The following is a 72,089-nucleotide window of genomic DNA, read 5'->3' as shown; positions in this document are numbered from 1 at the left end:
TACCTTCAAACACAGTTAATTCCCCTGTATTACCAGTAGCAAAGAAAGTCCAACAGGGTGAAAATCCCAGTTATAGACTGGTAGTTGATCTACGAGAACTCAATAAGTGTGTGGTGTCCCAACATCCTGTTGTACCAGATATCTCCACACTTTTAACTACTATTGATTGCGAGGCATCTTATTTCACCGTCATCGACCTCAAGAATGCGTTCTTCAGCGTACCCATACATGAAGATAGCCAGTATTTGTTCGGGTTCTCACTGTCCGGAAGGAGCTTCCGGTTTACGCGAGCTCCTCAAGGCTTCACTGACAGCCCGAGCATCTACAGTCAGGCATTAAAAAGACAATTAGATACTATACAAATGCCTCAAAATACTGCACTTCTGCAATACGTTGATGATCTACTCATCACGGCTCGCTCTGAACAGTCATGTGTACAAGCCTCGTTAATTGTATTAACGTTTCTTGCTGAAAATGGTCATAAGGTGTCACCAAACAAGTTACAGTTTTGTCAACAGCAAGTGGCCTACTTAGGGCACTTGCTGTCGAAGGAGGGTAGACAACTAACACAAGAAAGAATACAGTTGGTACTAAATATACCCCAACCAAAAACACAGAAACAAGTACGTGAATTCATAGGATTAACATCCTACTGCAGACAATGGATCCCTCAGTTTGCTTTAATATCCAAACCACTTGTACACCTCACAACATTGGAAGCAAGTGCAACACCCCAACTTCCCTGGACAGAGGAACATACACACGCATTCCAAACGTTGAAACAAGCAATGTGTCAGGCTCCTGTATTAGCTACCCCCGATTACCACAAAGATTTTACATTATTTGTTACTGAGAAAAATGGGACTGCTTTGTCAGTTCTTACACAGGAACAATCAGGCAAACAAAGGCCGTGCGGATATTTTTCATCCACTCTGGATCCAGTAGCGCAAGCCCTTCCTGCATGCCTGAAAGCTGTAGCAGCGACAGCCCAAGCTATCAGACAAAGTGACACCATAGTATTAGGACACCCACTAGTAGTAAGGGTTCCTCATGCAGTGGAACTACTACTCAATAGAACACAGACTCAACATTTGACCATAGCCAGATTGACAGGGTATGAACTGACACTGTTCCAACCCCACATTCAAATACTTAGATGTAACACCCTGAATCCAGCGACACTCTTACCTCTCCCTGAAGAGATAGACGGAGTACATGATTGTATAGAAGTGATTGAACAAGTGACAAAACCAAGATCGGACCTAAGAGATATTCCTTTAAAAGAGGCGGAACAAAATATATATGTGGATGGCTCATGTAAAAGAAATGAAAAAGGGGAACTGAAAGCAGCCTATGCAGTCACCACAAAAACACAGGTACTAGAATGTCGACAAATACCAATTCTCTCGGCGCAGGCTGCAGAATTAATAGCCTTGAGTAGAGCTTGTCACATAGGGAAGAGAAAAAAGATAAACATTTACACCGACTCACAGTATGCCTTTGGGGTAGTACACAATTTCGGAACGCTATGGAGAGAAAGAGGCTTCATGACATCCCATGGATCAAAAATACAACATGCAGACCTCATAACACAGTTATTGGACGACATACACTTGCCCGAACAAATAGCTGTAATTAAATGCAAAGCACATTCAAAGGGAACAGACGATGTCGCTATAGGAAATGCCTTAGCAGACCAAACAGCTCAGGAAATGACACAGAAAGACGTAGAAAAAGGGTCATCCCATGACCTTGCATTTATAGGACATACACAAACTACCAGAGATACCGCTATTGATATACTAGACATACAGAGTCATGCTACAAAAGAAGAAAAAGAAAAATGGAAAAAGGAGGGAGGGATCTTGACAGACCAGGGATGGATGGTGCCACACAAAGCAGTCTGGTATCTACCGGACGCCATGGTACAGATCATTATAGAAACAATACATGGGCCAGCCCATTAAGGTGAGAAAAGGCTATGCTAGATGCAACAAGATCTATATGGGACAAAAAGCACCTTAGAGCCGCAGCCAAAAACAAGGTCCAAACATGCATGATGTGTTGCCAGTACAACATCGGGAAGGGTGTGACAGTAGGCTCAGGAGGATTTCATCCTCCAGAACATCCTTTTGAGGTCATACAAATGGACTATATACAAATGGAAAGATGCAGAGGATACAAGTATGTCCTTGTAGTAGTATGTACACTAACAAGGTGGACAGAAGCCTACCCCATACCTGATTATACTGCCAACACCACTGCCAAACAATTGATTAAGGAATACTTTCCTAGGTTTGGTCTACCTCGAGTCATATACTCTGACAATGGCCAACCATTCTCATCTGAATTAATGAAGAAAATTTCGCTCTTGCTGGGATACCAGTGGAAATTCCACTGCGTACGCCACCCACAAGCAGCTGGTTTAGTCGAGCGACACAACCAAACGCTAAAAAACAAATTGGCAAAAATTTGTGCCGATAAGAAAGTTGATTGGATAACAGCTTTACCTGTAGCATTGTTCTACATGAGAATGGTTCCCCATTCTCCCTATGAGATAGTTTTTGGTAGACCACCTAACATATGGGGGACACCGCGAGCTAAGGCTATAACAGACATTGAACTACCTGTGTTGACAGATTATCTGGCTTCTTTGATGTCTGCACTTCAATCTTGTCGTTCACAGGTTGCAGCTGCATTTCCTGATAATACCGAACCCAAAGAACACCAGATCAGACCGGGAGACTGGGTCCTCATCCGGAATTTTGATCGCGCGACGCCTCTTGAGCCCAGGTGGAAGGAACCCAATCCTAGGCAGTAACAACACAGCCTCAAGGCGGGACAAACATAAAGCATTTACCAACGACATCAAGGGATTTTTGAAAGGTAGGCCCAGGAAAGAATGAAGGTGATGAGCGTGAGATGGGCATGGTGAAAGCCCACAGACTAGATTACATGTCAGTGGCGGCTGTCACTCAACGGGGGTGGCGGGACGGGATAGAGGGGGGTGAAAAAAAAAAGAAAAACAAAAAAAACACTTACTTTTGGGGGTGACATGTTTGTCTTCCCTCCATCGCCGTCCTCTTCCTGTTCCTGGGTGCACATAGGCCCCCAGCCAATCACAACGCCACTGTCACCAGCATGACAGCAGCGTTGTGATTGGTCCGAGGGGCCTGCTTTGCCTTTCAGACTGGGAGTGGGAGCCTGGGCATGTTCTCCACTCGGTTGTGCAATACAGCCGGGTAGAGAACAAGCTAAGTATGCATGTCTTTTTGGCCGGCCCAACATGGGTGCACATAGCCTTCCTCAGGCCCTCTCCCTCCAGCCCAGTCACACCACACACTGCCCCTGTTCCCAGGATGAATAAGATGATAATAACATAGCGTTATTATTTTATTTTTCCTTTCCCTACAATCCAGTGAGGGGACGCTTCTCCGCCTTAGCGGAGGAGCCGCCGCTGCAACATGTCGAGAAGAGCAGCACTTGTGCGCTGCTATGTTCAACCTAAAAATAAATAGATGCGCACCGCCACTCATTTTTGGTGCCTGACAGTTATTTTCCATCAAGCTTTGAGCAAATGCAAGAGAGAGAAATGCTAGAAGGGAGAAGGATGAAAAAGTTAGAAACACATTGTCAACTAGATTAAGCAGGGCTGTAAAAGAAACTTCAAGAGTACGATTAAGAGGGGGTTGGAAAAGAGGCTTGAGGTGGAATGAAGACTAGACATCTTCGGTATTCGGCAACCTTGAAATTCAGCATCGCCGCCACAGGGCTCCAAAGGAACACTTTGGTTCCCAGGAGCTAATGTATTGTTCTTTTAAAGCACATGTAGCACCGTTGCGCCATGAGAGTTGCGCACTCGGTAGAGCCCTGCGCTCAGAATCCTCAGACTATCCAAAGCTTCCAGCAGATTAGTAGGGTGAGGGGAGGGATTGTGAGAATGCGGGCGAAGCGGAGGGGGGAGGGGTTAGTGTGTGAGGGTGGGGAAGAGAGAGAGAGAGGTGTCAAATTACAAGATACAAAGCCACAAGGAAAAGAAGACTGTGTATGAGAGATAAAGAGATGTATGTAAAGGTAAAGAGAGAGAGAGAGATAACGTGACATGTTTCAAAGGAATTAACAATCAACTCAAATCATAGTGGTTCGAGGAGGCCCCTTTTTTCTCTCCCAGCAACTTCTCCAAAGCCTACTCACCTTTTTAGGTCTGGTGCTAGACAAGACCTTTTGGTGCTACTAAACTTGTACACATAATAGACTTACTATGGAACTTCCAGCCGGCCCTCTTCATCCAGTGGTTTATTTCTGTCATTCGCATTTTCTGCCCTGCCACTACAGCTTGGGGCAATAGCGCCAGCCTTATTCAGCCACTGGCTAGCTTCAGGGCATTCTTTCCTTCCACAAGCAGCACATCCGCATGCAAAGTAGTTCCCTTAAGTGCTAGGAACTACTATCACAATGTGGCTTTTTAAGACCCCAAAATATTTTTGGTTATAGACAATGTTTGTTTTTGTTTCATATATTGATGAAGACCTAGCACCTTCTCCAACAATAAAACATTTTTTCAGCAACTATGACAAAGCAAAACAAGTATTGACACAGGCAAACGTTTGGCAGCCAACACCAGACCTACTGGCTTTGCTAATACTTGCTGGTTTTGTATCTGTTACTCTCTCTTGCAAACTAGTTTTCCTTAGCCCATCCCGCCTCCTCTCCCCATAACACCATCTCTGCATATTGCTAATGCTTCTCTGGCCAAAACCATCTTCACTTCGTGGACTTCTGCAGCTTTGTGGCTTTCATTATCTCTATCGTGCTTTCTCAGTGGTTTCCTGCTATGTTCAATGCTTATGTCTACACAGCTTTATTTTGAAGTCATGAAATATTTACTTCATCTTTTGAAATCATAGTAAAAAATCAAATAATCGATTTCACCCTTAAAAAATGTCAGCACACAGTAACACCATTCCCTTCCAAACCATGCTCTTCTTTGCATTTTTGACTCTGGATCTTAAGCGGCTTCAGTGTCAAAACCCCTTGATGGCATGTATAGTTTGTCAACGCTGATCTGTCATACTTAGGGCCTGATTTAGAGTTCTATAGAGGGTTTTTCGTCTGCCTGCAATCCAAACATTTAGACTTCTCTGCGAAGACTGTGGTGCTTTTAGGGTGACCACCCATCCGTAAATTTCATGGACCATCCGTTACTTGGATCTCATGTCCGTTTTCCATGATGATCCTTGTTGCCGAGGCCATTGGTCCATAATGTTTTTGGGTGATTGCAGTAAGCTGCACTGTTCCCCTGCGAGAAGCCTCAGAGTTCTGCAGAATTCCCTGTTGGGGCTGGCTCGCACTCCTTACCTGTGACCAAAAGCAGGCCCTTCCGGCCTAGCACAGACTGCGATGCATCTGTCTGCATACAGAATGACAATGGACCAGTTCTGGTCAGTTACAGCATGTAGAGGGCCTCCTCCTGCTCTGGCCTAGGACAAGGCATTCTGCTTTTGTACAGGAGCTTGTTTCACCGCACCAGGGGGCAACCTTTGGGGGTAGGTGGGTGGATGGGATTGCATTTGAAATAGCTTACATAGACTTCAGAGTTCCTTGTGTGTCAGCAATTTTTGGCAATAATGTCAGTTTAACTGTGGTGGTTAATGCATCTGTTAGATCTGAGTTTTGCCTAGTCCCAGTTTTGACTCTCATAACGTACCGCAGAATGATAACGTGCCTTCTGTAAAGTACAGGGTGTAACATTCGGATCAAACAATTGTTTTTTTATGTAGATAACTAAGTAGGTTACTGCTGTTGTCACAGAGCTGATTTTGTTATTTGCTGTTTTTCCCCAATCTCTCATTATTTTAAGGGTGATAGGGTTATTTTGGATAATAATAAAACACATAACTAAAAACAACCCCAACCACCATGTTATGTTCTAAATCCAGAGTTTCTATATTTCTCGGCCAGGCACCCTTAACATATAAAAACTACTAGCATGGATGACATCCGACTCCTACACCTTGTAGCCCTCATTGTCATTAGTGACATTCTCCATAAATTGACTCACTGACTTATATTAGTCATTGTCTCTGTATAATATGTGTGTGATGTAATGGCTCCAACACCCTGCCCTACATACTTGGGATGAGTAGTACTATAAAAGACATCAAATACATAAGAGAAATAGGCAATGTGAAGATGAGAGGACGGTGGACGGTAGCAAGGGAATCTGTGGAGAAATTGGTCTTTTGAAGTGCACCAAAAAGACTGTAATGCAGACTTTCACCTGCACCAAAACTGCCCCTGTCAGGGGCACAGCTAGATGTAGATGCACTAATGAAAGCTTGAGCCAGCCTGAAGTCTGAAACCTGGTTCTGACTCAGCTTGGCATCCTGTTGAAATCTCAAGCCCATGCTGAGCTTTCTTATTGCTTCTGCCCGTCACCCCGTTCTAACTTCATGCACAAAGAGGTAAAAACAAAGCATTACCATCTAAAGTAAAAAGGAGAGACAAATGGATACCAGTTTTTGGAAATGGCCCTTTTTGCAGGGTTATCCACAAACTTTTTGCCTTCTTCCTCCTATTTTTTCACGTTTTTGATGGTTTATTGTCTCTGTGCACTTTACCACTGCTAATCAGTGCTAAAGTGCAACTGCTCCATGTGTAAATTGCATTGGCGATTGGTTTATCCATTATTGGCATATCTGATTTACTAATACGTCCCTAGTACAGTACATTAGAGGTACCCAGGGCCTATAAATCAACTGCTACTAGTGGGCCTGCAGCACTTATTGTGCCACCCACATGATTAGCCCAGTAAACATGTCTCAGACCTGCCACTGCAGTGTCTGTGTGGGTTTATTTAAACTGCCAATTCGACCTGGCAAGTGCACCCACTTTCCAGGCCCAAACCTTCCCTTTTACTACTTGTGAGCCACCCCTAAGGTGGGCTCTAGGTAGTCCCATGGGCAGGGTACAGTGTATTTAAGAGGTAGGACTTGTATGTACTGGTGTATTTCACATGTCCTGATAGTGAAATAATGCCAAATTTGTTTTTCACTATTGCAAGGCCTATCTCTTTCATAGGTTAACATAGGGACTGCCTTTAAATATATTTTAAGTGCAGTTTCCCATTGGGAACAGATAGTGATATGGTGTTTGGGGTTTCTGAACTCACAATTTAATACATCTTTTGGTAGAGTTGTTTTTGAGATTGTCTGTTTGAAAATGCACCTTTTAGAAAGTGGGCATTTTTCTTGCTTAACTATTCTGTGCCTCTGCCTGCCCCTGGAATTCACATCTGGGTCAGACTGACAGTTGGCTGTTCGTGAATTCCATCTAAACAGTGACACAAAAGGAGCTGAGGTGTGTCCTGCATATCCTGATGAGTCTTCCTGGGTTAGAGTGGGGAGGGAGGATCTGACACCTGCACCTGAAAGGACTGTGCCTGTCCTCACACAATGCAGCCTCCAACCCCTTGGAGTGTGTCTGGGGCCTGGCCTGGGCACGGCAGGAGCTTGTGAACAACAGAGACTTCCCTTTGACGTTTGCCTATTTCAAAGGCAGAATTGAGTTTAAGTGGTGGACCCAAAACCCCAGACTTTAAAACACTTCTAGATCAAGAGGAACCTCTGCCAGCGAGAAGAGATGAAGAGCTGGAGTAGAAGTACTGCCCCTTTGCTGTGTGTGTTTTGCTGGGTTGGCATGCAGTTGCTGCTTCTGCCTTAAAGAGGACAAAGAATGGACTTTGCTGTGTATCCTGCTTGTGAAGTTTCTCCAAGAGCTTGGAGTAGAGCTTGCCTTCTGTTGGAAGTCTCAGGAATATAAAGACTTCAGTCTCATCTGCCTACAGCACTGGAAACTGTATGTTTTGTGCTGCAACAGAAGACAAAACACAATGCCATCAACGAAGCCGCTGCCTGCACCGTGACCTGATGACTCCGCACAGAGCCATGCCCGGGTTTGCACCGCAACCCTGGTCTCACTGACTCTGCCACTTAACACTGTCACTGAGCTGCTGCTTGTACCGTGACCTCTGGCCCGCACTCTGCATCATCTTGCCCACACCACAGCCTTGATATCCCTGACCCTACCATTGTACGCTGACACCGATGCTGCTGCCTGCACCGTGGCCTGAGGACAGTGCTTGTGAGATACACAAATCAACATCTTGTCCTGCACTGTAGCCCCAGTCCACCAACGCCAGCGCCATCGACTCTAGCACTCCTGTGTGTCCTTGTCTGCTCCGTGACCCATGGGTTCCACACGGAGCCTTGTACCGCCACCTGGGGCATACCAATGACAGCTCTTCAGCAACAGGGACGCCGCTGCCTGCACCACAACCTAGAGATACCGCACGTGCACTGTCTCGCTTTACACTGCAGCTCACCAACGCCGCAGGTCGCTGTCACCGAGCCGCTGCCTACACCGTGACCTGTGGGCACCGCACATCGCATCGTCCCGCTTTGCATTGCAGCCCCAACGCCATCAACGCCAGAACCCCTGACTTTGTCATCAGCTCAGAGTTCGATCTGCAACGCGTGTGACTTTAAAGGCCAAACAACTCCTGCACTGACCTCCGAAACCAATGGTGTTACACTTTGGATCTCATCGCGAGGATCACAACACCCTACATTTCCAAGTTGCTGTTTGCGGGTCCTCCCGACACCGTAACTGGCCTGTGACCTCACAGTGGGCCTGATTTGTCAGATTTGTTGTTCTTAACACTTTGACAGCCCCAGGTGGAGCTATTGACTTGAAGAAACTGTATTTTGACGTAATTCTTGCAAAATTCATAACTTTATTACTGTATGTTGAATTGTTCTCATTTTGGCCTTGTTTTACACAGATAAATATTGGCTATTTGGTCTTTTGTAGTGTTTTCGCTGTATTACTGTTTGTTATGTGCAAATGCTTTATACATTGCTTCTGAGATAAGCCTGACTGCTCGTGCCAGACTATCAAGGGACTGAGCAGGGGTTATCTGAGCTGGGTATCTCCCTTACCCTGACTAGAGTAAGGATCCCTACTTGGACAGGGTGTAAACCGGCTGCCAACTGGAGACCCTATTTCTAACACCAATTAATTGTGTTATTTTTACAAAGTGAAACAGCAATACCTGTACTAAATGTGACTGCCCTGCTAGCCAAATTTTGTGATCTTAGGCAAATATTTTAGTTTACTGATCCTCCTTTACCTTCACTTTCGCATATGAAGGCACCTTCCAATACGTGGGTTCCCAAATTCAGCTGTACAAACATCTATTGTGTTTGGTTTAATAAACTATAATGTTGTTCCTTCTGTAACCATCTGGGCCACAAGCAGGGTGCACATGGCAACTGTTTTGCCTCTCAGTTCACTAATGGCACAGTCATGAGGAGTGGGATAAAGTGAAGGACTACTTATGCCCAATAAAAATCACTCTGGGCTACTAATAGCTTTAGTGTTGTAATAGTGACCACATCGGACAAGGTTACATGCAACATTACCAGCAGTGATCACCTCAGTCTGTAAGGGAGGGTTGCCAGCTGTATGCCAAACACTCTTTATCAATGTGGAATGCCTCTACCTGGATAATACACAACAGCCACAGCTGCAACACACCTGGCAGGCACCAAGGTACTATTATGAGTAATATACCTCACAATGCAACACAATTAATCACTCAAATTATATCAACATATTTCAGAAACTCAACCATATATTAATTTAACCAAGCAGAAACTTTTCATTTAGTAGGCTGGGGTGCACACTGGAGAGCAACATGCAGGTAGCTGGAGACCTTCTGGTTCATGAGTAACTCAGAGAAACCTTCCTTAAGTTCATGTTTAAAAACTGTCATTTTTAATAAGTATGTCTCAATGCAGTGCTATAATGTGATGTATTAATGTCATAGCTTCTGCATGTTAAAGAAAGTAATTTTTTAATTATGAAGATACTTTATCATATTTTACATTATTTTTTCTATAACATTTACATGGCAAATATTGTCAAGGCTTGAATCATGCATGGGCTCTGAGAGCCAAGCCAAGCCCTTGGCTCTGCTCTGGCTCAGCCTGTTAATTTGTTGCTCGCTCACCTCTGAGCATAGATATCATTCCTGCAGCTTGTGCAGTGCTCAGGCCCTGAGGCAAAAGCACTTCAAGAGCTGAATGTGGGGTGGGCTAGTAGGAAGAATATGTGACAGAACAACTAGGTCCTAAACAACTATAGCCTAAACCACTACTGCTAAACAACTAAAATGTCTCTACAACTAAGTACTGAACAACTACTGTCTAAACAACAATTGTGCCTGAATAACAATTGACTGAACAACATATATATATATATTTATATATATATATATATATATATATATATATATATATATATATATATTCTATACAACTAATAGGCCATAGAAAACAAAACGAAAACCTTACCTTAAAATTAGTTGTTCAGGCAATTGTTATTTAGGCACAATTGTTGTTTAGACAGTAGTTGTTCAGTACTTAGTTGTAGAGACTTTTTAGTTGTTTAGCAGTAGTGGTTCAGGCAAGTAGTAGTTTAGACCTAGTTGTTCAGGATGTTTCCCAGTAGGAATGTATGGCCTATGAACAGAGGGGTTTCATTTTAGTGTAACCTCTGTTTCTGTAAAGTTGTTATTTCGCTTTTCCAGTTAAGAGAGATGTAAGAGCAGAATTAGTAGTGCCTAAATAACATGACCGGTGTGCACTAATCTCAAAATCTATTAGTGCCACACTGCAGCCTGTCAGTCAAATGCCCTGTGCTGGAACCGTGGATGGATTTCTCCCTCATTCTTTGAAAAGTAGCCTTTTCTTAACAAACAGTAATTTTCTGTCAGTATGCATGTGTTATTTCAGTAGCACGACCCCAGCCAAATGGCAGCAAAGCCCTCTACAAGGTCCAAAACTAAATGTAGATCTGGACACCTGTGCTAAATCATTGAGGGCCGTATTTACTAACATTTCAAGCAACACAGCAGAGTAAGTGAAGATGCTGTGCTGCATGGCGTGAAAGGGAATGAGCAGAACAGTACAATTTTTCCAAAAATATGGCACATTGGGACTGAAAGCTCTGAAATGCAAGTTACAAAGTGAAACCTCACATAACCTCTCTGTCCACTCCCTACTCAACTTCTTCCTCTCTGAGATCCCTTTTCTCTACCTGTTCTCTCCTATCTACTACCTTTTCATTCATCTCTGCCGCTCTTCTTTCCTCTCTCTCTATTTCACACTCTCTTGTAGTGCTGCTGCTTGTGAACTCCAAGTCTACCTTCAGCAACACAGTGCTGCTTCTCGCACAATCATTCATGGTAGGGGGTAGAATTGTCCTGTATGTCGGCCGTCAGATTCTGCTTGGAATGTATATCCTTGCTGGTATTCATCTTTAAATAAGTCCACCTACGTGTAAATGTGTGCTCAATACTCCAATGCATAACATAAACTAAAGATCATAAACCTATCTTAGCTTGTACTTCAGCCATCTATTTTGTAATCATGTGACATCCTCAGATTAGTCTGTAAAAATTATGTTTTGTCCTGAATTTTTGTCCTGAATTTTGACCCTTTGTCCTGAACTTTTGCTGTCACTGTACAGAATGTGCCTTCTTAAGGTGGTCACCCTAGGTGGTTTCTTCACCAAAGTGAATGGGTGTCAATTCACCAAAATGCCTGCGGTAGCGGAAGTGACATCACATGCCACACCGTTTGACCTTTAGTTTGACTCACACACACACATGCTTACACATATACACATATCCACATGCTCTCTTTCACATAACACACTCTAACCGGCAAGCATGCATACAACATACATTTATAAGGATTTTTATTTACCTTAGGTGCCAGGTAGGGTTGTATTCCAGGTCATTGTACTCCATTTTTTATTGCACAAATAGTGAATATTATTATTCACTATTTGGGTAGTAAACAATTGACAGAAAATCAGGAAAGTGGGTCCTCACCTCAGGAGGATGGGCTGCCTCTGTTTCTCAGGCACTAATTTTGCCACCTCTGAGGCCAGGGGTCGCAAAGGCAGTGCCAGGGGTCGCAAGAGGCAAGCCAGGGGTCACAGCTGTGACCCCTAGCGCCCCCTAAATGACATCCATGACAGAGGCCTGTCTCTGCATCACTTAAAGGCCATGTCGAAAGGGGGGTGCAGAGATCTCCCACAAACTACTTACAGGAAATGTACAAAGTTGTCCCCCAAAGCACTTGCAGGGCAGGCGAGAGACCCCATCCCCACACCACTCTCAGGACTGGTGAGAGACCTCACCCCACACCACTTTCAGGGCTTGGTGAGAGACCTCACCCCCACACCACTTTCAGGGCTTGGTGAGAGACCTCACCCCCACACCACTCTCAGAGCAGGTGAGAGACCTCTGACCACACTACTCTCAGGGCTGATGAAAGACCTCACTCCAAACCAATCTCAGGGCAGGTGAGAACAGTGCTTAGTTAGTAAATAAAAACGTGCTGGTGCCCAAAGCTCTCCTCTTAAACACGCGGCTGCTGCAGTTAAATGTGCGAGCATGGAATACTGAGGCAGCAAAATCCTGAAGCCATCTCCGACCCTTTAATCCATTTCATTTACACCCAATCCCTGCCCCTTCAACTCATTCGTGCAGCTTTCTACTTTCTCCCTCTGTGACGCTTTTTCGTTTTTCCTTCATCCGTCTTTCCCATATGTGTCTTTTGCTCGCAGAAAATGCTTGAGGCAGAAGAATAAGCCCCGGCCCTCAAAAATAAGTGCAGGTGCTCCGCACCGGATACAACAAGCACGAATTAAGCACTGGGTGAGAGACCTTACCCCACACCACTCTCAGGGCAGATAAGAGACCTCACCCCAGACCACTTTCAGAGTAGGTGAGAGGCCTCACTCCACACCACTCTCAGGGCAGGTGCAGATGGCTCCGTTGCCTCACCCCACGACGCACAGTATTGGTGTAGTACTGCGTCACACACTGATGACAAGGCAGGCATGTCTGTGTGACTATTTACATGCCAGCTGCATGTTTCCAATAAGGGTTTATACGGCGCTATTTATAGAGCGCTACCGATGTGTCCTCTAGTAGAATTTATTGTAATGGTGAAGATGTCCCCCTCACACTCATTTTAGAACAGGTGAACACATTTCTCCTGGCACTTTTCATAGTGTAGGTGCAGATAGAACCCCCTCACGTTCGTCATAGTGCAGACACAGGTGCGCTTCTCACACTGCACAGCACGGGCAGATGTGCCCCTTTATTTTAGTAATAGTACAGAAGCAGATGTGCGTCTCACTGTACAGAGCACGGACAGGTGTGCCCCTCACACCAGTCATAGGGGGTCATTCTGACCCCGGCGGTCGCCGCCCGCCTGGAGGGAACCGCCATTCGGCCGCCCTGCGGTCAAAAGACCGCTGGGGCCATTCTAACTTTCCCGCTGGGCCGGCGGGTGCTACCCAAGGTAGCGCCCGCCGGCCCAGCGGGAAAGGGGCCTGCAACACAGAAGCCGGCTCCGAATGGAGCCAGCGGTGTTGCAGGTGTGCGACGGGTACAGTTGCACCCGTCGCGCTTTTCACTGTCTGCTAGGCAGACAGTGAAAAGCAGGCTGGGGCCCTGTTAGGGAGCCCCTGCACTGCCCATGCCAGTGGCATGGGCAGTGCAGGGGCCCCAGGACACCCGTTCCCGCCAGCCTGTTCCTGGCGGTAAAAACCGCCAGAAACAGGCTGGCGGGAAGGGGGTCAGAATCCCCATGGCGGCGCTGCTTGCAGCGCCGCCATGGAGGATTCGCCCATCCGGGGGAAATCCGGCGGGAAACCGGGGGAAATCCGGCAGGAAACCGCCGGACCCGGTTTTCGTCGGAATGGGCAATGAAACACCGCCAGCCTGTTGGCGGTGCTTCAGTCGTCCGTGGCCCTGGCGGTCTTGGACCGCCAGGGTCAGAATGAGGCCCATAGTGCCGATGCAGATGTGTTTCTCGATGTATAGAGCACGGACAGATGTGCCCTTTCACTTCATTAATAGTGAAGAAGTGCTCATCCCACTACAGAACACGAACCAATGTGCCCCCTCGCGCCAGTCACAGTGAGACACAGATTTGCTTCTCAGACTACAGAGCATGGGCAGATGTGCGCCCTCACACCAGTCACAGTGAGACACAGATGTGCTTCTCACACTACAGAGCACGGACAGATGCGCCCCCTCACACCAGTCATAGAACAAACGCAGATGTGCTTCTCACACTACAGAGCACAGACAGACGTGCCCCCTCAGACCATTTTTAGTGCAAACGCAGATGTACTTCTCACAGTACAGAACACGAACCAATGAGCGCCCTCACACCAGTCACAGTGAGACATAGATGTGCTTCTCGCACTACAGAGCACAGACAGATGCGCCCCCTCACACCATTTTTAATGCAAACACAGATGTGCTTCTTACACTACAGAGCACGGACACATGTGCCCCCTCACACCAGTCATAGGACAGATGTGTCCCCTCGCACTAGTCATAGTGCAGACGCGGGTGTGCTTCTCGCTGTCTAGAGCACGGGCAGGTGTGCCCCTTCACTTCAGTAATAGTGCACATGTGCTTCTCACGCTGCAGAGCACGGGCCGATGTGCCCCTCACACCAACCATAGAGCAGAAGCAGATGTGCTTCTCACACTGCAGAGCACGGGCAGATGGGCCCCCTCACAACAGTCAGAGTGCCGATGCAGATGTGCTTCTGGATGTATAGAGCACGGGCAGATGTTCCCTTCACACAGTCACGGTACAGAAACAGACGTGCTTCTCGCTGGATAGAGCACAGCTTCACTTCAGTAACAGTGCAGATGTGCTCCCCACGCTGCAGAGCAGGGGCGGGTGTGGTCTCTCACAATAGTCATACTAGACCAGTGGCAGATATTTGTACACACACTTGTAATGGAACAGATGCAGATGTGCGCCTCACACTGCACAGCAGTGGCAGACGCGCCCTAATAGCGTATTGGTGCTCCTCACATATTTATAGAGCTGGGGCAGACGTGCCCCCTCACGTTGTTCACCGAGAAGGTGCAGATGTGCCCCGCTCGCAATTTACAGAATAGGTGCTACTGGGCCCGCTCGCACAGATGTGCCCCGTAATCGCTTGTGAAGCAGATGTTCGATGCACCCCCCTGCTACGTTAAAGAAAGCATGGGCGATACCGTAGCGTAACCCGGCCCTCACTGCTGTTTACAAAGCAGGTACAGGGGCGCCCTTCTCGCTACTTCCTGAGTGACAGTTGATGTGATTAACCCCGCCCCACCACTGACTTTTCAGAGTTACGGTACAGATGCAGATGTGTTAACCCCTTACTTGTCACTAGTGTCAGGACAGGTTCAGAGCGGCAGTGTGTTCGTTTTCAAAATTCGTACTTCGTACTGCTCTAACAATGAATGAATAAATGAGTGAATGAATGAAAACCATGAGTAAAGGGCACAGTCATGAGATTTTAAAGCTGAAGTGCAGACTGCAGGACACAGAAGATAGCCTCGGATGAAATCATCACAAAAAATCCTTTCTTTAATTGAAAATTCAGTAATAAAAACTCAGTGATAAGGCACTTAATTTAACAAATTCACATTTACACTTGGACGCAGTATTTTACACATTTACATGCGCAGCCTGAAAGAGACCGCCGTTTTCTGTTTTTCTTTCCAAACTACCAAACTAGCCATCTGTACACCTATACACAGGACACACACTGTACAAACACACATTCGTTGTATGCCTACAGTTGTCACCAGTCGTGGTGGGACAGCCACGTCCTCGTGGGTCCCATTGCTGATGTTAAACAAAGATGAAAGTTTCTTCTTTCGATCAGTATTCTTCAGCTCTCTCTCCCCTTTTTGTCGCTGTGCTGTTCCCTTCTCACAACGGACACAACCCCACTTCTGCTTCTGGTCTTGGACACTTGTATTCGCCTCAGCTGCCTGCATTTCATGCCCCTTCCTTCATCGGACTTTCAGCTGAGATCGACAATATTAGTGCTGGCAGAGGCCCGTCCCGGCGAAACTAACCTAACCATACATGAAACACCTGAAATTCCAGGTGATTCAAGGGTTGATGCCCCCTCAAACGTTTGAAAAGTCTGAGGTTTGAATTTCAGTCTTACCCAGGATTGCCAAACCAGGTTGTGTTTTATGCCTTGCGTGAGAGGGAAGGACACTGCTTGGCTTCGATCCTTTTTGTTTGTGATTTTTTTGTTGAATGGCTGCCCTCCACTGGACAGCGTTTATTTATTTTGCCCTGCAGGGGGCGACAAAGCCCTGCAAAACAGTGCTCGGTCTTTCTGAGGAGAAAGACCTATCCCAACCCCACAAGGCAGTGTTCCATCTTTTTCCAGCCCTGCAGAGAAGGGCAGGCCCTCCAAAAAGCAGGGGCTAGTTTTTCATCATTGAACCACTGCTGCGGAGGCATGGCGCCTGCTGGGCAATAAATAATTTAAAAACAAGCATTGCCAAGCGATTATTATTGTGTTTTTTTACTTACTGGCTTTGCAATAAAAAAATGTTGTTCGCCAATGCTGTGCACATTTGGGCCAATATTTATACTTTTGTAGCGCCGCATTTGCGTCATTTTTTGACGCTAAAGCGGCGCAAATTTGCAAAATACAATTGTATTTTGTAAGTTTGCGCTGTTTTTGCGTCAAAAAGGGGCACAAATGCAGCGCTAAAAAAGTATAAATATAGGCCTTGGTAACAATTTAAAACAATGGAAAAAAGAGTGCAACCATGTATTCACACCAATAAGCGTCATAGCGCTATGGCGACTGCGCGTGGCGCTATATGAGTGTGCATGCATCACCCTGAAAGCACACGCATGACGCGGCCAGTATTTTAATTATGGTTTTAGTTATCATCCCAAGATAGTGACACCAATCGTAGAGGTACATTAAAAAAAAATCTTAGGTGTGCAAAGTGCTTTAAAAACCGAACCGGCGTGGCATTAAATTGCAGCTGAGATGTGCTCCGGAAAATGAAAATAAACCTTTATTTTAAAGCCTGCGACAGGAGGGGTGCAGTAACGGGCCGTGGTAGCGGTGGCAGAGAAATGCATATGGAGAAGCAGAGGGGAGTTGGCAGGGCAGCAACTATGGAGGTTGGGGTAGGGGAATAACTAAAAAGAAAAAATATTGGTAGGGGGAAACACTGCACTGTAGAGGGCTGCCCTTAATAAACAAGCATTTGCAATGCAACGGGTCTCGCATTTTCTCGAGTTGGACCTATTAGCGTTGTAAACTCCTAACCATACTGTTCTTGCCACATCAATTGAAAATGAAAAGTAAAACAGTTGACATAAGCGAGCCCATTCAAAGCGCCACGGCATCAGCGTGATGCAGCACTCAAAAAGAAAAAGAAGTTCGCTCACAGACAAGCTTATCGGCAAAAGTGCAATTAGCCATGTAACAGGGGCAATGGCCAAGGCAGTATCTAAACCGCCCCAAGGAGGGGCAGACGTAAAGCATTTACCAACGAAAATAAAGATTTTTTGAAGGGCAAGCCCATGAACGAGTTATAGTGATAGACGTGCAGTGTGCGTGGTTAAAATCCCAGATACATACCAACATGTCGGAAAAGCAGCGCTTGCACGGTGCTATGCTCAACCTAAAAAAAGGGTTGCTGCACTCCTTGCAGGGTTTAAAATAATAAAACTCACTGCCCTCTGGGCCCTTAATTCTCTAGCAGATCTTAGATGTCATAGGGCCTGCCCAGCGTGCACAGCTTACAAAACCAGATTTGGCGGCTGATTTTTTGTGGGGTTCTTATTAGAACTGTTGAGTACCTCAGATTTTAAAGGACCTTTTTAATAGCTTCCACACTTCACAAAACTAAATTTGGCAGGCTTTGTAGTGACAGTAGGCACCAATTCATCAATGTTTGTGCTGGCATCAACTCTTGAACTTCAAGGCTTGCAGATTCTTGTGCAAGCCTTCACTTTTCCATGCTGGGGGTATTCTAATTTTGGAAGAGCAGCACCCATTTCATTTGGAGCCAAGCAGTAAGGATATCATTAAAACTGAAGGCCAAAAGGAGTATCCCCACTATTAATACTGCCAGTACCAAACAGTATACACATTACTACCACTTCCAGTACTGGGAAGAAAACACACTGCTGCCAATGTCTGTCCAAGCTATGCACCCTGCTGACACTGTCAAACCTCAGCAGTTTACACACAGCCAACGCTACTGACCCTGAATAGTGTACACACCGCTAACATTGTCAACCAAGAGGAGTATGACCCTGTGGTTAACTTGTGAATGGGCCATCAACAGTGTGATACTCTAACAATACAATCCTTTACTTCAAAAACTCTTTGTTTCCCCAAAGGCCCATCTCCCCTCCTCATCCGTGCTCCCTCTCAATTTCACTCTGTCCTATTTTTTAGATGCCCAACTGTCTATCCTCTGCACATTGTTTTGTATGCACCATCTCTGTGACCAGCAAAAGCCTCCACTGACTGATAAAGTGCTGTGTTTTCTATACATTTGCGTTACCACTCCCCTGCAAGGGGATCTTGCTAATTCTCATTGCCTTCCACATTGCTTTTCCAATATGGACATTAATTAGAGATCCAACATCCTTATGGGAGCACAAAGATTAGTCACTTTTTCTGTACAAAAAGAATCCTCGCAAAGGATAGTTTGTCAGAGTTTTTGAGCAAGTAATGTGGAAGTACATGTTGTCCCAAATAGTAGCTTTATCACCTTCCCATTGGGAGGATGCTTGGAAATCTTTCAAAATCCTTCATTTAGACGTACAGAACCGGTGGTGCTGGCTATATCAGCCTGGAAGCAACAGCAGGAGTCAGTAAGTCAATGCTCTTGGCACCAAAGCCTTTATGGGTGTTGGGGTCCCATTGCCTGTGGACACCGTGGTGTCCAGTCCTTCCTGTCTGTGGGACGACTTCTCTGACTTGCTGGTGCTGCACTCCAGGATGGGAAAGATGCCGAAGCGGCGGGTCTGGCCCTCCTCTGTGGCCACACACAGGCAACAGACCAGTTTTGCAATGGCCCTCCGCATGTCCTTACTGGTCAGTGTGTAGATGATGGGGTTGAGCAAGGAGTTTATCATAGCCAGCCCCAGGAAGTAGTCTGCCCGGTAAAGGACGGGGCAGGCCAATGCCTCACAGGACACGTCGAAGAGCAACAGGAAGAAGAGGGGCAGCCAGCAGGCCACAAAGGTGCCTACCACGATGGTGAGCGTCTTGAGCAGAGCCATGTACTTCTGGGACTTTTTCAGCATGCCCTTGCGGACGGTACCCAGTCTCTGGCTGTTGAACTTGACGATACGGTAAATGCGAACATAGAGCACCCCGATGGAGACCAGGATGGCGATGAAGACAGTAATGCAGAAAAGGATGTAGTTTTTGGAGTAAAGTGGCAGCACAGTGGAACACTCGGGCAAGTTCTGAATGCAGTTCCAGCCAATGACAGGTAGGATGCCCAGGAAGACCGATACCAGCCAGCTTGCCGCAATCAGAAGGAACATGCGGCCCTTCTTATCGCCGTTGTAGAGTTTCATGCGCACCATGGTGATGTGACGCTCTATGGCAATGGCCAATAGGCTGAGAATGGATGCCGCCAACGTGATGAAAACACCCCCTTCACGGATAAACCAAAGGATGGGGGTCAGTTTTAAGGTGTTGGCCCCTGACAGGATGATGTTGACGGTGTAGGCGATACCAGCCAGAAGATCAGACAGAGTCAAGTTCCCTAACAGGTAGTACATGGGTGAGTGGAACTTCTTGTTCTTCCAGATGGCCAAGAGCACTATGAGGTTTTCAGCCACTATGAGCAAGCAGATGACCAGGAAGACGATAGCTTCGGCCTTCAGACCACCCTTGTACTTGCTGGTGGTGAGTTTCCCAGTATAGTTGTAGTGCAAAGAGATTATGTCGTTGTTGTGGTATTCCCTGAAGATCCGAACAAGTCTGGTGGGGGACTCCCTGGTGATGAACTCCATGTCTGCAACGCAGGGTCGCGCGGAGCCACCCTCCAGCCAACGGACTCTCCAAATATTGAATGCTAGCCGCCGCTACATGATGACATCACCATTTTTGTCCTTTGTGGCGCAAAAATATTTTCACGCCAAGTCGTTCGGGATCTTGTTTTGTGTTGTGTAGTTGGTGTTTTGGAATTAAAGGTGCCACTGTAAATCTCTGTTTTTGTTGTTCTTTTTACCACCAGCCTCGAAAGGATTTGTGGTCGCGAGACTGGAATGTTCTGTGCACGTGGGATTCCTGGGCGCTGTTCTCGTACTGTTCACCTGGTGGCAGTGTTGTCGCACTGGGATTTCTGGGTTTCACGCAGGCTTCGCTTGGATGGACTCCAAATGTTGGAATGTTATCCTGAATAAAGAAGAGAAAAGAAAGTATTAGTGGCACTGTAAACCGCCCCAGGCCCAAGCTGTAAAGTAACCGACCATTTTAGGCTTCTGTCCCTTTGCCTCGCGCCCCCCTATTTTGTTGTTGAATAATAAAATACCGTTTTGGGCATTTTGGTAAGTCCTAAGTCAGCAGTTAATAACGTGGTATGTTTTCAGATGAGTGTGTAGGCGAAAAATATACGTACTTTGAACTTCACTTGCGATTATTTGCACATTTTCCACCCATTCCCGAAACCCACTGGGTTGTATCATTCGTTGTTTCAACGAGCCCAGCCCTGGAATAGACCATGGGAACTGTGCCACGAGTCGGCAGCAGTCGATGAATGAGTGGGGTGACCTCATTCAAGTTATCGGAACCCTATAATTTTCTGGAAACTTGACCTAGAAATACCCCCACCGTCTCCCAATTCCCGCTCTCCAGCATTTCTGTGGAACTTTTTGAAGGGTGTTGTTAGTCTGTGGTTTTTACTATCCGCCTTCTTTACATTTGTGCTCAAGCATGAACGGCAGTGACGCGCCAGCGCGGTGTCGGATTGTACAACCTGTCCACTAGTGTCACACATAACACACCTGGAGCATTCTGAGAACATGCGTTTCTAAATTGTTGCACGCCTTCTTTCAAGTCCTGTGTGACACAGATCTTCGAGAAACACGCAGAATATCGACTACACAAATAAAGTACTAGAAAAACATTGTAGCAAAAGTCTCGGCAACCAAAATATTGTGGAGGTATGTATCGATTTAAAATTCTTAACTCCACATCTAAGTACCATTGATATTCTCTCTCTCTCTCTCTCTCTCTCTCTCTCTCTATATATATATATATATTTTTTTTTTTTTTCCAAAAAACTTTGGCCCTCATTCTGACCTTGGCGGGCGGCGGAGGCCGCCCGCCAAAGTCCCGCCGTCAGGTTACCGTTCCGCGGTGGAAAGACCGCGGCGGTAATTCTGACTTTCCCGCTGGGCTGGCGGGCGGTCTCCTTCAGACCGCCAGCCAGCCCAGCGGGAAAGAGGCTTCCACGATGAAGCCGGCTCGGAATCGAGCCGGCGGAGTGGAAGCTGTGCGACGGGTGCAGTTGCACCCGTCGCGTATTTCACTGTCTGCGCAGCGGACAGTGAAATACATTTAGGGGCCCTCTTACGGGGGCCCCTGCAATGCCCATGCCAGTGGCATGGGCACTGCAGGGGCCCCCAGGGGCCCCGCGACCCCCCCTACCGCCATCCGGATCTCGGCGGTCCGACCGCCGGGATCTGGATGGCGGTAGGGGGGGTCAGAATCCCCGCGGCGGTGCAGCAAGCTGCGCCGCCGCGGAGGATTCAATGGGGCCGCGGTACACTGGCGGGACCCCGCCAGTGGTGCCGGTCCGACCGCGGCTTTACCGCCGCGGTCGGAATCCCCATTGAAGCACCGCCGGCTTGTCGGCGGTGCTCCCGCGGTCCTCCGCCCTGGCGGTCAAAGACCGCCAGGGTCAGAATGAGGGCCTTTGTCTCTAAATCGATGCCCTTACTAACGCTGACTTGCGTGAATCTAAGGTTCTGTTTTATGGATTTTTGAAATAAATGAAGGCCATTGTTTTGCAAGGAGTGCCAGATTTTGATTTGTTTTTGGCGTGGATTTAAAATGGGTCCTGTGCCCATTGACTGAGCACCAACCTCGATAGGCGAGTGCTGGAAGGAACACAGGATTCCATCTTTGAAGATATATATATATATATATATATGTATGCCACCGAACATATATATATATATATATATATACACACCATACTTTGATCATCAATATGTTTGTTATGTTTGCAGCTTGATATGTGAAACTCACCATTCTCATACCATACCCACACACTCAGACGTATGATTACAGTAATAGAAGTTCATTCAAAATCCATAATTTACTGGAATGATAAATGAATGTCAATCTGCGGGGAGATAAAAAAATCTAAATTTCTCGATGTAGTACATAAAGTCTATCTCTTCTAATGTGAGTTATGGTCCAAAAGTGCCAAGTTAGGATTCTGGTGATGTTTCCAGAGATTGTGCTGTGGGCAAAATGTGTCCACAATGTTTCTCGCCAAATATAATGTTTATATCTTGTGATTGCTTTTTAGGTGAAATCTGATTCTAGAAATGGGTTCAAAGGTCTTTAAAATTCTGTTTTCCAAAAAACGTTGTCTCTAAATCGATGCCCTTACTAACGCTGACTTGCGTGAATCTAAGGTTCTGTTTTATGGATTTTTGAAATAAATGAAGGCCATTGTTTTGCAAGGAGTGCCAGATTTTGATTTGTTTTTGGCGTGGATTTAAAATGGGTCCTGTGCCCATTGACTGAGCACCAACCTCGATAGGCGAGTGCTGGAAGGAACACAGGATTCCATCTTTGAAGATATATATATATATATATATATGTATGCCACCGAACATATATATATATATATATATATACACACCATACTTTGATCATCAATATGTTTGTTATGTTTGCAGCTTGATATGTGAAACTCACCATTCTCATACCATACCCACACACTCAGACGTATGATTACAGTAATAGAAGTTCATTCAAAATCCATAATTTACTGGAATGATAAATGAATGTCAATCTGCGGGGAGATAAAAAAATCTAAATTTCTCGATGTAGTACATAAAGTCTATCTCTTCTAATGTGAGTTATGGTCCAAAAGTGCCAAGTTAGGATTCTGGTGATGTTTCCAGAGATTGTGCTGTGGGCAAAATGTGTCCACAATGTTTCTCGCCAAATATAATGTTTATATCTTGTGATTGCTTTTTAGGTGAAATCTGATTCTAGAAATGGGTTCAAAGGTCTTTAAAATTCTGTTTTCCAAAAAACGTTGTCTCTAAATCGATGCCCTTACTAACGCTGACTTGCGTGAATCTAAGGTTCTGTTTTATGGATTTTTGAAATAAATGAAGGCCATTGTTTTGCAAGGAGTGCCAGATTTTGATTTGTTTTTGGCGTGGATTTAAAATGGGTCCTGTGCCCATTGACTGAGCACCAACCTCGATAGGCGAGTGCTGGAAGGAACACAGGATTCCATCTTTGAAGATATATATATATATATATATATGTATGCCACCGAACATATATATATATATATATATATACACACCATACTTTGATCATCAATATGTTTGTTATGTTTGCAGCTTGATATGTGAAACTCACCATTCTCATACCATACCCACACACTCAGACGTATGATTACAGTAATAGAAGTTCATTCAAAATCCATAATTTACTGGAATGATAAATGAATGTCAATCTGCGGGGAGATAAAAAAATCTAAATTTCTCGATGTAGTACATAAAGTCTATCTCTTCTAATGTGAGTTATGGTCCAAAAGTGCCAAGTTAGGATTCTGGTGATGTTTCCAGAGATTGTGCTGTGGGCAAAATGTGTCCACAATGTTTCTCGCCAAATATAATGTTTATATCTTGTGATTGCTTTTTAGGTGAAATCTGATTCTAGAAATGGGTTCAAAGGTCTTTAAAATTCTGTTTTCCAAAAAACGTTGTCTCTAAATCGATGCCCTTACTAACGCTGACTTGCGTGAATCTAAGGTTCTGTTTTATGGATTTTTGAAATAAATGAAGGCCATTGTTTTGCAAGGAGTGCCAGATTTTGATTTGTTTTTGGCGTGGATTTAAAATGGGTCCTGTGCCCATTGACTGAGCACCAACCTCGATAGGCGAGTGCTGGAAGGAACACAGGATTCCATCTTTGAAGATATATATATATATATATATATGTATGCCACCGAACATATATATATATATATATATATACACACCATACTTTGATCATCAATATGTTTGTTATGTTTGCAGCTTGATATGTGAAACTCACCATTCTCATACCATACCCACACACTCAGACGTATGATTACAGTAATAGAAGTTCATTCAAAATCCATAATTTACTGGAATGATAAATGAATGTCAATCTGCGGGGAGATAAAAAAATCTAAATTTCTCGATGTAGTACATAAAGTCTATCTCTTCTAATGTGAGTTATGGTCCAAAAGTGCCAAGTTAGGATTCTGGTGATGTTTCCAGAGATTGTGCTGTGGGCAAAATGTGTCCACAATGTTTCTCGCCAAATATAATGTTTATATCTTGTGATTGCTTTTTAGGTGAAATCTGATTCTAGAAATGGGTTCAAAGGTCTTTAAAATTCTGTTTTCCAAAAAACGTTGTCTCTAAATCGATGCCCTTACTAACGCTGACTTGCGTGAATCTAAGGTAAACGCCTTGACTTCTTTTTGGCACTGGCCCATTTAACTAGAAAGTGAATTCAATTTGTTTTTGATAAGAGCAGCTACTTTCCAGACTTTGCAAAATGGCAAGATGCCCGTGAGCACAGGCGTTCAATGCCTGACAATAAGGGTAAGATCCATGCTAGATCTTTAAGGTAATCCATCTAGGATAAATTTACAAATTTTAGGATATCCACCCGTGCTAAATTAAATTACAGTTCAACTAAAATGAGAATCAGTTACATAATCTATTGTTATCTTCAACATTTGTCATGGATTTTGTCATGCTGGGTCAATGTTGGACACTCTTGTGCTATAGCATGGTCCTCGAAATGAATCCAGACTGGCATTCAGGCTTTTCAGAATGGTTATTCATGAGATAAATCTGAATCCTATGCAGATTGATGAGAAGAATTTGTGAGTAGATTGATCAGTGCTTAAAGTGAGGTTAAGATGATAAGTGGACTCAAAAGAGGTGTGGCGTAACAGGCATATCAACAAAACCTCCAAAAGGCGTAACCTATGTAAGGACAGATTTAGCTTAATATGTGTCAAACCAAATCCTGTGTCTAATAGATTCATAAATTGAGTTTTAGTGGGTGAAGACTAACCGAAATCAACAGGCAACAGGGTATTTACAGAGTATGATTATCCTAGTACAAAAGCTACATGGTAAAGGTAAAATTTGATTATGTGGTTATTCACCTGAAATTAAATATTATTTTAGGCCTGGGACACCAATGGTAAATTACATTATCCCCCATGTTGTTTTGCACCAGGGCATCCAGTGACTTTAATATGACAATCAAAGAGGTACAGTTTGTTCTATTCAGCTGGCTAAGGAAAGAACTATAGTGCTCTGGTTCAATGTCTTTTTTTGGTATTGTTACAGTCATGATCTGACAGGCCTTTCCCACTTAGAACACTAGCTAGGCCGAAAACGTTTACTTCTGCCTATTCTTGATATTTGACACACTGATGTGTTTGTTTCAAGTCAAAAGAGGCACTTTTTCAACCCAGCATCATTGGCTATTTTTGAGACAGCATCATTCTACGAGTTTGCCTCTTACGGTCGCAGCAGAACATGCCGTCTATTTGCATTCCAACTATCAAGGGTACATAAGGAGCAGCTGTGTTAAGAAACATTGTTAATGACTTTTTATAGTCAAATCATTTTTTTGTACAACTATTTTAGTCATAGAGAAAGTATTTGGGGTCGTGGAAGCCACAGGCCATGTGAAACTATGGCGGGCTGACGTTTTGGAAACACAAACATGATGCTGGGCTGGTCTTGGATTGTGGCCCGCAGTCTGCCGCTTCACGTGACAGCGGGATGGGTCAGAAGATGGGCGTGTGTTCTAAACATGCAAATCGCCCAATGGACGTTCACTAATACGAAGACCTTTTTGGGGGCATTGTGACAGACATGCAATATGGCATTTCTGATGGAAGTACACTGGCCAGTAGAGGAAATTGTAAATCCAGTGCCTGTACCTCTGATATTCAAGAAGGAATGGAGCAGGGACAGTCTCTGGCTGGGCATTCCTCCTTGATGGACATGTTCTGTTTGTTCAGACAAATGGAAGCAACTTTCTACATGGCAATCTAGGAAGCTTGTGACGTCAATCTCCCATTGCCTGTGCGGTCTAATTGCCAGGGGTAGACAGGTTGACCAATGATTGACAATCATATATTTAAGAGTGCATTTGATCGGTGGGACAGGTGCCAAACCTGCATCTCATCGGTCAGAGAGATCCCTGGGCTGCATCTCATTGGTAATGCTAGCTTAGAGCCTGCATCTCATTGGTGCTCCACGCGCGGAGCTTGAATCTCATTGGTGGTATATGGACTCATATTTCATAGAATTGATGCTATGATTTGCTCCTGTAAATACCATTCTAGCTCCCAGTTTCTGCTTGAATTTCATGCTGTTAGCCTGGATCTTTTTGGTGGAATGAGCATCTAACCTGCAAAACAGCGCTACGGTTTTCAACTTTCAACCTTTTAAAAATGTCCTAATTAAGGAGCCTTGAAAACCTATTCTGCAGGGTTGTCTGGTGATAACTTATCAGGGAGTGGGTGAAGTGTGCAATTATTTGGGCTAACGATGGTAGGGCGAATATAACCAGTCACCAGGACCATGTCCTCACCGCAGTATGTGTGGTTCAGTAATCTCCGTGGCGCCATGACTGCCAGCCTTGCATCTCACGACAGCCCAAGCTAGGTCCTCTTGGTATTAACAGTTATAAACTTGCATTTCATTGGCGCCACTTATTACAAACTGTGTCTTGTTGGTCTAGCTAGTTTCAATTTAGTATGTTGTTGGTGCTCCTAGATGCAAACCTTCTACGCGTCTGCGCTTTTAGTTCCAAACCTGCTTTTCATTAGTGGGATTAGTTATAAACATGGATTCAGGTATTGTACGCTCTTTACAAACCTGCATCTTGTTGGAAATACTAGGTACGACCCAGTGCCTTGGTGTTGTTACCAGCTGCCAACCTGTTTCTCCCCCATGCTACTAGTTACAAATCAGTGTCTCATCGGTACCACCAGTGAGAAACTTGTGACTCATGTGTGCTACTAAACACAAACCAGTTTCTCATCGGTCATACTAGTTCCAAACTTGTGCCTCATCCGTGCTACTACTTACAAACCTGTTGTCATTGGTGCTAGCATTTACCAACCTGTGTCACCCCGTTCTAGTAGCCACAAACCAGTTGCTACTAGTTACAAACCAGTGTCTCATTCATGCTACTAGTTACAAACCAGTGCCTCACTGGTGCTGCTAGTTACAAACCAGTGTCTCACCAATGCTGCTAGATACAAACCTGTAATTAGCCTAGCTACTTCTTAGAAACTAATCTCACCAGTGCTGCTAGTTGCAAACCTCTGACTCCCCTGTGCTACTAGTTACAAACCTGTTCTCATCGGTGCTTCTAGTTCCCAACCTGTGTCTCCCCTATTCTAGTAGCTACAAACCAGTTTCTCCTCATACCTACTAGTTACAAACCAGTCTCTCATCAATGCTACTAGTTACAAACCAGTGTTTTATCGGTGCTGCAAGTTACAAACCAGTGTCTCACCGATTTCAACCCTGTAATTAGACTTGCTACTTCTTAGAAACCAGCCTCACCAGTGCTGCTATTTGCAAACCTGTCTCCCCTCTTCTAATAGCTACAAACCAGTTTCTCGTCATTCCTACTAGTTACAAACCAGTGTCTCACCCGTACTACTAGTTACAAACCAGTGTCTCGCCCATGCTACTAGTTACAAACCAGTGTCCCACCCATGCTGCTAGCTACAACCCTGTAATTAGCTTTACTACGTCATAGAAACCACTCTCACCACTGCTGCTAGTTGCAAACCTCTGTCTCGACTTTGCTACTAGTTACACAACTACTTATTTTGGTGCTACTAGTTAAAAAACATCGCCTTCTTGGTCCTGCAGGTATTAAATCAGCATCTCATTGGTGCTAATAGTTGCAAACCAGCTTCTGATTGGTGCGACAGTTTGCAAACCTATGTCTTAATAAAGCTCCTTCTCTACCTTTCTGCAGGGGTAGTCACATCCTAAACTTACTCAAATAATTGAGAGAGTTAAAATGTCTCTTTAACTAGTCCACAACGGAAAGCATGAGTAATTTTGAGCTGGCTGATGCGCAGTGCTTGGTAGCTCTGGTTTTAAGGGCGAATTGTAAAACCAATTTATGTTATTATTTTATTACTCACACTTCCAGGCACAACTCTCCGTCGTAGGCTCATTGGCCCTGTAAGAATGCGTACCTTCGCTCCCCTGGTCGAGCATATGCGTGACCTCACCAACTGGCCGCCTGCCAGTGCCAATTATCCCACAAGCGCTTTTGTGTGCCAAGCAGTGGGGAGAAGGCGGGAACTGTGGATTACCAACGCCAGTTGGCCAAAAGTAAAAGGACCCGTTTGCGGTTGTCAGCTTTTTCCCTGGAACTAAAGAAACTGCCCAGGTTTGGAAAAAATTATTTCAGTGGGATGGACATGGCTGCCAAGAGGGCCTATGTCATGTGGGTACCTTTTAGCCAACCCTGGCTTTTTTAATCAACATCATTTCACGGGGAGGGCGATGTAGGACCATATATATATAAACCGTGCAAATAGAAACCACAAGCCTCAGAATCCAAAGTTGTCAATGACTGGTCAAAGGTGTCACATGTAACATGGGGCCAATTGTCAGCTATGCACGCCATGTAACTGCACAGACCTCACCTATGGTGATTTGTTGGGAAAACCCTGCCCCCTCCAGATGTTGACCAATCATGTAGACCCCTGTGGCTGTACTGTGGTCCTGCATCCTAATGATACTCTGCGGTTTCATGCATGTCCCACTGCCCCCACCACCACGCCCCCGCCAAAGCCACCCATTGATGGTTTTACTCCCTAAATGGGGCCGAAATGTGAGAGAGGGTGAGAAGGCTGCACTTTTGAAACAGGATGTAACCTTAAATCCTATCTGAACAGTGAGGAACTGGAGAGACGTGATATCAAAATTGGAGGTATACACTGTTCTAATTCTATTGCCACAATTAGACATTCATGAGAACGTGAACATTAACTTTTTAATTTATAGCTATGCGAAATTCTCACATTTTTGTGGGAAATCTATCCTACAAAAAGTCAATCTGCTGGGCTTTTTTTTGCAAACACCTGAACAAAACTGCCAGAGAGTTTTTATTTATACTCGAAAAAATAAACTGCAAAAAATAAATGCTTGGATATTTTTAACTGCAAGAGCTATTCTGTGGAAATGTTCCCTGAAATGATTATAAACATATAAATTTCATGACATTTGGTTGTTTGCAAATACACTGGATACCAAATCGCGGCCATCATTGGTTGTGTAATACAAAGACTTGACCGATTGGATAAAAAGCTGAGGAAATCCCATGGAAGATGAAGTTTCATAAGTTGCCTTTGCTTGATTTGTTTAATGAAAATGAACGAATGGTATTTGAAAAAAAGTTTGCAAAGTTTTTGGGGTTTCATGATATTTCGAGGCAATGTGTGCAATTTTGCATTCTTCTACTCAAAATATCAATTATACATGTACATTGTGCTGGTGTTTCCAAGCGATCGCCTGGTCAGGGCGGGTTTGAGGCTGTGTGTCAACCACTGCTTGCACCCTGGTTTCCAGAATGATGTGCCTCAATTAAGTTCTGGGTCAGTTCTTCCAGAATTACTCAACCTGTAGGTACCTGCCCAGAATCCAGGTTCCACCTTCTTACGAAAGCAAATGCCATCGGATTCCCAAGGTAACTTGCTGTGCCAATGCCATGTGGCATCACTTGTAATTGATGTAATTATAAAATAAATGTTTCCTTTAAATACACGCGTCATAATATGAATGTTGCAAACAGAAATATTTAGGTGATTTGCAAAGACTTCCTCATCTGACGTTTCAATGCCCTATTTTTAGCTAGGAACTATTGTAAGCTGCCTAGGAACAAAAATAAATGATTTAAAAATAACTCTGCCAGGCTGCGTGGGGCAGGATTAGGACAGAATCTTGCAGAGATACTGGTGGAACCCTGCGACTTCAGATAAGGGTAAATTGGAAACTATCAGGAGATCTAGACAACTTAACATGATTACTTGTAAAACACACATCCACCCAACTCTTGGGTTTCTAGGCACTGAAGTAACAGATGTTTATCGACCTCAGAAGTATGAAAGGCTGAGTAGACCCGCTGGGATTTAAACATGTGATCATGCAGTCAAATAAAGATGCCTAGGGTGGATGCATTAGCCCACTGAGCCACTGTTTCAGCTAAACAGTGTTACAATACCAGTTTCTCAGTGCACCAAGTGAGTCCGACCCTCACTTGTCAACGACAGGGGCCAAACAACTAATTTTGCAGCACAGTTTCCTAAATACATTGATAATTATTTCAAACCAGCATAATTGTGTGTGTCCTTCCAAAAGTATACACTCGCGCTGCATTGCTTCCAATGCTGGGAAGACCGAGGCTCCCTCAATCTGTGCATCCCTGGAATCAGCTCTGTGTCCCCCTGCAGTGGTGTAACAATCACCCCCAAAGCCCCATGCGACAAGGGGTCCCCTCCGGCACTGTGCACGGGCAGCAGGCCCCTGGCCTGAGGGCTCCTGACTGTGTCCGGAGCGTGGGGGGAGCCCTCCATGTGCTTTGCAAGGGTGCCCCCTCAAGTTTCTTTCTGCCCCTGTCCCACTGACTGAAGGGTATTTTCCCAATGTCTCGTGTGGCCAGTCCTGTTCCAGTCCGAGTGACCATGGACCAGGCAGGTGAATGGTGTGCAAGGTCAGTGCAGCGCTTGCTACTGTTTATTTCACAAGCCATCTTTTTCCTCTCCCACACCCTTTGCACTCTCTCCTTCTGCCTGTATTTCTTTGCAACTCCTTCACTTCACCGTTTTCCACTCATGTACAATATACCACTCACCCGCAAGCTCTGCTTTTTCTTTCACTTCCGTTCTGTCAATGGTTCAACAGATTGGTATCCTTCACAGACTTTCACATATAATCACAAATACAACTAGCACACGTCACCGTTGTTCTGTGCAATCAGCATAGGGACCAAGAATGGATGTGAATGTATTCTGAGCTCTTTATAACCCACTGCCAAGCACTGTGAGAACCTAACACTCTCTTCAACCTCAGCTTCTGAGCTCTCGATAGCGTCCCGTTGTGTAAATCCAGCCTCAATCTGAGCTCACATAGACACCAACAGGCAACCAAGTTCGGAGCATGCACAACACAAGATTATTGTGCTGCATGAAAAAACAACGCAAGTACAATATATGCTCAAAAAGGGGGAGTAATTGCAGTGCCACATGTAAAATGCAAACAGGAGCAAACTTCCTGACATGGAGTACATTAATAGTTTTTACAGTCATTGTTGAGATACTGCTACAGAGGTTGAACTGTGTTTTTATTGTGAGGGCTAAAGTCAGTACTGAGGGGGAGGGGGGGGTGGGCATGGGGAAAACTATTCCACCTGGGCAGCAAATGTGGCTGAATCTTTGCTGCCTGCAGTCCTGTCCTCTGTGCTTAATTTGAGCTAGTGTTGCCTGTACTTGGCACCACTCTTCATTCTCAACACTGGCATTTACGAAAGTGTAATACTGCCTGTCTAATTTTGAAGTGAGCAGAGGAAAAAAACATTTAATAATGCAATGCACATTTAAAATTGTAAAAACCCTGCCAACCAGGCCGTTCTTATAACTTTGGATAGCCTGGGATAGTCCAAATTGTCACTTTTGTAAGGGTGTGATGGTTAGTAGTTGTGTTGGGACTGGCGTTGGCGATGCTGGCAGGGGCAATGGGTGGTGCAAGCTGTAATGGCCTACTGAGACGTCCCCTGGCACTTACTTTTTTACAAGTTGCTCACTGTCCTTTCTTTGTGGGTAGAACTTTAGGCTGCAGGGACTCGGAAAAATAAATAAATAGGTTTACCATCATATTTGTGGTAATTTCAACCAGCAATCAAGGCATGTCAAGAGCTGAGAAAACTGGTGCCGGAAGTGTTCTTTGACACATGCGAGGAGTGAATGAATATGTGAACTGACCATGCAAATGCAAGATTGGTTAATGAACAGATAATCTGACCGTTTTACATGAATGAGAGGTGGCTAGTGGATGGATGGATGGATAGATGGCTGGACGGACTGACGGACAGACAGATCGGTGGATAGATAGATAGATGATGGACGAACTAGCCCATTGTAGGGCCAAAGGAATAGATGGGCGTACGGACAGGCAAATTAATTAACAATTTACAAGTTTGAGATTAATGGATTGATCAGTGGATGAACTGACTGGTTGATATCAAACGGAAGTTAACGGTGGATGGTTGTTGGCTGAGTGGCTGGATGAATGGACAATGATAATATTACAGGGTTTTTATTTGATACTGGCCTTTAACCAGTCGCCTGACTCGTCTGAATCTTACCCGTGGGGCTGGTTTCCAAACACGGGATTGTTTTGTCTTTTCAAAGACCCGTGTAAACTGGTCTTTATTAGGCTTTCTGCGAAAAACAGATTCATTCCTACCCCTCCCCTCCCTCGAGGGCTTAGATATACACATGTGAAAGCATGGCACGCATTCCTACAATGCAATCACAACGCTCTTCATCTCTGAACGTTACCATTGGCGATTAGAAAGGAATCTGAAATATTTGTAGCGAGAGTGTAACGTTTCCTTAGGGGGAGGGCGCTCATAGATTGCATTTACTGCGGACCGTCAATAATGTGATTTTGAGGTCTCCCGGTCACCTATCCAGTGGCCAAAAACACTAGTATTGCCCACACCAGGCCCGGATAAAGCCCCTGCTCCCATTTAACGAAAATTGTTTGGCACTTAAAGTCCCAAACTGCCCCCGAACAGAGTAAAATAAGCCTTATCATTTAAGTTCAGCGCTGTAGTTCAATTTCGGATATGCCCCAGTTAAATAGTCAATATTGTCACTAATATGTCAACCACAGATGTACAGAGATAGATGCTGCTAGGCCAGAGGGGACAGAGTGATTTGGCAAGGGTCACACAATTTGTTTTAAAGTGAGTCGGGATCATAAAGCATGTTTTCTGGCTCTACCCTGTACAAAATAAGAACATGCCTCGGGCAAAGGCCAGGGGTGGCAATGCGGAGTTCTGGCCCATGAAGCACCTCTGTGTCTTTTACAATAGGCTACCCAGGTGGACCAACATTTCCAGAGACAGATGGATCAGGAAAAAAGTCATCACTGCTCCGTTTGCAGGCATGGGGTCTTAATCCGGAACCACCCCCTCCAATAACCGTGGAGCCTGAGTGGACACAACCGAATAAGAGCTCCAGACTCTCGTCTGAAAGGGTAAGTTAAAAAAATATACATCACATATATTTTTTGTTGTCCTCCGACTTCCCCCGCCACGCGCCGCCCCGCCCCGCCCCTTTTCCCTCCCACGAGCCGCCATGGCTATAACTAGCTGGCAACCGTTGAACAAAAATTACAGTAAATCTCAGACCGCCAACGACACCGAGGGTCCAGTCCCAACCGCAAAAGGTGCCCACTGCCACCACTGAAGCTGGGTGGGATCAGTACTAAACCTTTAAAATCAAGAGCATCTTGCTGTGGGGTAAGTTCATTGTGAATGCTGATGGACCCAAGACAGCAGCTTGAGGTCAAAGGCCAAGGATGCAAAGGCCTTCGTGGTGAACAATGTGCCCCAGATACCTGGGGAATAAAAGGCTCCTGTGTCCAGCTACTTCCTGTGCTGAATGTGACCCTAGTGCGTCTTTATTTAGGATTAAAGTTCACTCTCCTCACTGCAGGTATGCCATAACAAGCCTCAGTTTATATACTCTAACCCACGAAGGAAGTTTAACGTTGCATGGGCTCCGGCGGCTCGACTTCCCTCATTTGCACAGGACCACGCCCCTTGCTAATGGGAGAATGACCCGCGGACTAAGAATCTGGTCTGCGGCCCCTTGTGTACAACAAAAGGGCCCCGGGCTGCAAAGAAAGGGCACAAATAACCGCCCAAATCCGAGGCCCCTTGTCAGCTTCACCCTCAAGCATCGGTGCAGCACGAGCTCGCACATACTAAGGTTGGGTCATAGAGTCTCAGACCAATCCCCACTTCATCTCTGAATTTGTGCAGCCAATCAGAGGATTCCAATCAGTGAGAGCTGTGTGGGTGTTCCTGTGTAGAGAGCGTGGATTCGATAACCACCTCTGGTACTTCCTGTTCCCGCGTGTGCCTTGTGCTAGACTGCAGGAGGTCAAGTGTGGCGCAGTACAGATTATTTCACACCTATGTTATTGCCTTTATTTTCACTTGTAGCTGCTCTCGGGGTTTGACAGGCCTTGTTTAACATGCACTGATATTATCTATAAAAAATATAAAGTGCATTTTTTTCCATAGTACACATGAGAAAGTTTAGCACCCTTCCCCTTAGCACTGGCTTGTACCAGCCTCTGCAGAGATCAGATTTTTACATTTGCCAATGCATCACAATCGGCGGTTTGTTCATTTGTTCAAATTACCAAAAACAAAATACTTCAGAGATTTGGGAAGTCATAAAAACCAAGTGTTCTAAATGCATCAAAAGAAGGCATTGTACAACCACTGGTTGTCTGACAGCATGAAGCTCTGAATGGTATCCGAGCACCAAACATCTTTAAAAATATTAACACTTTTAAATTGAAGAAAAAACAAGCATTGGCAAAGCCAAATCGGTCTCTCCTTTGTGATCTATATGTTGGTCAAAGCTGTTTGGTGATGCTGTAGACCATTGGTAAAAAGCGAAATCCTTTTTGCCGATGCTGTGTAGCAGGGGCAAAAAAGGAGAATGAAATAGGCTCCATGTCACAGCTGCTACTGGTGGCCACATCGTTCCCTAGTGCACACGTGTGATACAATATGCATGCACATGTTTCACCAAGAATGTGCACTCCTAGGGAATGATACAAGCACATTGTTTATTTACCAATCCAAGATGGTGGCTACCATCTGGATCACTAAATAAAAGTAGTTTATTTAATTAGCACGAAAAAGCTTTTTATACTGCGGAGTGGCACGGCAGCAAATGACAGATTCTGGGCCCACCCCCCAAAAAAAAGAATAAAAAATGCTTCGCACTGCGCAGTGAAGTAGCAGGAGTAGAAAGGGGTAGGGAGGAGCAACGGGGAGTGGGTGGGTCAAGAGAATAATGGAGGCACTTGAAGCTGGGCTGGGGAGGCTTATTGGCTCAGCGTGCTTATGAATTATTGACACCAAATCTTGCTACAGTCACAATGAGGCACAGACTCCCCGATTGAAGGAGCAGTATTGATGGTGCAGAAACAAGTGCACGAAATTGCCGAAGTGAAATTTTGCAAGCTACCGTAGCAGAAAGTTGATTTTGTCAGAAAATCTACCAAAATAAGTGTGTGTGTGTGCGCGTGATAGGTTAAAGGGCATTACAAAGGCCACATTTTATCCAAACCTAATAACGAATCCCTAAGCTTTGTGAATGTTCTCTTTCTTGGTGGGACCTCACTTGGCAACCGGAATGCTATCCAGTTTAGCTCCAGAAATATTCAAATGAGCATAATTGCTTTTCCCAGGTATTTCGTTTGTGAGTTATGCAATGGCAAAGAAGTGAGGGAGGGCCATCCTCTTGTGCTGAGGTGGTTCTGGATCCTCAGGAAGATCTGTAACTTTGTTCTGGGGTCAGAGTACAAGGTCAGAGAAGCAGTATAACGAGGCCTTGCTTTACTAGGGCAATCAGGGAAAAGTTTATGGGCTTAGCAAAACGTTTGTGATGTAATGAAATAGAGCAGCGAGTATTGGCTGATGACTCCTCCACGTCGCCACTAAATTGCATTTATCTTTTTTTAAAGATTCATCAGTACTGATTTCCCGGAATTCAGAAAGGAGTCTATCAATAAAAACTCCTGCCTCACAGAATGTTGCGGGTTCAATTTGAAGTTTAGTTACAAACTGTGCCCTTGAGGAATCTTTTTCATACAACTTCCTCTCAGAGTGTGCTGATTTCTTTCTCGGGGACTTTGAGAGTGCTGTACCCTGTGGTGTTTTAAACTTAAAATATTGTTTAATGAAGTATCTTTTAAAATTGTTAAATTGATACCGGTGCCTCGCATAAACGGTATAATTCATTATCCATTAAATATGGCGTTAGTTTCAAGAATTAAAATGACACAGATTGATTATTTAACCACTAAATTCACCTTCTGTTAAACATTCGGTTAAAAATATTCAAATTATATAGGTTATTGGTTAATCATTTAGTTGCTGAAAGTTTCACCTTCCCCAATACCTACTTATTTTCAGGCACCTTTCCCATCCATGGAGAAGGCCGAGGAAGTATAACCTCACTTTATAAAGACCCACAGCATAACAATTATGTTGAATCTGGAAACAGAATGGGTCTGTATTGTCTGGTGCTAGTCAGACGGTGCTAATGTGCAGGAGTGTTTGAACACTGTGCTTAAACATTTACTACTGTATATTAGAGGCAAGACTATACCACCTAGTTAACCGTTCAACAGTCTCCCAAACCTCTTAGAACCATGCCCAATTTTTAAAACGACAAACTTTTGCGAGCCACTTAGCTTCAATGTTATAGGGCCCAATAGGCACCCTTTTCATTGTTTTTAGTTACAGCCAGGTCTGAGACCTGGATGGCCCTGGCCCACTTAAAGCCCCAGTGCAGCCTATGGCTCATTTTCTGCCAGTCCTGTATGCTCCCTGTGGTTCTGTTTCTGGCAGGTCACTTTTTCTGAAGGGTCGCATTTCTGATCGTGGTGCTGTTTCAGGCAGTCCTGGGCACTGCCTATAGTTCAGCTTTCGGCAGGTGACTGTTTCTGAAAGGTGACATGTCTGCTCGTGGTGCGGTGTCTGGCAGCCCTGGGTGCTGCCTCTGGTTCATGTTCTGGCTGTCTGGTGCACTTCCTATGGTTCCGTTTCTGGCAGGTAACTGTTTCTGAAGGGTCGCATTTCTGATCGCGGTGCTGTTTCAGGCAGTCCTGGGCACTGCCTATAGTTCAGCTTTCGGCAGGTCACTGTTTCTGAAAGGTGGCATTTCTGCCCGTGGTATAGTTTCTGTCAGTCCTGGGTGCTGCCAATGGTTCATTTTCTGGCAGTCCTGGAGGGTGCCTATGGTACAGGTTCTGGCAGTCCTGAGCATTGCTTTTGGTTCAGTTTCTGGTAGTCCTGTGCCTTTCCTATGGTTCCCTTTCTGGCAGGTCACTTTCTGGAAAGTCACATTATTGGTCGAGGTGCAGTTTCGAGAAGGCTGGCGCATAGCTCATATTGTAGGTTCTGGTAGGGCACAGCACTGCACACGAAACGCCACATTACTGACCTGATGCAGGTACTGAAACACCAAGTACTGCTCGTGGTGCAGTTTCTATGAAGCCTGTGGGTACTGAATGCGTCCGAGAGACTAACAGCACAGGGTCTTTCTTCTCAGTATGGATGCCTTGAATGCTATTTGTCTTTACTGTGGCTTATGGGAGCACCGCTGTGCTGTCTCCTTTCCGCATAGGCCAGCTGCAGCACTCCATTTTGGAGGCTGCCTTCCATCACATCATCATTCCTGTGAAAAGGGCATTGTAGTAGCTATGAAAAGATGTATAGTTTCCATAGCACAATGCAAGAAGTGCCTGTCTCCTCTCTCCCCACTGCAGGGGCAAGTCTTCGGATTCCCATTGTGACCGACTGGTGCTAGGAGATAAAACACCAGTTGCATTTTTTACAGACTTGGCCCGCCATATTTGCAGGGTTATCCCCAAACCTTTTTTCCTTCTTCCTTTTATTTTTTTCTGACCTGTATTTGTTTGCTTTAGAACTTTGAGCATTTTGTCACTGTTAACCAGTGCTAAAGTGCAAGTGCTCCCTGTGTAAATTGTATTACTGATTGGTTTCTCCATTAATGGCATATTTGATTTACTAGTAAGTCTTTTGTATAGTGCACCAGGTGTGCCCAAGGCCTGCTTGTGCCACACACATGTGTAGCCCTGCAAACAAGCCTCAGGCCTGCTATTGCAGTGTCCTGGTGTGCAGTGCACCCACTTACCAGGCCTTAACTTTCCCTTTTAATACATGTAAGCACCCCTAAAGTAGTCCCAAGGCAGTTCCATGGGCAGGTTGCAGTGCATTTAAAAGGTAGGACATGTACTTGTGTGTTTTACATGTCCTGAGGGTGAAATACTGCTAAATGTGTTTTTTCACTATTGGAAGGACTCTCTCTCCCTTAGGGTAACATGGGAATTAACTTGAAATATCTTTTAAGTGTAGTTTCCCTTTGGAAGCAGATATAGATCCGGAGTTTGGGGTCTCTGAACTCACAATTTAAAAATACATCTTTTGGTGTTTTTTTAATTTTTTTAATTGTAAGTTTGAAAATGCCACATTTAGAAAGTGGGCATTTTCTTTCTTAACCATTCTGTGCCTCTGCATGTCTACTTAATGCACGCCTGGGTCAGGATGACAGTTGGTCTGTTTGTGCATTCACTCTAAACAGCCACACAAAGGGATCTGAGGTGCGCCCTGCATTTCCTGATGGCCCATGACCAGGTGGATGGCTCTTCCTGAGCTAGAGTGGTGGGAGGAGCTGAAACTTGCATCTGAATCAGGTTGTGCCTGGCCCTACACAAAATAGTCTCCAACCCCTAGGAGAGTTTTTGAGGCGAGGGGAGGGAAAGGAAGGGTCTTATGCCCTACAAAGACTTCTCTTTGAAGTTTGCCTACTTCAAAGACTGAAATGGGTATAAGTACTGAACCTCTGACACTAAATATTTAGAACACTTCTGGACTCAGCACTTTCTGCCAGGAAGAAGAGCTGGATGATGTAGGAGGGACTGCCACCCTGTCTGTTGCTTTGTTGTGCTGGCCTGCTGTTTGCGGCTTCTGTCCTGGGAGTGAAAGGACTGGACTTGGCTTTCTACATCCTGCTTTCCAGGGTTCGCCAAGGGCTTGAATTGAGTTTGCCTCCTGTTGCTGACAGTCCTGACTTGCCAAGTGGTGCAAAATCCAGTTCTTGGGTCCTTGGAAGTGAGCTCTAGTGCAACTAAGAAGAAACTAAGCACATCGGCTCCAGAGCAACTTCAAAACTGGTGCTGCTCTCTGACTCCGTGCTGCTAGCTGCACTGGAGCTGTGGAGCCCGCTGAGAGCAATGACCGCGACCTGCAACATAGGCATGATGCCGCCACAGTGCCCCCGAAGTCCTGCCATAGAGTGAGTCTCGAGTGCCATATCACAGACGTCCATCACCCGACTCTGACTCTGCCACAGCACATGTGGCCCTGTGGTGTGATTGCGACACCGCAAAGTTGACGCCTCGCATCTTGACCTACTGGATCCATCGACCCTGCTTTGTCGTAAGGAACCAATGCCTTGCTCGCAACTGACACCGCAACACCTCCCCTGCAACAGTAAGGAGCCCCTGCCTACCAGTAAGTAACCGATATCTCATCTCCCCGATAGCAGTAAGGAACTGATGCCACTTCGGCTCCAGCGACGCCTTACCTCCCAGACTCTGTGTAACGTCTTTTTTTCCTAATCGTTTTCTAAGGTACTGTACCCGGGGTGCGACTCTGCGACCGGCCCACACTACCTCACGAGTGGCATTGGACTGTTGTAAGCAACTCTGTCAAGATGCTGTGATAGCCGTAGTTGGAGCTATTGTGTTTCTAAGCGCTACACTAAGATTTAATATTTGAAAATTTGTATCTTTACTTGGGTATGTTGCTTTTTTGTCATTTTGGTCTTGTTTTACTCAGATAAATATTGGTTATTTTTCTAAACTGATGTGGTGTACTGTTGTGGTGTTTTCACTGTTACTGTGTGTGTGCACAACTACTTTACACATTGCCTCCAAGATAAGCCTCACTGCTCATGCCAAGCTACCCAAGGGGTTAGCAAGGGTTATCTTACCTGTGTGACTGACTCCCTTACCCTGACTAAAGTGAATGTCCCTGCATGGACAGGGTGCAAACCGCTGCCAAATATGAGTCCCCATTTGTAACAATTGTGATGTGAATATTGATAAATCGTAAAAGGCAAGTTAAACATTGAGTTGTGGTGCTTTATTGGCACATTCTGTGGGCAGGCCTTAAACCTGTGAATTGTAGATTACCCAGAATTTTCTGCAGCTCAAACTACATACCTGTCTTACAAACTAGTAGTGTCTCTATACTTCAGAGTAATGAAGATTCAGCCATAGCAAGTACCAAGAGATTTTGAAGGTACTACAGGCTCCTGAAAATGTTTTTCAGACAAAAATGGCACTGTAGGTGAGATCTGGTCAATCAGGTTTTCCTGACACAATAACTCACACTGTAAATTTTAAATGCATTTTTAATGTGTTTCTTTTAATCCCAGGCTCAGTTACGGCCATAAACATCTCTGCACCAGTCGAATGTGTGCAGGCACTTCTGGCCCTTTACCTCCTATGCTTGTAGCAAGCAGTATTTCTTTGTCGCTTGTATACAGTCGGGCTTAGAGAGGAGAGACTGGGAGCCTGTAATGAATGAGGAAGTGGTCGAAAGAAGAACGTGACAACATTGATGTAAGAAACTGCATAATCATGGGAGTTTATTGACCTTTGTGATGTATGTCTATCTGGTCTAACTGAAGTGTGTTTCAAATAAACTCCTGCAGCACACCTGATAAAATGAGTCATGCTGAAACACGTTCAACCTTTTGTTAAAAAATTCCCGTCTCCTGGGTCTCCATATCCACAAGAAAAGTTTTAGCTTGTCCCGAAGGTTCTTCATTTAAGAAAGTAGTGCTAATATCCACCAACTTGAAAGCTTATGAAATGCATCTTGATGCAAGTCCACACAGGCAGAATTGTCTGCACTCACCTTGCAGCAGCATCGTGGGTGGTGCTGAGGAATTTCTGTAATTGCTTCCATGAAGCACCAGATCCAAAAATCTTCAAAAGGGAAAATGGCCCGGTGTCTAACAAGCCAAGGAAGAAGGTGCGATTTACTTAACATTTCGTAGAGGCATTTCCCAAAGCTTTACTTCCATAATTAAGTGTGTTTTTTTAGGCTGAAAATTGAGAATTAACTCACTCCTAATTCAGGAGCAGAAGCAACTACTACCAGAAATATATTTTTGAATTGGGCCTAAAATAGCCCAGTGGAGGGCCAGGATCTGAGCTCGGATTCCTGGTGGAAGATCAGAAAACCATTAATGTTTAAAATCTACTGTGAGATTGCAAAATTGACTATTTTTTTTTTTACATGATAATGCCGTTTTAAATATCACTAGACCACACATGGTTGGTAAAGCCGGGTTGCTACAAAACACATTTTAATTTTTTTCTGTTGTTTGTTGCAAAGTTTCACAGATTGGGTCATTCTGGAATAGATGCAAGAATTCAGAATCTGGCAGATTAAACGTTTTTGTAATATATAGAATAACAAAAAGAAGCACATTTTTTAGATTTCTTTGGAGAATCAGAACAGCACATTTTCACCCAGGAAGAGGGAGTACACCGCTGGGGGCAGCTAAAGTGCAGTAAAATGCACATTTCTTTATAGGTGCAACAGAAGAGTGATAGTCAGAGGGTGATGTTGAGTTTTATGTTTGTTCTTGGGAACTTTTTGTTTTGCTGCATCCTGCTTCCAAAACGCATTATTTTGCCTTACAGTGGGATCGATGCATCGGATCAAAACCACAGAAGTGGGAGCAGACTATTGAGCGAGGTCTGTCTGTAATAGTCTTTTAAATTAATTAATGACTGTTTACATAACGCCAAGATATCCTAGTGCTAATAGCAAACTTGATTATTCTCTGACAAGGGCGAGACCCAGAGGCCAATTGTTTGCCCCCCCCCCCCCCCCCCCCCCGGTCACTCATTCGAACTTTCAATGGGGGCCTCTCATTGGCTCCAAGCTGCACAGTGAGAACACATCTTTGTGACTCAAAATGGCCTGGAAGCCATTTTGAAAAGCAGTAGCAGGCTGTTCCCAAGGAATTAACTGCGCTCTGCTGCTATAGTAGTCGAACTTTATTTTAAGGGGCTGTAGATTGGCCTGTCTATCATTTTCTTCCTGCATGTGCATTGTTTTGACTCCCTCCTGTGAGCCCTTCCCATTGTCTACTGTTGGGCCAGCCCCACCTCTCTTCATTCCAGGCTCTGCTGAACCCTCACTCCCTGCTGCTCCTGCCTGCTCTAGTCCTCTCTCCTCACCTCTGCTGCAAGCCTTTCTATAGCTCCTTGTGATACTGAGAGAGCCTGGCCTCCCCCTCTGCTGATCTCCAGGCCTTTCAAAAAGTGAGAGTGGACTGCTCCTCATCCCGCTGCTCTGTATGAAACAATGGAAGCAGTGTAAGTCTCCTTTCAGCACGGTCTCTCTTTTTTACCCTGAAATGTCATTCCCTACTAATACTGAAAGTGGAAGTTGTGTGGGAGGCATGTCTAGAAGAGGATGCCTCCTCCTGAAAAACTAGAAGGAACAAAGGTCTCTGGGAGCTAAGATAAAGTATGGGCTTATTTGGAGAGGTGAAGAAAAAAGGGGAACTCTGGTCAGGTTGATTGGTCCTTGTGGGGCCAGGGCAGCAACCTACACAGCGCCTGGTCTCCCACCTTCACCTTGCAGGATGCATGTCTAGCAAGGGCCTGAGCCTCGGCTAGACAGGGTTCATCTGCCTCTGAGAGTATGAGGGGGCGTGGAACACAAAACCCAGGGTAGTAGCACAGGCCCCGGCAGTGCGAGGAGGGGGCTCCCAATATTTAGTGGCCCATTAACTATCCATAAGAGCCCCGTTCGGCCCAAGGCGAATGAATGTTTGTGGGATACGGGAGAATTATGGACCCCGCTGCACATTTTGCAAGGTGGTCCGATCATTTTACGTTACAACACTCCAAAACCTGCTCAACATTTTGCAAGGAGGAGGTAAAATCGGGCATTTAAAGATTTGTACTCAGTGCTCAATTTTCCAAGGTGTAATTGTCGCCCATTTAGCATCATGTTTCTGCTTTCACAGTATTTCTGCCTTGTGCTTATGGTCTATATAACTAGTCTTTCGCTGATCACCCCCTTTTTTGGTACACACAACGCCTCATTGCGCCTCTAGGCGGGCTGGTGCTGTGTGGACGCCTTCATGTTTTACTCATTTATAATTACAAATGTTTGCGCTTCCATAACTTTGCGTGATGCTGCACCTAAAGAGCACCTTTGATGGTGGCCACTTACACTTCCCACGAGGGGACACAACACATGCAACACTAGCCTGCTACGAACTCCCCCACCGTGAAGCACGCTACCTGTCCAAGTTTGTGCTTTGGCGCCCTATATAGGATTGTGAAGCGCTATCTAAATTCTACAGCACAATAAATCTTGATAAAGAGAAATTTCTTACAGAAGCCATATTTCTATATTTTCTGTCCCAGAAGTCAAACCTGTCACTCGAACTTTTTGCCAAAAAACTCCAGAATGATAAATAATGAATTAACTGGGCGCTAATCCACTTCTTGGAGCAGTCTTCTTTAAAGTCTTCAGTGGAGTGGAACAGCACTATCGGATCTGGATTTTGAGGCGTAGCCAAACTGGACGTCAGAAGCTGAGCAGAAGTTGCACCCTATAGCCTGCCAGTATTGCACAGACTAGAATGGTCAAGGATTTCCCAAGGTGAAGGAAAAAAGACAACCGGTGGACTACATTGCCCACAATGCACTGAGGAGATTTATCAGACTAGGGGGTCTGGGAAGATCACATAAATCTACCCACTTTTAATATATTTATTATTCCCCAGATCAGTGGTGCTCTTTCTCCATCGATCATGCTAAGACTGGGCACAGCCCCTGCAACAGGCGCGGAACCCAGGGCCTTTGTTCAGTGTAAACAGGGCGCCACTCTGGGATGCAGGCTGTGAGGCCAGGTCCGTGTCCTTTCTTTGACCCCCGGGACCAATCCCTAATTTGTGTCTAAATGTGCTCAATAGATAGAAAGCAAAACTCTCAAAGGTATGTGCGTCAAGGAAGCGCGGGAAAGATAAGATAGACCGCAAATAGATGGCCCTCTGGGAAGAAAGGAAATTGGACGTCTTCGAAGGAAGGAAACACTGGGCGAGCGAGATAACATGACAAATACGTGACCGGCCCCTTCAGCACGTTTGTGATGTCACCTACAAAACTGGGTAGGATAAAGGCCCGGAGGGAACAGATAGCAACTCTGTCTGACAAATTAAAAATGGAGATTTCTATGCCTCGTTTCCACCCTCCTAGCACTCAACCAGCCAGAGATATCCCTCCACTGACAAGCACCGGACCCACCGCCTTGTCTCTACACTGAGGCCTTAAGGCTTCGCTATCTACCCAAGTGGACAAAGAACAGCCACGCCACAAACCACTTGTTAGCCACACTATACTGTGCAGAAATGACTAACCACAAGCACTCAACTAGTCTTCCAAGTTAGTCTAACTACACCAGCTATGTAAAGACACCCGACTTGTCAACCAACCCGTCCATCGAGATCAACACCTCCAAGCAGTCCAGGAGCCACCGACTCCATTTGGTACCAAGCAACACTTCAAGATTCTCAACTGACACATCCTCGCGCTCTAGCGCCAGTGGTCGTGTCCGGTAGATCCACCATCAACCCAAAGCTGTCAAACACAGCACTTACCCACACCCAGACACCAAACGGGCCACCCAAACCCAAACCCCAAAATAATCAATATCGACCTTCAGGTCCTCCCGTAACCAAGGTACACCATCCTGCACTGCTGTCCCCAATTACCCTACCTACCATTCAATACCACCAACCACCCATTCAATGCAAACACCTCTAAGCCTTTCACCAGCTAGTCCACACTGCTCAACATCACCAGCATTTCAAGTCCACAGCTGGCCACCCAACCTAATAATCTTGCACTAGCTACCTTCTGGTGCTCCCTTCGCCAGACATAAGTGGCAAAATACAAAATGACGGGGACACCTCACAGCTAAAGACAGACGGACTAGCTCCATTGCTACTAAATTATTGATAGCCACTGCCCCATTGTCCACGTGCTTCACATATTTATCAAATGTTGAAGTCACATGAGCATACGGCATCACTTTACTCACTACTGTAACACCCTATTACTGTACACTAAGTCTTAATAAATATGAAGTTGATACAATGAAAACCCGATTTGGCATATGTACATTTACTTGGCAGGTGTGTGTCCTCTTCTGTATCAAAAGCATTGCTGATTGTTTTATAATGCGCAATCTCTTGAGGTCCAAGAAGGGTACTTCTGTCAGTCCCTCACGGCTGAATATTACCTCCAATGACCCTGGCGGGACCACTGCTTCTGGCTTTGAGCCTATAGTACCCAGGATCATAGGGATATTGGCTAGCCCAGCCGTCTTGGGTTAGTAATAATAATAATATAATGCAGGAGAGAACGCAGCCCCCCAAAAGACCACAGGACACATGAACTTCTTTACCGTATTATTCTATTACAATGCTCCTTTCTCACACTTTTCCTCGACAAACGAGTGTGATGACTCCCACCCCTGTGGCCCTGTCCCTATCCGAAAGTAAGTACTTCTCCCCTGCCAATTTCTGCTTCCCATCTCCCTCCACAACACAACCAGGAAGTTGTCAATACCCTGAAGGACGAGGAGTTCAACAAGCGGTAAGAAAATAGGGCCAAGAAGAAACTTGAAAACGCCTGCCTGGGCTTTGTTGTGTGCTTCCGTTGTCTTGTGTCATTGACGGTGCTTTTGTTGTCTTGAGTCATTGACTGTGTTGTTTTCTTGAGTCATTGAGAGTGCTTTCGTTGTCTTGTGTCATTGACGATGTTTTCTTGTGTCATTGACGGTGCTTTCGTTGTCTTGAGTCATTGACGGTGTTTTCTTGAGTCATTGACAGTGTTGTCTTGTGTCACTGACAGTGTTGTCTCGAGTCATTGACAGTGCTTTCGTTGTCTTGAGTCATAGACGGTGTTGTCTTGTGTCACTGACAGTGTTGTCTTGAGTCATTGACAGTGCTTTCGTTGTCTTGAGTCATTGACGTTGTTGTCTTGTGTCACTGACAGTGTTGTCTTGAGTCATTGACGGTGTTGTCTTGAGTCATTGACAGTGCTTTTGTTGTCTTGAGTCATAGACGGTGTTGTCTTGTGTCACTGACAGTGTTGTCTTGAGTCATTGACGGTGTTGTCTTGAGTCATTGACAGTGCTTTTGTTGTCTTGAGTCATAGACGGTGTTGTCTTGTGTCACTGACAGTGTTGTCTTGAGTCATTGACAGTGCTTTCGTTGTCTTGAGTCATTGATGGTGTTGTCTTGTGTCACTGACAGTGTTGTCTTGAGTCATTGACGGTGTTGTCTTGTGTCATTGACAGTGTTGTCTTGTGTCATTGACGGTGCTTTCATTGTTTTGTGTCATTGACAATGCCTCTACTTGCGTGAAACGCGCAGCCAGTGCTTGACTTCTCTTGAGGCACTTATTATTCCTGAGCTTTGTATAGGGTCGATGACAGTGTATTTGTTTATTTGGGATATTGGTGGTGGTCTGTGGTTTCTCAATATGTTTTCTCAGGAGACCGTGGTGATGTCAACGTTTTCCTACCAGAAATTGACGATGCCTGTTTTTTTGTGAGCCGTTGACGATGCCTGTGTTTAACCTTCGTGTTTTCTTGAGAGAGTTGCCTGTGTTTTCTTGCATGACTTTGACAATGCCTCTGTTCAGTACCTGTGTTTCCTTGCAATGCCTGGTTTTGACAGACATTACTGATGCGTGTGTTTTCTTCATAGAGATAGTGATGATGTTTGTCTTTGATGCCTGCGTTTCCATGGACATTACTCACAATGGCTGTGTTCAATGTCTTCACCTCTTGAGAGATAGAGATGGCACATGTGATTTCTAGAAAGAAATTGATGTTGTCTAGTGTGTGTTTTGTGACCTTCTTTTCGTGATAAGATCTGATGATGTCTGTGGGTTATTGAGAGACTTTGCTGGTGTTTGTGTTTCAGAGAGACAATGGCAATGTTTCTGTTTTCATCAGACATGGACTTTGTCTGTATTTTCTTTGGAGACATTGAGTGTGCCTATGCTCCACTAAGAGAAATTGATGAGAACTGTGTTTTTTTTGTCAGGTATTGAGCATTTCTGTGTTTTGGTGAGAGACATTGATGATTGTCCTTTCTTTAGTGATTTTAAGCTCAGTGTTTTCATCAGTAACACTGGCACTGACTATCACATAATTGGAAACATCACTCTTGGCTGAACACGAGCCTCCTGAAATGTTTGCTCCCACCGTTTGACATGGTATGCTTTTGTGAGGACTCTGACCCCCTCACCACCTCAGCCTCTACTCAAAGACCTCAATGCAGCAAGAAAAAGTTGAATAATGACCAGACCACAAGCTCGGTACACGTTACTTGCCCTTCAGAAACTTTCTTCGAAGTGCCTGGATTCTTGTCGCCTTCAGCTCGCGCAAGCAACCGCACACACTTGATGCTTGCTCTCAAATACAACGCCCTGTTAGGTTGCTGGTAAACAAGCCATGTGTGACTTTTGCAAACATATTTCCTTTTAGAGGTGTGAATGCTATTTTTTTGTTGGTCACTATGGTCTCACAAGCATATGTTTACAGATTGAGGCATGAACCATTGCCCTGTCTATTTCAATATAAAATAGTTCTATCTTTAATGCCAATAAACCTGAATAATATGGTATGCACTGGTATGTATGTATATTGTATTTCTAGGGCATAGCCCAAACTAAAAGGCAGTGGAGTGCTGTACAGGAATAAAGACAAGCATAAGGGCAACATGTGATAGGAGAGATGGCAGGGTTATGGACAGTTAATGCTTTGTGATGTAGTGTTCATTAACTCAGTGGCAGCCCGCCCTTTAGGGCAGAGGGGCCACACACACCCACCTTTTGCCCCTCATGAAGAGTGTCTGTCAGGCTGAACAAAGGCCAGCCTGACAGACACTCTTCATTTTCAGCTCAGACAGCCAGGAGTGAGACATGCGCAATATGCGCAGACGCCTGGCTGCCTGAGCTGAACTTTGCTGGGCTGAGAAGGTCACAGCTCCTATGGGCGTGACCTCCTCGGCTCAGCAAAGGCACCTTAAGGCCCTCCCCTGGGTGATGAGGAAAGAGTCACCCATTGACTTCAACCTGGGCGCTTCAGGTTTAAGCCCTGAAGCACCCAGGGCGAGTGTCAATCAGTGACACTTCGTCACATAGTGGGGTGGGGTCAGCAGTCTCCCTGACCCCATCCCACTCTGTGACGAGGCTGGGACTGCTGCCTAAGGTCAGCCAAAGAGGGAAGGAAGCACTCCCAACCCTCCTGGGACCTGGAGGCTGAAGGTAAGTGTGTGTGTGTGATGTTTTAAATTGAATGTTTGGTGCATCATGCATGTTTGAATGTTATGAGTGTTAATTGATGTGCGTGTGTGAAAGAATGAGTGTGTGTGTGATGTTTTAAAAGGAATGTTTGGTGCATGCGTGCATGTTTGAATGGTATGAGTGTTGTTAATGGATGTGCATGCGTGCGGGTCTGTGTGTGAAAGAATGAGTATGTGTGTGTGTGCTTCCCGCCCCCTCCCTCCTAAAGCTGCCGGCCGCCAGTGCATTAACTACTTCTTAAATTGAAGCAGCTTTAGTGTGGCCCTGATGGCTACAAAGATGTCCAGATCCTTTGTGCTTAAATGGAAAATGTTTGTTGCCTTCTTTTTCTTTTTTTGCACTTCTTAGTCTGCAGCCTGAAGGTGTCCTAGCTGTGGATGTGCTGAGAACCACCGGAGATGGGAAGCTTGTCCACAAGATAAGCACGGGTGCTGGTTGTGTTGATTTTTTAAATGATTCAGCTGGTGTTGAAGATGGTGCTAGCCGGCAAGGGGAGCCATTGGAGTTATATCAGGATTGGGTGATGAGATCACATTTTTTTCAGGTCCTGGGTGAAACATGTTGCATGTATGATGTCTTTTAGGGGTTCCAGGCTGGGGTCTGAGGGACCTTGGAGCAGGGCTTTAAAAGTGTCCAGATGCGGGTGTACGACGGCTTGAGCAGCATGTCTAAAGTTACGCTCCGAAACAGTTTGACTTACCTTAGAAAAGACATTGGGCACCAGGTTGTCTTTGTATTTTTTCCTAGCAATAAGTTCCTTGATGGTAAAGTTGGTGTCCAGAGTGAATCCAAGTGACTTTGAAGCAATCAAGCTTTATGTCATTGAAACAGTTTGTACTGTTTCTTGTTTGTTGTTTTTGATAAGTAACAGGAATTCTGTCTTGGTTGGGTTGAGCTTCAGGTAGGTGCTAGAGATCCATGTCTGGATGATGTGCAGGCAGTGCCTAAGATATTGAATGTTTGAAACAGAGGGTATTTTCAAGTAGTGTTATGTGTCATTGGCATATAGGTGAATCTTGATGCTGTGTCTGTGAGCAGAGCGCCAAGCGGTCCATGTAGAGATTGAAGATGACCTGAGATAGTATGGAACCCTGGGCGACTACATAGGTCATAGGGTTTTTTGGAACCTGGAGGTCCCCATGAGGGCAAACTGGTGTTGGTTGGAAAGTTAGGAGAAGAACCAGTGAAGGACAGTGAATCCCATTCCAGGGTGTGTGTGAGGCAGGGATGATCATCTGTGTTGAGGGCAGCTGAGAGGATTTAGCAATATCAGGAGACAAAGGTCGTTTTCATCTGTGGTCAAGAGGGCATTGTCTGTGACATGTAAGGTAGCAGTCTGTTTGCTGTTGTGTGATCTGAAGTCAGATGGTAATTGTACAGGAGGGAATTTCCATTTATTTGAAATCGGAGTCGAACATAGACTGCTTTTACAATGATTTTGCTGATGAATGATCAGTAAATGATGGGCTAGTAATTGACTGGGTCATCAAGGTCTTATGTAGTTTTCTTTTAGGAGTGAAAGGACCTGTCCTGTCAGAACAGCTTCTGGGAAGAGGTCGTGAGTGAGGGGGGGGGGTCATTGACACTGATGAGTGGGTGAGAGATACATTGAAATATACATTTATATAAATGAATCTGCCTGGAACTCACTCACATAGTCAGTGGTTATTCTGAAAATGCAGCAGTTCCAGAGCTAAGTTGGGAACCCCTGTTCCAAACTGTCTGGGGCAATATCATATGTCAAAACTAAGATAAAATGAGAACTTTTGGAAATAAATGATGCACTGTCAAAAGCAAAAGAGATGAACACATTTACAGGCCCAGATACTGAACTGGAAGATATGGTTAGAAAACAATTAATTCAACATGCAGGGAGTTTCATGTTTCTTCTCAATATTGGAGGCCATTTAGATGAGATTGCCAGCCATGTTGATCCAATACAGCATAGATTAGGGCTGGAGCCAGAAGACTGTAACCCACTGGGGGATAGTGACACAAGTTCAGAGAAGTATGAACAGAGAACAAGGTGGTCATATCAAACTTGGGCTTTCTGATAAGAGATCTGGGACAGCGAGTTTTTACTATGGCACATAGATAGGAAGAGTGTCGATGGCCGTTGCCATTCGGCTAGATTCCAGCTGTAAAAAAACTATATAAATACATACATACTTAAATGACTTGTTCTTCAGTTCCATGTTTCCAGACTCAGTCACTGTGATCTTGGAAGCCTGTCTTTTCAGCATTAACTTGGTATCAATAGTTGGGTATTTGCTATAGGACCACCTACATAGCTCTCTCTTACGTCCCCATAAGGTTGTGCTGTTCTAACCACCTTGGACTCATTGAAGAACAACAGAGGTGTTTTGTAGCGGGGCGCTGCTGGCTTTGTAACTCTATGCACGCATCCAGTGAGAGACTGACTGTGGATGGCATGTTTTGATGCACCATATGGAAAAAACTCCCCATCACTGTAGACCCAGACAGCTCTTAACTTTGCCCTTTTCCAATCTATGCCACCAGTTTGTTGTGGAGAAGCTTTTGTGCTCATTCTGGGAAGAGGGTTCTTCATAAGAATGGCTTTTGCAGGGGCTCGGGTGCCATGAATCTCACTTTGCAGGATTGTTTCTGCTTTATTCGTTGTTTTATTTTTTTTATTTAGAACCCATGCAAAGGTTATACAGTTTTACAAGAACTTCACAAAGTGTGCAGAGGAAAATATCTGCTGTTTAGCACAACCCTCCAAGTCAGTCAGCTTGGCTGTAAGGATTTTCAGAGACCCAAACAAATTAATATTTTGCCATTTAGGCACACCTGCGCAAGCAACTAAGCCATTTTGAGGTCAGTTGTTACAATCTAGTTCCCTCCAGAGGCATTTCTTGATGGAAATGCTTGTTAAGTGTTGCTTCTTTGTCCACTGATAGAAAAGATCCAAAGATACATTTGGTATTGTTGTGTAGCCATTTTAGTTATAGCTCCATACATGTTATTTTAGCAAACTAGGCCTGCCGCTGTGCACTTTAACCTAGACATATTTTATTCAGCTTTGTTTAATTATGTTAACAATAGCCACATTTGTAGTCTTGTTTTATTTTCTCTATGTAGCTGTTCTTTGCCTAGGTCAGCACTGCGTTCTTAAACAAGACATTTCTTTCACTCTGTGCTTTTCTCAAGGCTGCAGTGAGAAACGTTGCCGGCAAACGTGGCACGTTTTGTCTCTAGTGTTCATAGAAACATACACACTCTTACGTAGGGATACTTTCTTGGAACCTCAGCAGTTTTATTACAAAAAGACTACTTTGACCCATGTACATTAGAGGGAGATTCCAGCCAGATGACCACGACTGTATGCTGATTGGTGAGTGCTTCGCTGCAACTGATTATGTAGACTACAGGCCTCTTGCTCAGGTATGAGGGATGATGTCTTCCCAGGGGAACCTGAAGGGCAGAATTAGAGCTTAATATGCTATGCTCTAACATAGCTTAGGTAGAAGATATTCTTAACGATTCTAGTGACAAGACAATATGGTAGCGTTATTTTTATGTTTTACTCTCCTTGTCACAATTTTAATCCTGTCATGCTTCATTGTCCTAGGTATTGCAGTACATGCTTTATCTAAGATGCAGTTACTTCAATAAAACCTTATTGAAATATATTCTGCCTCTGATTGTCCTTGTATATGTGAGACGAACATAACTGAGAGAAGCAGATGAGATCTGAGTGACCACGATTTCCGTGAGGAGTCAATTGTATCATGCACTCGGTTGCCCAATCATCCCTGCTCTTGGGTGGAGATGAGGCACTGCTAGTTAGCCGGAGCAAAACCGGGATTAGGCCAACAGGTATCACCTGTAGTGGGTTCAGACTCAGTCCCCCACAGTGCAAGTGATTCTGCCGCCCAAATCCAGTAGTCTCATTAGGATAATGAGCGCCTACGCGACAGTATGTCCAACATGTGCACCGTCTTTGTAGCTCTGCCATGCTCCAAGCAGATTTGATATTTCACTAGTGTTTGCTGCTCCACTCATATCATACTGCCCAACAACAGGTAAGACCAGATACCCCAGGTCATGTTTAAAGTTCTGCTTCTAGGCGCTGGGAGTACCGGCTTTCTTAGTCTCTCATTGTTGCATTACATTTTGGGAGATGTCGGGGGCCATCCGAAGACAGCATGCTCCTTATTATTATTCTTTAAAGTGAAGCACGTTTTTATTTTATGGATTTATCCCTGGTACAGCATTTAGTCGCTCATCTAAAGGGCAACGCTCTTTACCTTTTGAATCAGGCCAGAGTAGCTTCTTCAAAGAACCCCTATCAGATATATAACTTTCCAACTCTTGCAACCTAATAAGAGAACGAAGTGCTACCTATTTTTTAAGATCATAAAGATTTGTTCATGGGTTTGAAGAAAAATTCCATCCACCTAAGTAAACAGCTCAAACTCTGGAGCTTAATGTTGTTATTGTCTTTATTCTCGATAAAACCATAGTGCGTCTGTAGGTGCTCAGACACATATTAAATATGGGGTGCTTATCCTGGGAAGCACATTTCTTACTTATAGTTACCTCTCCCAGAAGAGTTAGTGACATCCCTGCTCTGTCCACTGACTCTGTTCACGGTTGTTCATACAGGTGTGGTGTTGTCACAATGCAAGCAGCTTTTCTGTAGCAGGTTGTACTTTTCGTGTCACTTTTCCTCAATTTTCCTTTCCTAAATCCTTGGCTCCGGGTGAGCACTCGTTCCTTACCTTTGAAGCTAAAAGAGTCTAGAATATATTGATAAGAATAAAGTACTCAGAGATTTGGGACAATGGCTTTCAAGAAATATCTGCAATTTATGGATCTCTGATGTGCACATTTTTTTTCAAACTATCTCATTTCCATGGCTTGCTACGTTGCATCCACTCCTGGTACAAAAATACAATTTTTCCTCCTGGCCTCGCCAAAGGATGACTTTACTGTCCATCATTCCCGTTGATCTCTGCAGAAGAGCCACATGGACATTAGTTCACACCTTCTGTAAACACTGTCACTTAGACGTAGGGTCTAGGCCAGAAGCTCATACTTGACCTCAAGAACCTATTTAACTAAAGCCTAATTCCTCTGGACCCTCTTCCTGTCTGTTATGGGTATGATAGTCATGCACACATGTGAGGCCAATGGGGCAATAGTAGCAGTTTTTGTAAGTGTAACAACTCTTCTCCTTTTTCAGTCTCCCCTAGATTCATAAAGGGGCCAATCCTGTCCACACTTCAAGACAGAACCAAGATTCCTCTGGTTTGGCACTTAAACGGTCCCTAAGCATCCCGGGAACAAAGACAAGCTCTCTACTAGGATTATGTTTAGGTTTTATTGGCTAAGGCCATCCTAAGGTAAGTAGATAGGTTTACAAAGATTTATGGCTTTTCCTTTTCCAACAAGCCCAGAAGGAGGGAAATCTAAGCATGCGACTAAGAGGCCATCCATGCCCTAGAACTGTTGTTACAAGTGATGCTGCCACTCTCTACACCGCACAATGACAGGTCCAGTGCACAATTGTACTCCGAATACCCTTGAGTCGCACTGCTTCATTATACAAGCTTATTGGGTTACTTACTCTGCACGACTCAGACCATCTATTGAACTAGTACCACTATACATCACACTGTAGAAACACACAGTGTACATTCACGCAGTGGCGTAGCGTGGAGGGGTGCAGGGGGGGGGGGCGGCCGCACCGGGCGCAACATCTTGGAAGAGACTAAATCCACGGGTTAGGGGGCGCAAATTACTTGCCTTGCCCCGGGTTAGGGGGCGCAAATTACTTGCCTTGTCCCGGGTGCTGACAACCCACGCTACGCCACTGCCTTCACGTCAGTTACAATACCTCTCGCAGCAGATGTACAATACAATTCCAGTTGCACTGTATCAAAGTGCACAGATATACTGCACTACTTTATTCTCACTGCATCTATATGCATTCTTTTTGGCTCATTTATGGTGCACTTGGGGTGCATTGATCACACAAGTGACATACATCACACTGCAGGGATATACAGTGTAATATCACTTCAGTTACAGTACTTCTCACTCCACAGATACTTGATACTGCTCCAGTTAAACTGCAGTCACACACTATCGATATACATTTTTTTCAGATTACTATTACTGCATTTACTAAAGAAGTACCACTATATATGACACTGCAGAAACACACAGTGTAATTATATTTCTAATGTGCTGCAGTGTGCTTCACGGGTGTACGGTCCTGTGTTGGTTACATTGCATTACACAGAGTATTGCTTCTGTCACACTGCATCACTCCAGACAGAAGTACAAGAATTCTATAAATGACACTGCGACAGATGTCACGATCAAGAACTCTACACCAGTTACAATTTCATACCTCAGAGAGAGGTAATATTTCAAATACAATAAACCCACTGCACGGGTATAGAACTGTACCAGATGTGCTGCCTCAAAGTACACAGATACACTATACTGCTTCAGTCACATTGCATCACACTGCGTGGATACGCACTGGTGCTGCACCACACTCCGTCACACTGTCACAACACCGGTATACAATACTACTAATAAAGTTACAACATTTCGAACTGCAGATATACCATGTTGTCCAGTTACAGTACATCACACTGCAGAGATGTGCAACGCCCCTGCACTACACTGGATTATACTGCACATATACACAAGAGACTGTCATATATATATATATATATATATATATATTTACACACACACATATATATATATATATACACACACACATATATATATATATATATATATATATATATATATATATATATATATATATAGAAACACTTAACTTCGGCAATTCCCTTGCCGCTCCTAATCGCCAATGGTGCCTGGATAAGACGCGCGCCACCACGTCTGACATACAAACACAACCTTATTTTTTAATAAGGCAACCGCCATTTTTGCCCCATTTAAATACAAGTGCATTTCTTAAAGCAACAAAGTAACAAAAATACTGATAGTTAAACATATAATATTTACAACATCCATAACTAACCAGGTTTTGAGGCCCTTCCTGAAAAGAAGTAGGTTTTGGGTCTTGCGAAGGTGGGTTGTGAGGGCGTTCCAGGTTTTGGATGCAAGGTAGGAGAAGGATCCTGCAAGGTAGGAGAAGGATCTGCCCCCGGTGGTGGTGTGTTTGATGCGGGGGACAGAGGCGAGAGAGAGGTCAGCTGAGCGGACGTTTCGTGTGGGGGTGTGGAAGGTGACTCTCGTTGAGGTAGGCAGGGCCTGTGTTGTGGAGTGATTTGTGTGCGAGGATGAGGATCTTGAAGGTGATCCTTTTGTCAATGGGGAGCCAGTGGAGGGATTTGAGGTGTGGAGAGATGTGTTTGTGTCGGCGGAGGTCGAGGATGAGTCGTGCTGCTGAGTTCTGGATGCGTGTAGTTTGCGCTTGAGTTTTAGAGTGGTGCCGGCGTAGAGGGCGTTTCTGTAATCAAGCCTGCTGCTGATGAGTGCGTGAGTGACAGTTTTTCTGGTCTCTGTGGGGATCCATTTGAATGTTTTTCAGTATACGAGTTTGTTGAAGCATGAGGAGGTAAGAGCGTTGATTTGTTGGGTCATCGAGAGGGAGGAGTCTAGGATGATGCTGAGGTTGCGTGCGTGGTTGACGGGGGTGGGTGCAGGGCCTAGCGTGGTGGGCCACCATGGGGGGTCCCAGGTGTTTTTGTGTGGGCCAAAGAGGATTATTTCGGTTTTGCTTGAGTTGAGTTTCAGGTGGTTGGCTGTCATATATATATCACTTTTGTCAATATGTGTGTGGTTTCCCTGGGGGGAAAAGGGTCCGACTTGTCTAGTGGCAGTTTTAGTGCCATAAAGAAGCGCAGAAGATTATATGCCTTCTGCAAAGAGCACATCTGTATTTTATGTAAATAGCTGAGTACATTAGTAAAGTCTATGGAGAGATGAAGGGCACTTTTGCTGGGTGGTAATGAGGGAATCCGAGGAGGAGGGAGTGGGAGCACCAATAATGATTGTTGGACTGGGCGCAGGAGGTGCTAAAGACTGTGACGAATGGTATGTGACAAGGTGTTTTTTGAGTGTCTTGAAAGTACGTGCTGATTGAGGGAAGAAGCGCAGGTAAGGTGGCCTCTACTGTTGCACGTATCTCACACACACCATCGATTTTGTGACTGTCTACGTAGGCTAGTGTTTTAGACCTACAGTTTAGCCAATAGCAGAGATGGCATCTTGATGGATGACTGCTGCCTGCACTCGGGTTATAGAGGACCGCTCTGACATAGGATCAGAGACTGAGACATCAGATACTGAGACAGCATCTGAGGGACAGGACAATGGCGCAGACTCTGGGAGTGATTTTTCAGTCAGAGGAGTCCCATTCGAAAACTCCTCTTCCAGTACATTATGAGGGAGGTGATGAGGACAGTCCTGCTGTCCCTTCGCAAGCTGTTCGTGCAACTGGGTAATAGTGGGTTAGGCCAACCCAGAGAGCAGATGAATGCGGCGGCAAGCAGAGAGTATAGTGGTACTGCAGCGGAGGGCAGATATACAAGACAGCTTCATTTACGCTGCATCCCGCTGCCTCGCTGTGAAACACTGGTTCACTAGACTGCATCACTACTTCAGAGGCACTGCATCAAGCTGCAGCTGTGCAATAATGCGCGGTCGCCACGCTGTATCACACTGCATAGCTAAGGGACACTTCTACCGTAGGGCATCAGACATTGAGGGCACACGTCATTGTTTCAGGCACCCGGCATCACTCGCGGGGCTAACTAGCCCTAATACACGACACTGCATCACACGCTGCACAGTTTTAAAATACTGTACACACTGCAGCGTACACAGTAGTCCTTCAATTATACTGCAACAACTGGACGCTATGACCCCAGAGCTGGTTGCCAGCCTACCTACGCCCACACCTCTCGGGGACCACCGTGACTATATTTGATTCCAATAAGTCTCTGCCCTGTGAATTGTTCATGCCATGAGCAAGAGTACTTCACTATTAGCATCTAATAACATTAGAAATAACGTTTTTAAAGCTCTCGCGCTATGTTTGGCGCTATAAAACGTGTAAATACGGAAGAGTTATCATACAGCGTGTAATAACGTTCCAGACACCTACGTGACCTCATCTTTGTAGAATAATTCCTTCCACTCACCTGGAGCCAGCCTCCAGTGCTGGGGCCGCGGTCTTGTTTTGTGGGGGGGCCCTGTCGCAGCGCTCTTGACACCCCCACATCTGGAAGAATGCAGGGCAGCGGTGAAGTGATGAGATCACTGCTGTGTGTCAGGGAGGCCCGAGGGCTGTGAAGGAGTGTGCTTTGGAGGCTGGAAAAGTTGGGGGGAGTGAACCGGGGTCAGCCCTCCCACTGTAAAGGGGAGGGAGGCGGTAGTCTTATGGGGTGGAGACAGACTGGAGACAGTTCAGAGACAGGTTACTAAAACAGGCCCTGGTTTTAAGCACAATTCCTATGAGAGGTGGGTGAGGAATGTATATATATTTAAATATATTCACAGTCGAGAGGGGAGGGGTTGGCTTCCTGCCAGCCTCTAACTCTTTCCTCTTTGCTCCCAGTCTTGGCAGAAGCCGCACTACGCGGCGGTGAAGTCATGTGGCCAGGATCACACGGTGCGATCAGATAGATATGTCTGAATTTCTATATAGGTTCACTTTACTACTGGACATCATCTCCCACGTCCATTTGAAAGAGGCGCTGCGACCTCTCAATGACACTCGCAGCGCAAGGCGGCAGTATTTCGTGGACAGGACGCGAGAAGGCTGTGGTCACAGAACGCCGGTGGGTGGCTTGGCGGGAGGGTGGACGGGTACCTTTGACTACTTCTTCAGGTGAAAGGACCGTGAGTGGATAGAGCAACCTCACTTGTTAAGTGAGGGAGGGACCGACGTGAGCACAGCCAGACAGGGCTGGGACCGAAATATTGGATGACTGGTGGGATGAAGGAGGCGGGGCAAAGCTAGAGACCGCGCGGGGCCATGGGTCAGGGGTGAGCAGAATGGATGCACAGGAGCTGTCAGTCAAATGTTGCCCTTGGCGATGGCCACAGGATAGGGCCTATGGCGTCCTCGCCCTCACACCACCCACCACACGCACACATGAACATGCAGAGCTCGCACGTCTGCAAACAGGCCACGGTGATTGGTGGGTTGAAGCCAGCGTGTGAAAAGGGCACATGCTGCGTTCCCGCCCTCTGCAAGCTAAAGGTTCCTAGTATTAATGGCTTTCCACTGTTAGATGGGGCTTGGGCGATGGGGTCTGGGACGGGAAGTGTGGGAGTAGGGCGGAGTGCGGGAGAAGCTGAAACATCTTGCAGGCAGAGGTGCTGTCATGGGAAGTTCTCGCCGATAAAACTCGGATAAGTGAACGTTCCCACCATAGAGGCCCGGCCAGATGCTGGGCACAGCACAGCTGCTAGTGATTATAGCTGACAAGAAAGCCTGGTGGGCTAATGTGCTTGTGTTGTGTTTTCGAACCCCATTAAGACGGCTCGGTGGATTAATGTGCCTTGCATGGAGATCTGTCTGTGATCAGCTTGTTCCATGTCTGTTAAGACAGCTCAGTGGGTTGATATGTCTGTTTTAGGGATCAGTGTGCAACTGGCACGTCAGCTGTCACAATTATCCTCGTGTAGTCTGCATGGCAGAGTCAAAATCCAGGAAGGCACCTCAGAGGCATAATGTGCCGTAACCACCCGCTCATAATAAGCACTGACTGTCACACGGTACTGTGTGTGACTGTCAGGTCACAGTTTTGAATCCCAGTAAAGTGGATCGGAAGGTTAATGCACTGGCTACAATAGAGATCTGTTGTGACTAGTAGGTCTCCGGTAGCCCACCTGGAAACATGCAATTTTGTGGGTGGTGCGTTTTTTGCATAATTATGAATTTGCCACATAATCCATCACCTGCTGCCTAATCTGCAGGTTAAAGACATGTTTCTAGCTCAAACAGATAAAACATTACTAAAAACACAGCAATACGTGTTGCCACACTTTGCAAAAGTTGACATGCACCCCTGTCGTTTATTGTGTATTTGGCTGTTAAACTGGTACTAACGAGGAGAAACCTGTTCCCAGTCTGTTACCTTGTGTACAAATGAAAAATAGGGAAGGTATACTATCACAAAATGTGCAGAAATGCGGCACGTAATTTGTCATTTCTTGTCACATAATTTAGTCACCATACCACATAATTTGATTTTACCATGCCGCATAATTCTAGCGTTCCTGATCTCAGATTTCATTTCTAGAAACTAGTTGGCTCAGTAGGTGGATGTGGGTGTAGTGGGGATCATCAGCCAGTAGGCTAAAAAAATCACAGCTGCAAACCTGATTAAGATAGCTTAGTGGGTTAATGCTCATGCCACAGAATCTGCGAGGGAGTTTGTCTCTAATGTTAAAGTTTCAAATAAAGTTCTGCTGCAGATAACCATGAGTAATCTACAGCTTGTTCAGTGCAAATTCTTCTAAAATAGTTCATTGATAATGTTGCTGTAAAGAAGAGGGTCTAACCCGCAGGTCACACATTTGCGTTCGAGTAAGACAGATCAGTGGGTTAATGCAACTAGGCCAGATGTACCAAAGGATTTTACCCATTCTTTGTCTATGGGTAAAAGCTTTCGTACATATGGCCCCTAGTGCGGCTATTTGTATGCAAACTGCGAGTCACGTGGTCAAATCTTAGCACGGCGGCTCAGCGGGCTAATACTCCTGCGGCTGAGATCTGTTTTGTTAAAGCAGGTGACGGAGTTTTGGATTCTGGCAGACCCAGTTGAGCCTTTCATCCCTAAACGTCTATTCAAAAGCGCACTGCCGCTATTTTCAATAGTCTAAATAAAATAATTATGTCTTTAAAAAGAAGAGGGGCCCCTAAAAGGTGGAGAAAGGAAGGATTACGGAGGGAGAGCCGGGGTGTCACTAAGCGGGCTCTCAACGATTACATTAGAAATATTGTGGAATAACAAATGCAAATACGGGCTACCGTTGTGCAAAGCTCGTACCTTTCTCCAACCCGGAGCAAACATTTTTAACCAGCACTGGGTGAAAAGTTCGGCCTGATCTTCCTCTCCCCGCCCCTGACCCCTCCCCTCAAACAGAAGCAGAACCAGTACTTCTCTACAGTGCTATACACGCAGTTTATTGGCACGACGAGTCAGGCCAGCATTGCCAGGGCTGCATGGGATACACCCACAGAGTATAAATTATATTTTATTTAATAGACTGGCTTGGCAAATTCCAGGTTGTTTCCTGGCCTCTGCATTGGTAAAGGGGGGTGTGAAAGGCAATCATACGCCTGAGGGGTGGTTGCCTCAGGCTCAGAGGGTTCCCTGCGGGAGGGGCCATGATAGGAGAGTGCTTGGGGTGGGGGCAATGGGAGTGACACTAAAGCCCCCCTCCATTCACAGAAGGGTGGCGAATGCAGGGATCGGTCTTTGGGGAGATGTGGTGTAGGCGTGATCAGTGCATGAGTACAAAAGGTCATGGGGATAGCTGAACAGACCCCTGGTGTTTTCACGCCCTCCTTAGTTTCAGCGCTCCGAAACCAGGTTGGATGAAGCTGGCGCTATATACATCAAATACATAAATCGGTCGTGTGGCTGCGTGCACAGAAACCTGCTCTCCTCCTCCGTCTTAAGAATGCACCCCGAGCAAGGCTGGGCACTTGTATCCTCTTTTCTACCCACGCAGTAAAGAGTAGGTACGGGTAAAAGCCATGGACTGTGTGGTGCTTGTGCATGGATTTACTGATGCAGCGCCAATCATGAAGCTAGCGCAACACCACGCGGACAGCTCTAGGACAGATGACGCCTACATGCTTCCTCTGCATATGGACAGACACGCTGGAGCGACCCCGCTTTGTGCGTCAGACTGGCTCCTTCCTCGAGGAAATTCAAAGCTCTCCCTTTCCAAATCTTCCTAACATCTAGCAACCTATCTTTCCTCACTTCGCTTCTAGCCGCTATGAGGCTACAGTTCTAATCTCTTCTGTATTTGTAAGTATTGTCCTCAGTTTATATTGCAAACATACTTAAAAGTCTCTCTAAGGCGCATTGTAATTACCCCAAAAATAAAACAGGTGGAAAGCTCGACAAAGAGTAATTTCGATAGGATAGCATCGTGCAAGGGATAGTTTAGTGCAACGCCGTTCAGAGGGACAGCTCCCCGCTTGAAGCGCCTAGCAAGCTATGTACTGCATCTTTTACTGGAATAGCTTGCTAGAGTCCACTATAGTGTCTGGCAGGGCGGTATCCTATAGAATGAGCTACTGCAGCAGTTCTGGGTGCTGCCTGCGGGTTTAGGGGTGGAATCAGCATTTCATCCTTCAGTGGTAGATTGAGTATCAAATAGATGGGTAATAATGCCGCCAATTAAGTGGTTTTTCAGTAGGCCTTGTTCGCCACTTAAGGAGTCAATATTCTTTCATCCATGCTATACTGTGCATAGATCCGCTTTTAGCGCCTTGAAGCCTCCTTCGAGAATGTTTGCCGCGCTGCGTAGCTGGCTGGCACCTCGATACAATGTTGCCCAGTAGAACCGCGAGAATTGGGACTGATATAGTTCCAGCCATACTGCGATGAGCAATGTCACTGCTCGCACATTTCTGCCTGATTTCATCTTGTGAGTATTTGTGTAGCGCTGTGAAACACGTAGCGGGTCTGTGACTGGCGCTACAACGTAAGAAAACATAACAAAAAGTTATTGAAAGTTACATACCTTGCTAGTTTAGAAGTCGCAGAAGGAATCCGTCAGTGCCTGCTAGGGGTGCACGCTGGCAAGGCGTCTGTTGGAGTTGTGCTCTACTGAGTGCCTGCTCCAATGCACACCAGCAGTGTGTCTGTGTGTGCCTGCTCCAGTGCACACCAGCAGTGCTCCAGTGCACACCAGCAGTGCCTGCTGACAGGATGCCGGTCAGTGCTCGGTACAGTCCCCGTCCTCCGGTGCCTGCTCGCTCAGGTGCACACGCCTGTCAGTACCTGGTCGGTCCCTGCCCCGGTGCTCGCCCTGATGCCGCCAGCTCAGGGTCTCCACGCTGTTCTCTGGTGTCTGCCTGCTCGGAGTGCACGCTGCGGGACCGGCTCCACACTGACACAGATCCGTTTGTGGCCCGAGAGGGCAGAGGAGCCGAGGCTGGGATGGGCGGAGGGACAGAGCCGGGGTGGAGCCTGCTCCATAGCGCCTGCGAGCGCACGGCACTTGTGGCTGCTGCGGGTACGGGGCTTACAGATCAGAGAAGGGACCGGTAATCCTGCCTCTCCTGCTCCGTGTTATGGGTGATTTACAGTGCGCCGCCTGTCTGCGCTCCTGCCCCCCCCACCCCCCAAGTGCACAGACTCTTTCTCCCCAACCCCCATTCCCACTGCACGGCTAAATGTGACAGTCTTGCTCTGACTTGGGGCTCCCAAGTGTCCCCTTTAGCAGCTCTCTCTATGCGCACACGCACATATATCACCGTGCCTTATTGTTTCACTCTCAGTTTATCCCGTTTAGTGTCTCCTCCCCCCACCCTCTCTCTTTCCTCTTTCTCTCACGCCCAGTGGCTTTCTTTCATGTTTCTTTCTCCCTTCTCCCATTGTCGCCTCTCTTTCTCTCTCTCAGTCTTACCTGTCTCGCCCTTCCAATCTCCCCACACCCCTCACTCTCTCTTTTTTACCCTCATTTCCCTAAATGTCGCAGTCTCGCCCTACTTTTCCTCCACTCCCACTTCTCCCGATCTTTCCCCATCTCTCACACGCTCCTATATTTTGGCCTGCTCTCTTCCCCTCTACTTCTCTCACTTCACTCACCTGTTTCCCCCACATTTCTTCCGCCCTGATTGTCAGTCTCTCACGCGCTCCTCGTTTTCTCCTTCCATGTATTCCAGTCACTTTTCCCCTCCTATTTCTTTTCTTCCCGTCACTCTTTCCCTCACGTTTCACGTCTTTCTCTCTCTTTCCTCTGATCTTTCCCTTTATCGAACCCCCACTCCTGTCAATTGCATCTGCTGTTTCTTATTATCTAAATAATTTTGGGCCTGGGGGCGCTTTTTGTGCGTGCTGCTGGGATAGGCCCTTTTTAGCCCCCCCGTGCTACTCCAGTAAAGTGCCAGTCACAGCAGTGGTGGTCGGCTCCATCAAGGCGGTGTGGTAACCCTCAGACCACTTCTACATAATTATAGGTTTGCCGCACTTTCCACATAATCCATCATCGTCTGTATATCGTCACAGTGTAGATTTTAACAAACAAATGTTTCTAGCTCAAACGGATCAAACGTTACTGCAAACACTGCCACAAGTGATGCGGAGCAGTGGTAGCCACTTTACCGACAGGCTACCTTTCTTTTGCTGACTGCATTTAGGTGATAAACTAAAAATAATGTGGTGCCACCTCTGCCTAGAGAGTAGTAAAATTGTAAAAAATACAAAATAATGAATAATGCCACAAAACGTTCTGCATTGCACCTCATAAATTGCATTTCCTTGCTTCATAATTTAGATCATCTCACTGCATAATTTGTTCCTCTCTTCACGCACAATCCCAATGGCTCTTGTTATGGGGCATTCAGGAGAATATGTATACTCTGTTTGCACCAGATTTACGTCATTTTTTTTTTTTAAACGCAAATCCGGTACAAACTTAACTCCATACTTATATGTTGGCACTAGACATGTATAGCGCCAAAATATTGGAGTTAAAGTCATTTTTTGCCTGCGAAAAACTACCTTGCATCAATGAGATGCCAGGTAGGCGTTCCAGGGCAAAAGTGACTCTACGGCCCTAGCGCCTTATTTATCCTCCCGTGCAAACATTACACATGGGGAGGAGGTGTCAAATAATGGTGCAAAGCTTGCTTAGCACCATTATTTAACGCCTGGATCAGGGCAGACGTTAGGGGACCTGGGGGCCTATTTCCATGGTGGAACACTATGGAATAAGCCCACAGGTGCCCTCCCCAAGCCCCAGGGACACCCTCACCAGAGGGACAGCGGAGGATGGGGACCCCATCCCAGGTAAATATAGGTAAGTATAGGTATTTTTTTCTTTTTAATATGAGCCAAGTTGAGAGGACCAGTTTGTGGGCCATTTTGTTTTTGTGTCACAGCCCCAGAGTGCCAGCCCAACAGTGAACTGTATCTGGATCACCAAATATTTTTGACAGGCGCTATTTCACGGTTTGTAGACTCTAAGCCAGATGACAAAACATTATTGACCAGTACTATTTCATGTCCTTGGTGGTAAGTTAAGGTAGAGTTTGAGCCAAACACCTTCTACCGCTGTGTCATGATAACAGGATTCTGGAGGTGGCAAAATATAAAACTAGAACATTCATGGACATTTCCTGGATGGAGTTTTGTATGATGTGTTTTGTTGTTTTTTGTGCTGCTGTATTTGTGCTGGATTATTGCTATGTAATTTTGTTGCGTTGATTTACGTTTTTTCCGTTCCGTCTTGACTATTTAGTTGCAATATGCTGTATTGTGGTTTAACTATATTGATATGTTGCTTTGCATGGTATTGGGTTCTGTTCTGCTGCTTACTCTAGATAGCAAACATTACTGCTTCGAGTCAAAAACAGGAAACGGCATGAAAGTTCCTATGACAAGCAACCTTTTACCGTCGACAAAGACAGTAAAATAGCGTAGCCCCGACTCTCCAACTACTTAGGACACAACAACCCAAAACTGTGGCAGAAATGTATCTGAATTTAGCGCTCCCAGTGCTCGCTTTGTGTAATAGAGCCCTTGTTTGTGAGGACAAACAGTTCCTGTTGCTCTGGGTTTTCTAGTGGGCCTACTCTCACTGCAATATTTTACGTAGGCGCGTGTTGGTGGTAAGGGTGTTTTTTTTCAATAAAAAAGCAGAATTTTGTTTTGTAGCTGCAGGCTTTAGGAGCACTCTTTTTTTCTCATCTCCGTTTCATTCATGAAGCGCTTCTGTGTAGTTGCCAACATGTCTAACCCCACTGTGCGGAATGAGATAAAAGGCCTTTAAATTCACAGCTCCAAAAGCCTCAGCAAGACTGGGTTGTCCATGCATTAGCCTTTAAAGGGGCAGTTCTGTACACCCCAGGGTTTTGGACCTCCTATGGACCCTCCTCTCGCAGCAGTCTAATATTTCTAACATTTCTCATAGTGTTGAGTCTATCCGAGGGCAGGCGGGGGTGACTGTCATGCACACGTGGGTTCGAATCCGGTCCTCGTCGCCATTTTGGTAAGTGAAGAAGCAGAGTTCACGGGTCCCTGATTCCGAACGATTTATTATAGCAAAAAGAGAGCGATGTGGAACAGGTGCAGCAGCTCGGCTAATCCGACTGGGCATCAGGGAGGTGCAATGGCACAAACAGACGCCCTGGGGCGAAATGGGCTACAGGGGTTCACACTAAGCACCCACCTTCATTCGTCCACAGAATAACCATCTCTACTCGAACCACACTTACCAACCCTCCCTATCCATCGACCCAGTCCAAATCACCATCACACTCTACATTCCACATTTTAGCACACATCAGAATTCATCCAAACAGGCCCACACCACACAAAGAGAAAAACAAAAGAGCAAGGTGTATTTATTTCAACATAATCTACGTGCCCCTTCCCACCTATTTCCAAAATGGCCGACTGTCTAAAGGGTTCAGCTTAATTATTATTAGTCAAAATGGTTTAGCTGAAACAAAGACTACAGTCACAGAATGCAGCGATTTGTTGAATGAAGATCTAGGACTGCACAAAAAGCCCGCATTGTAGCAAGAGTACAAACGACTCTAAAGTAAAAAAAAAAAATGCCCTCTGTACCCTGTTTGGGTAGTAAATGCAAGCAAAATTAATGTGCCATGCTTCCCTCAATCCTTTTGATCCCAGCATTACTGCACCTGCTGCTCCGAGGGCAGCAATGAGCCTGATGTGGCCCTTTAGTGACGTGAAGCGTTCCAGTCACTTAACTGTCGCAAAACGGCTTAGCCAATGAAGGGTCTATTTGATGCGTTCAATACTACAAGTCCCAGAATGCATTTACGTGTCAGATGGATGCCCAGGACAGGAAATTGGTGCCTCGGTGACACAATGCGATCTGGTCACCCATTTGTACACAAAACGAGAAGAAAAATTAAGTGAGATGCATGTACAGTGATGTGCTATTTCTACACGTCCACTCTCTGGTTGCGCCACCCAAATGTGTGCAAAATAATCCCTCCCAACAAGGGGCAGGAGTTTCACAGCTATTTGGTCACTGGCCTGACTGCCTCAAACATGATGGACTTCACCAACCCACTACCACCCGGATGGCAGCGTGCCAAAGAGCAACGCAGCACCGGAGAGCAGTGCCCCCGGTCACCTCTCCTAATTGGACAACGGTCGCTCCGGGGCTCGCTCTCGCTTACCCAAGATGAGGGCACTTGGAACTACTACGTTACAAGACCTGCTAGGCCTACTCTCCGCAGCAGGGAGACGTGGGCTCCCGGCCCGTGGGAAACCTCGAGGACTTAAGAGGGACCACCGAGGTTACTTATTCAACCAGCCTTTCAAGAGGCCTGAATGGCGAGCACGGCCTGCCCCGAGTGAATGGGCCGGGAACAAAAGTGGAGCCACTGACGCGGCCTCTGCGCCCGCGCTCCCTCCGGGGTGAGGCACAGCCATGGGGGCGCCAGGCAGACTTGTGCTGCCCTGGATGGCCCCGGTGCGTCGTCATGGAAACCCTCTACTTCAATCGGGCATGCGCCTCGTTGCTTCTGTCTTCCAGTCTCTCTTTAGTTCTCATTCTTTTTTTGGTATCTCTCTGCCTGTGTCTCCCTATTTCCGTTTTGTTCCGTTTCTCCCACTTTCCATGCTACTTTGTCCCGCTCACTACTTATCCCCTTCTTTCTTGTCCTCTTGTTCTGTCTACTTCTCTTCTACTTACTCCTTCTTTCTGTTTATACCTCTCCGATCTTTCCACTCCTCTTGCCCTATTTCACCGCCACTTCTCTCTTCCTATCTTGTCTCTGTATCCCTCTCTAATTCTCGGTCTCTTTTTACCCCCCCTTCTCCCCCCTTTTCGTTCTCTGAACGAATACCTGTCTCTTCATCCTATTTGCCTCTCTCTACACCATGGGTACTCGCAAACATTTTCCCAGGGGCCAAAAAGTTTGGTCTGTGATGTGCCGGAGGGCCGCATCAATGCCAGCGGAATGGTGGTCGGGCAAGAGGGTTGGGAGTACTGGCGGTTAAGTATTGGCAGGCAAAGCAAATGATATACATCTAGTGGCTGAATTGAGCAATATGAAACTAGAAAACCTGGGATTAACCTTGGCTTCCCCACTTTTGCAAATTGTGTGATCCTAGGCAATTGCTTAATATTAAGTTCAGGGTCTGCATTGTACAAATCTGCTCCTGTGTTTGATTTAATAAACTATAATGCTGTTCATCTATAATAGTAACCCAGATCACTCAAAAAGTGCACATAACATCTGACTCGCTTGTTTAATTCACTATTGGCCTATTTGTCAGGGTAGAGGTGAAAATTTATGTTTTTAAATTCTTAATTGAAAACTATCACATTAAATGAATACTTCTCATTGTACTGATACAATAAATTATACTTACGTGAAATGGACTGCATCTTAACTCAATACACTTTTTGAATTTTGAAGTGACTTATATTTTTACACTTTTGCTGCAAGATGTCTTTAAAAATGAACTTGCTTCTAAAGTGAAGCTCAGGACTCCCTGGTTACTTCTTTTCCTTAACACCAGTTAACCTTGAAATAGACAATTGTCTCTCTATTTACGATCCAGTGAACAGCAACCCTGTACTTCTGTAGTCCAGGGGGCTGCATGTAAAGTTCAAGGTGGCCGCATGCGGCCCCGGGCCGTACTCTGAGTATCCATGCTCTACACGCTCCCCAGTTGGTGTTGACGTTTTGGCCGTGAAACACCACAGGCCAGATTTATCAAAACTTTGCACCGGTGCAAAGTCACAAAAATTGCTTTCTGTTACTTTGCTTTAAGGGTGCATCCCACTGGTGGTGCAGTACGTGGGAGCTTAAAACACTATTTGCCATGGTTACTGATGGAAAGCCCTATCTACTAACAATGGCAGAAAGGGGTTTGTGCAAAAAATATCGCCTCCCCCTGGCAACCCCTAACAAAGAGAAATGTTTTAATTTCTCCTAACTTTTCAGCACACCTAATCTAGGAAAAGTTTAGAAGTTAGTCTACGCAGTGTATTTTATACTTGAAATTGACTTTTTGAGTACAAAAATCTATGCCAGACATCACACACCTCTTTGCGCAATGGTGCAAAGATGTGTGCATAGCGCTAGGCAGACTGACAGAGCCTCAGGTCTGGGGAAGAGCGCAGCCACACCATATCTTAGTAGATACAGTGCTTTCCTTTTCTCTTATCCAGCACAATCACTGCAGCAACTTTGGTTTCTGTGCTATGTTGCACTATAAATTAATATATCTCCCTCAATTGTAATACCAGCAGTCTTGGCCCTCAAGTACTCTTAAAGTGAAGGTGCTGTAATACTTTCTCAAGCTTCATTTCTCCTTCTCTTGTTGTTCCACTTTTGCACAGGGTCCTATTTCTTTGCGTTTATTTTTTTAAAACTTCGACATCTTCACGCTTCTGGCGCCTTGCAAAAGCGAAGCCCTTGCAAGATGACAAGTGAGCAACCTGTACAAGGTGGCAGCGTTGGCTTGTGTCCGAGAATTGCATGAGATGTTTAGAGGCGCTGATCACCACTGTGTCCCATTTTGATTCCTACCACTGCCCCTTCATGGAATCCCATTGAATACACCGCCACCGGCCCTTCTCTCACTGAGGGGAATACTATGTGAATTTCTGGACAACTGAAATCTATTGCGGCTTCCATGTTAGAAAGTCTAATAGTTCCTCTGAAGATATAAGTCATGCCAACAAATTCATTTCAAGAAAGAGTTTTGCAGACAACCCCCCACAATGAAAACTCATTTCAAAGAAAATTTATTTTCGTTTACTGGCACTGATGTAGTTTTTCTGTTTTTGTACTTTATGGGCAACATGGTAAATACCGAGTTATGAATATGGTTTGGGTCAGCTACAGGTAAGCGCTAAGTTTAGGGTTACATTGGTGTTGAGTGTTACAATTGAATTAAGTGAAAGAATTAATGTTAGGATTAGTGATAGGTTTATGACTAAGGCGAGGGTAATAATTAGATTAAGTAAAGAGTTATTGTTACTGTAAATGTAAATTGAAGGATTAGAGTTGAAGTTAGACTGAGTAAGTTAAAGGTTTAGGGGTAGGTTAACAGTTAGGGAAAGGTTTATGGTTATCAGACCAGCCAACTCAAATGGTGCTACCATGTGACAGACAATATCGATTCCCTTCACCAGGTGAGGGGCAAATATCACACAGTGGCATAGAAAACAAGCTGAAACCGCTGTAAACAGTGGATTTCCAGCTGGTTTACATAGGCTTTTCACTGCCAACGTCAATTAATGGGCGTGAAAACACTCCAGGACATCAGCACAAGCCCCAGCAAGCTTTAATTCTTTTTCTTCAGTGGAGGGGTTTGGGGCGGGGCTGGGGCAAAAGTGCCTTGTAAGTATGTCTCGGCACAAGCCACCCCTCCAAGGCCCCTCCCCCTCCTCACACTGTGATTTTTTTAATTTTAACTCGCAGGTCTGTAAAGCTTGGTACTAAATGTGCACTGAAGTATGGGTTGCAATTAAGGTAAGATAAAGCGCTAAGACTGGGGCTGAGCTACAGGTGGGTTAGTATATATGTTCATTCTAGGCTAAGGATAAGTGATTGTTTACAGGTAGTTTCAGTGTTAGCATTATGTTTACGGTAGGTGAAAACAAAGTGGCCATTTATGGGTAGAGGAAGACTTAAATTTAGGCTTGGGCTAGGTTTTGGGTTAGGGTTAGGACTAGAGTTAGGTTAGAATAAGGGATAGATGTTAGAATTAGGGGTAGAGTTAGAGTTTATGCAGATTTTGATGAGAGTGAGGTTTATGAAGTACTATTTATATTGCAGAGGACCACGGTTCGCAGCTGGAAATTACAATATTTGTCGTATGGGTTGACTTGTTGTAGGGGTTCTCTATAAAGATAACTCATTGTCATGGTAGTGTTTGGCAGATATCCCTATGAAGGCAGGTGCTAAGGCTGCCCAGTTGAGGTTGGATTGGTCTTAGGGCAAGGTAGGAAAGAAGCCCTATAGAATGGAGACCGGTCTCCTGTTCCCTTGACTAGGACTAGGTGCATTTTATATACTCTCAAAGTCGGTCAAAATCAGAAAATTCAGGCTCATGAGCAGTTTCCGGATTTCTCTGAATGTACTCAACTATGTAGGGCATAGTTAGTTCTGGGTCTCCATTACCTTTTTCAGCTTCAAGATATCCCTGTGTGGGTCACACCCTCCTGTGATCACTTGTAGGTTCCAGAGAGGATGAGATGCAGGTGTGCTAATCTAAAACGTTGAATGGGTCACGACACTTAGGGCCTCATTTACAAGCCCCTTGCATCACCGCTGCATCATGTTTTTGTACGCAGAGGTGGCATTAGCATTGCACTACACTACTCCATATTTACAAACTGACACATTGGGCCCAATGCGTGAGTTTGTAAAGCCCTGGGTCACATTTCCCATGCACCCCGTATAATGTATACAGGGTATGGGTTCCCACGGAAAAAAGGATATAGAACTGACGCAGTGAAATTTACAACTTTTTACTGCATCACTCTACAACTTCACGGCATCAATATTTTACAGCCTACTCAGACCAGGCGTAAAATTGTCGCAGAGCGTTTTCGAATAGGACTCTCCTCGCATTGCTGGAGTTGCGTTAGTTCAATGACACAACTCCAGCAATGTGTCTCTTTAGTGGCAACAGATGTGTTAGAATTTCTGATGCGTCTGTGAAAATGTGCAACATGGAGCTCCGTATTGTAAATACAGTGCATCTATGGCGTTGTTAGGGGATGTGCCGCAGGTGCAGGAAATGTGACACATTGAAGAACACAAGAAAACAATATGCAAAATAGCCTAGGTCCTGGTCCAAAAGAAGCAGTACAGCCTGAACTGCCTTATCGTGTCCCCTCATGAACTGAAACACAAGCATCTCTAGGCCATTATCAGTCACGTTGGGCTTTATTGGTGAGGTTCCACTGATGTCCTATGGTACAGTGAACTATGGGAATTTGTGGTTTGCACAGGATGCTTCCAACATTACTGCATCTCAAAAGGGCAGGGATGGGAGCCAATTTGCCACAAAGGCACAGAATGCAGTTTGCTAACAGTATCAGAAACATACAAATCTTTTGGTAAGCCATGTACTGGCCACAACTGCAGTTTTTATTCACTGCTTACTGGCAGGAAGACAAAAGCTGGTCCCTAAAATTTAAGGGAACTCCTTATGTTGCTTCAATGTATCTTTTGATGTTAAGTATTGAACCCAGTGATCTGTTCACAAGCGAAGATTCTTTCCTTTACAGGGTACCCCAGGTCACTGACCCTCAGACACTGCAAAGAGTCCTGCATTCTCATCCCAAACCTGTTGGGCTTCTCTTCTTGCGGAGAATAAAGTTGGCCAAAGAGTCATGTCCAGGTGAA

General features: G+C 45.3%; 1 protein-coding gene across 2 annotated transcripts; it reads right to left on the bottom strand.

Annotated features, from left to right (window-relative positions):
- Positions 1 to 15,497: 15,497 nt before the first annotated feature.
- LOC138292931 (sphingosine 1-phosphate receptor 1-like) lies at positions 15,498 to 62,800 on the bottom strand. 2 transcript variants are annotated; one of them, XM_069231812.1, is made up of 2 exons: positions 62,252 to 62,800; positions 15,498 to 20,351 (listed from the first exon to the last, which is right to left on the bottom strand). In XM_069231812.1, exon 2 carries the CDS (start codon positions 19,964 to 19,966, stop codon positions 18,809 to 18,811), a length of 1,158 nt encoding a protein of 385 aa, XP_069087913.1. In that variant the 5' UTR covers positions 19,967 to 20,351; positions 62,252 to 62,800; the 3' UTR covers positions 15,498 to 18,808. The 2 variants fall into 2 exon arrangements, with proteins under 2 accessions (XP_069087913.1, XP_069087914.1); XM_069231813.1 differs by lacking the exon at positions 62,252 to 62,800 and adding an exon at positions 57,679 to 57,803.
- Between the last annotated feature and the right edge of the window lie 9,289 nt (positions 62,801 to 72,089).

The sequence above is a fragment of the Pleurodeles waltl genome, chromosome 4_2, assembly GCF_031143425.1.
Source record: "Pleurodeles waltl isolate 20211129_DDA chromosome 4_2, aPleWal1.hap1.20221129, whole genome shotgun sequence".
In the NCBI taxonomy this organism is placed as follows: domain Eukaryota; kingdom Metazoa; phylum Chordata; class Amphibia; order Caudata; family Salamandridae; genus Pleurodeles; species Pleurodeles waltl.
Note: the sequence above shows the minus strand (reverse complement) of the source record. Positions and strands in the feature narration are given on the sequence as shown.

What these genes read in the sequence shown, in the direction of transcription:
- LOC138292931 (XM_069231812.1), bottom strand. Translation starts at nt 19,966, where the DNA reads ATGGAGTTCATCACCAGGGAGTCCCCCACCAGACTTGTTCGGATCTTC.